This window comes from Vitis riparia, chromosome 1 (assembly GCF_004353265.1).
Source record: "Vitis riparia cultivar Riparia Gloire de Montpellier isolate 1030 chromosome 1, EGFV_Vit.rip_1.0, whole genome shotgun sequence".
NCBI classification, from domain to species: domain Eukaryota; kingdom Viridiplantae; phylum Streptophyta; class Magnoliopsida; order Vitales; family Vitaceae; genus Vitis; species Vitis riparia.
Genome location: NC_048431.1, coordinates 862,949 through 935,037, shown reverse-complemented (window position 1 = coordinate 935,037; position 72,089 = coordinate 862,949). Strand labels below are relative to the sequence as shown.

The following is a 72,089-nucleotide window of genomic DNA, read 5'->3' as shown; positions in this document are numbered from 1 at the left end:
CAAAAAAAACCTATTCATTCAATACAAAATGATAGATTCATTCAACAATAATGATCATACCATTCAAATGCATCAAGTTTAAAATGTTTTTTAAAAGTTTAATACTATGATACCTTGACACAGAGGTGAAGGGTACTATGGTCATTTTATATATCAAACTTGAGAGCTTAACACATGAATGACCTTATCTAACATCTAGCTAGTTGATATTTACCTCAAATAGATTTAGAATAATAATGAGAGCATAAATTAAAAGGTATAATTTCTAATCCAAAACTAAATAAAGTAAAATAGGAAATCTCTTCGAGAAATGACTTTATTTTAGCAATTGAACTTTTAAATTGTATATTCAAGAAATAAGTTTTAATTGCTATAAATCCAAGAAAGCATCACAAATCCACTTTCTATTATCCATATGAAGAGTAAAAAAAAAAAAATGTTGAAATTAATCTCAACAATATTCATAAATCGGAAAATACATTTCATAAAAATAAGTTTTAGCTTAGAAAAATTCTCATAGTTTCTTAGCAAACCAAACATACATAAAAAATCCTAATCATTATCTAATTATAAATTTTCTACTAATTACATAATTAATTGTTAGAAAATATTTATTATGGTAAAAAATTAAAATTTTTGTATATATTTGTAAATATATTAAATTACTATTTCTTAAATTATTAATTTTAGAATTAAAATAAAACATAATAATTTAGATTTATTTACATTTTAGACCAAAAAAAAAAAATACTACTACTTAGACATGTTATGCATTTTTCCAACCCTTTATGTATAATAATAATAAAAAAGAATTGTATAAATATAAAATTTTTAATAATTTTCATGATATTTTATTTTCCTTTATATGTCATATCACTTAACGTGGAGTAGGAAGTTCCTTCATTCACGTAACTTTCTTCAATTAATTGAAGTTGGTCAGTGGTCCATAGGAGAAAATTGTAGAACTCTAGAAATGTCTTTTGTAGAAAATATATACATCATACACTAAAGTATTATTTATTATTTTGTTATTATTTTCCTTGGACAATGACTTCAAGAATTTTGTGACATGTTGACTCTTGACTGAACCAAAGTCTTCGTCTACTCCATGTGAGTTGGGCCAAAAAAAAAAATGAAGCTTTAATTTTTATTTTATTTTTTTCATTTTTCTAGCTTTCATTAATTTTCTTGTGGGAGGTGCCTATCCAGTGGACCATTTTCAGATAAATTATTTTAATATGTTTTTTAACCCATTTCATTTATTTTTCTCTATTAAATAGAATTTAAATAAATATAAAATATATTAATTTTTAATTTATTATATATATATATTTGTATTTCCACAATGAAACCATTAATCAAAAAATCATTTTTCTAGTTTGTTTTCATAAACAAATTTAGTTTAAGGGTTTATTGTTTTTTTAAAATTTAAAATTTTAATTCTAACTTAAGTCTTAAAACAAGTTAATTTAAAATTTAAGATAAAAGAAAAACAATGAATTAGCTTTTCTATTAAGATAAAATTGTCTTAAAAAATAATAAGTTAAACAAATAAATGATATTTAAAATGACTTAAATATCAAAATAATATGTTTTAAGACTTAAGTGAAAGAAAAAAAAATGAAAACAAATCACTTAATATTTCATACTATTTAAATTTAAGTTGAATGAAAGTCTATTTAAATTGGCTCACTATGATTCCAATTTGTCACACGAGTTCAAGGACCTTATATGGAGTATACTGGTAGAAGTTGGAAAGCCTAATCTTGCAGACTTCTTTCCGGGCCTTAGATTGGTTGATCCACAAGGCCGGAATACATAAAAGGATGTCGGTTTAATCAGTATAGGGAGAACTTCATCACCCTCCTCACTTTTATTCTCATTGCTGACCAAGTTTGTGCAGTCAAGCTTGTAGTTAGATCAAGAAGAAAAAAATGGTAAAGATAAGTTCAAACACTATGGAACTATAATGGTAAAGAAAAAAAAAATTACTTTCTTGGGATTTATAATGCTTTTAAAAATACAATCAACCAAAGATTACAAAAAAAAAAAAGAAAAAAAAAAAGAGGTAAATTTCAAACATTCGCTTGACATTTTTGTAGATTTGTTTATCAAGTGAACAAAATGGAGAAAATATAATATTTTTCTTTTACAAATTTATTAATTTGATTATTAAAAATTTAGTGAACCACAAATACATGTGAGACAATATTTAGTGAATTTATTATGAAAAAATAAAATATTTATTATGAAAAAATAAAATATTTTTTTTAAAATATGACAACTAAAAAATAATTTCATAAATTTATAGTAAATTGTGAGAAGCAAAATATGAAGTCTCTTCAAAAAAATAACTTCAAATTTTGAAAATTCAAATTTTGCATCTTTTAAGTCTAATATATAATATATATGTTCGATTAGAATCGGTTTCTATTGGTTCATTGTTTTGAAATGAATACCAAACCAATGTAATGGTTTTTTTTTTTTTTTTTTTTGATATATAATAGATAGATTTGGTTGGTTTAGTTTTAATCATGTTTTTAAAAAAAAAATAGAACAAACATCTTTAAATGGAAATAAAAAATAATAAGATTGGATTGGTTAGATTTGAGGCAGTTTGGTTGGCTAATGTCCTTGAACTTAGATTTCTAATTTACCCTCGTTTAGTAATTAGCTTGAATAAAAAAATCCAATTAATTTAAAAAATAAAATTTAGATTTTTACATATTCCCATATTAAAAATAAAAATTAATAAATTAATCTCAACAATATTCATAAATTTGAAGATAGTTACATAAAAATAAGTTTTAACATAGAAATTTTTTAACAACCAAGCATAATTAGAAATCCTAATAATTATCTAATTGTTATTTTTCTACACTTTGCATAATTAGTCATTATAAAATGTTTATTATGATAATAAATTATAATATTTTTATATTTATAAATATATTAAACTAATATCTCTTAAATTGTTAATTTTAAAATTAAAATAAAAAAAATATAATAATTAATTTTATAGATATTTTTAACATGTAGAAATAAATAAGTGTAACTCTTTAGACATTAATAAAAGAAAGCAATTTAACACTTAACAATATTTATACATTGATAAAAAGTAAACAACCTAAACACTTAATAATATAAGTAGATTTAAGTCAAACTTAGATCTACTCAAATTTTAGACGAAAAATAAATACCACATTAACCTGTTATACATTTTTCCAACCCTTTATATATATGATAAAAAATTTGAATATATATAAATTTTTAAATGATTTTTATGATATTTTATTTTCCTTTATAGGCTATAATATTTAACATGGAGTAGGAAATTTCATGTAGCTTTCTTCAATTAATTAAAGTTAGTAAAACATCCGTAGGAGAAAATTCTAACAAGAGTCTAAAATGCTTTTTGGAGAAAATATACACAACATGCATTAAAGCATTGTTTGAATTTCTTTTCTTTTTGATTGTGACATCTTGATGCTTGACTAAAACAAAGTCCTTAGTCTATTTCGTGTGAGTTAAGCAAAAGAAAGGAGAAATAGAAATAAAAAATAAAATATTGTATCATTTTCTTTGGACCATGACTTCATGTTTCAAAAACTTGGTAATTAATATCTTGAATTAACATTAGTACATGACATATTTTTTTGAATCAATGCATAAATGAACAAAGTGGAACTTAAAAATATATTAACCTTGAGTCGGACTAGAACCAAATCCAACAAAAAGAGAAGTGTCTCAAATTAATATGTTGAGAGGAGGTTAGACAGAGTTCTTTATTAAAAATGGTATATATGAAAAAAAAAAAATATGACAAAAAAGTGTTGCATTAGCAAAAGAGATGTTGCGAATAGCAACCCTTTAAAAATTATTTAGTATTTACATAAGGAGTTAAAATGAGTGATTTTAAATCATTTTTTTCCTTATATTTTTCTTCTCTATTTTATTCCCTTATATTTTTCCTTCAAGTTTCCAGGAATCAAACATGGTCTAAAAGTTCTAACTAAAACAAAAATCGTAAAAATTCTAAATTAAGCTATTCACTCAATAAAAAATGATAGATTCATTCAACAATAATGATCATACCGTTCCAATGCATCAAGTTTAAAATGTTTTTTAAAAGTTTAATACTATGATACCTTGACACAGAGGTGAAGGGTACTATGGTGATTTTATATATCAAACTTGAGAGCTTAACACATGAATGACCTTATCTAACAAATCCAACATCTAGCTAGTTGATATTTACCTCAAATAGATTTAGAATAATAATGAGAGCATAAATTAAAAGGTATAATTTCTAATCCAAAACTAACTAAAGTAAAATAGGAAATCTCTTTGAAAAATGACTTTATTTTAACAATTGAACTTTTAAATTGTATATTCAAGAAATAAGTTTTAATTGCTATAAATCCAAGAAAGCATCACAAATCCACTTTCTATTATCCATATGAAGAGTAAAAAAAAAAATGTTGAAATTAATCTCAACAATATTCATAAATCGGAAAATACATTTCATAAAAATAAGTTTTAGCTTAGAAAAATTCTCAGTTTCTTAGCAAACAAACATACATAAAAAATCCTAATCATTATCTAATTATAAATTTTCTACTAATTACATAATTAATTGTTAAAAAATATTTATTATGGTAATAAATTAAATTTTTGTATATATTTGTAAATATATTAAATTACTATTTCTTAAATTATTAATTTTAGAATTAAAATAAAACATAATAATTTAGATTTATTTACATTTTAGACCAAAAAAAAAATACTACTACTTAGACATGTTATGCATTTTTCCAACCCTTTATGTATAATAATAATAAAAAAGAATTGTATAAATATAAAATTTTTAATAATTTTCATGATATTTTATTTTCCTTTATATGTCATATCACTTAACGTGGAGTAGGAAGTTCCTTCATTCACGTAACTTTCTTCAATTAATTGAAGTTGGTCAGTGGTCCATAGGAGAAAATTGTAGAACTCTAGAAATGTCTTTTGTAGAAAATATATACATCATACATTAAAGTATTATTTATTATTTTGTTATTATTTTCCTTAGACAATGACTTCAGGAATTTTGTGACATGTTGACTCTTGACTGAAACAAAGTCTTCGTCTACTCCATGTGAGTTGGGCAAAAAAAAAATGAAGCTTTAATTTTTATTTTATTTTTTTCATTTTTCTAGCTTTCATTAATTTTCTTGTGGGAGGTGCCTATCCAGTGGACCATTTTCAGATAAATTATTTTAATATGTTTTTTAACCCATTTCATTTATTTTTCTCTATTAAATAAAATTTAAATAAATTTAAAATGTATTAATTTTTAATTTATTTTATATATATATATATATATATATATTTGTATTTCCACAATGAAACCATTAATCAAAAAATCATTTTTCTTAGTTTGTTTTCATAAACAAATTTAGTTTAAGGGTTTATTGTTTTTTTAAAATTTAAAATTTTAATTCTAACTTAAGTCTTAAAACAAGTTAATTTAAAATTTAAGATAAAAGAAAAACAATGAATTAGTTTTTCTATTAAGATAAAATTGTCTTAAAAAATAATAAGTTAAACAAATAAATGATATTTAAAATGACTTAAATATCAAAACAATATGTTTTAAGACTTAAGTGAAAGAAAAAAAAAATGAAAACAAATCACTTAATATTTCATACTATTTAAATTTAAGTTAAATTAAAGTCTATTTAAATTGGCTCACTATGATTCCAATTTGTCACAAGAGTTCAAGGGCCTTAAATGGAGTATACTGGTAGAAGTTGGAAAGCCTAATCTTGCAGACTTCTTTCCGGGCCTTAGATTGGTTGATCCACAAGGCCGGAATACATAAAAGGATGTCGGTTTATTTTAATAAACTGCTCGATGTTTTTGACAGTTTAATCAATCAAAGGTTCCAGTTACGAGCTTCTTCCACAGACAACGATGTATTAAACGCCCTCCTCAATCTCAACAAACAGCATGACAATGAGTTGAGCTGCAATGATATCAGACATTTGCTTGTGATAAGTATAGTATCGAATATTTATTGGGTCAATGGAAAGTTTAATACAAATATATCAATGGAAAAACATGAAATACACAGTTAGAAGATAATATTCGACTGAATAATAGAACATATTATAAAAAATTAGAAACAGATACATATTGGTCCCCAAAAATCCTGAGCTTACCATTCTTTGTATCTCCTCTTGAATCATGAGCCTATGTCGTCTAAGGTAAGCAAAAAATAAAAAACGAATTTTTTTTTTTTTGTCATTCATTTGATTTACTCATGAATAGAAGAGTATGTAATATACAAGGAAAGTTATATTTCTAATGAGAAATATATGGTTTTGAAAACCCATATAACTGAAATATAAGATCTGTCTGATAATAAGAAAAATATTATATATTTCATATATTATTTACTGTTCATATTTACATTTCTCATTACCCTTTAGGTCTTCTTATCAGTAATCATTCTATATCATCCGAAAAACACAGGAAGCAAAAAAAAAAAGTAATTTTTTTGGTTTTCTTTGAGGGTTTTGCATGGATTTTCTCGGAAATCAAATAAGGATGAATTTTTATCATTCATTTGATTTAGAGTATGTAATGTATATCAGTTATTTGAAAAAATTGGTAAATATCAAATACAAGTCCCATATATTTTGTGAACCTACCTATTAAATAAACACAATGGAGAAAATATTATTCTATCGTTATATTATCCATTGTTTAATTTCCAAAATTAATATTTATTTTTTTCCCAAATTAAAAATAAGAAGTTAACAAATTAATCTCAACAATATTCATAAATCAGAAAAATACATTACATAAAAATAAGTTTTAGCTTAGAAAAATTCTAATAGTTTCTTAACAACCAAACATAAATAAAATTATAATCATTATCTAATTATAAATTTTCTACTAATTGCATAATTAATTGTTAGAAAATGTTTATTATGGTAATAAATTAGAATTTTGATATATTTTAAAAAATATTAAATTACTATTTCTTAAATTATTAATTTTAGAATTAAAATTAAAAAAATAATAATTTAGGTTTATTCAGATTTTAGACAAAAATAAATAAATACCACATAGACTTGTTATACATTTTCTTCAACCCTTTATAATAATAATAATAATACTTTCTTCAATTAATTGAAGTTGTTAAGTGGTCCGAGAAAATTGTAGAAGTCTAGAAATGTCTTTTGAAGAAAATATATACATCTTATATTAAAGTATTATTTATTATTTTGTGATTATTTTCCTTAGACAATGATTTTAAAGACTTTTCTGACATGTTGACTCATGAAACAAAGTCACTAGTTTATTGCGTGTGAGTTAAGCAAAAAAAAATGAAGCTTCATTTTTTATTTTTTATTTTTTGTTTTCATTAATTTTCTTGTGGTAGGTGCCTAACGCCTATTGAATGGACCATTTTGAGATAGGGTTCTACATCAGTATTTAGATTTATAGCAACAGTTGAGGTTGAGGACAGGATGGGGTCCATGATTGGCTCATTGAGCAAAATGTGGGGTCCACAACCACTTAGACTTGTTATGCACTTTTCCAACCCTTCATGTATAATAATAATAATAATAAAGAATTGAATACATATAAAATTTAAAATAATTTTCATGATATTTTATTTTCTTTTATAGGCTGTATCACTTAACATGGAGTTCCATCATTCATGTAGCTTTCTTCAATTAATTGAGGTTAGTAAGTGATTCATGGAAGAAAATTGTAATAATCTAGAAATGCATTTTGAAGAAAATATATTCATTATACCTTAAAGTATTATTTATTATTTTGTGATTATTTTCCTTAGACAATGACTTTAAGGACTTTTGTTACACGTTGACTCTTGACTTAAACAAAGTTCTTAGTCTATTGCGTGTGAGTTAGGCAAATAATCAAGCTTTTTTTTTTTTTTCTATTTTTTCATTATTGTAGTTTTGATTAATTGTCTTGTGGTAGGTGCCTAATGCCTATCGAATGGACCATTTTGAGATAGGGTTCTACATCAGTATTTAGATTTATAGCAACAGTTGAAGTTAAGGACAGGATGGGGTCCATGATTGGCTCATATATTCTTGTGATACATGGCCCAAAGGGCTGAAAGGTCTTCATCAATTGTTTATTTATGAGTAGCACTGGCACGAAGACTTTAAATGGTTAAATAAATTTAAAATTTTGAGGAAATAAGTGAGGGAAAGAAATGAAGAAAAATAGATGAAGATAAAAAAAATGAAGGAAAAAATTAAAGTAAATAATTATTTTAATATGTTTTTTGGAACCATTTTATTTATTTTTATTAAATAATTTTAAAATGCATAAAATTTTAATTATTTTTATTATATATATTATTATATTATATATTATATATATATAAATCAATCTTATTATATATATATATATATATTTGTATTTGATTTCCACAATGAAACCAATCGATAGAAAATCATTTTTCTTAGTTTGTTTTTATAACTAAATATAACGGTTTATTTTTTTTTAATTTTAATTTTAACTTAAGTTTTAAAACAAGTTAATTTAAAATTTAAGATAAAAGAAAAACAATAAATTAGTTTTTTTATTAAGATAAAATTGTCTTAAAAAATAATAAATTAAACAAATAAACGATCTTTAAAATGACTTTAATATTAAAACAATATTTTTTAAGAATTAAGTCAAAGAAAAAAAAATGAAAACAAATCACTTAATATTTCATACTATTTAAATTTAAGTTAAATTAAAATGTATTGAAATTGAGATACGAAAAAGGAAAAAGAATTCCATAATAGCAAATTCTAAGAGGAGTTTAAAAATGCCTTTTAAAGAGAATATGTATATAATACATTAAAACATCAGTTATAACTTTTTTTTGATGATTTTTTAAATTTCCTTGGACATTTCTTGAAGGACTTTGATGACATCTTAATTATTGACTTATACAAAGTGCTTAGTCTAATGTCGTCTAAGGTAGACAAAAAATAAAAAATGATTTTTTTTTTTTTTTTTGCCCCTTTCGGCAATGGCTTGATGTTGAAAAACTTGGTAATTTTTATCATTCTTTTGATTTACTCGTGAATAGAAGAGTATGTAATATATATCATCCAATCCCGAACCTTAATCCAATCATTTGAAAAAATTGATAAATATCAAATACAAGTCCAATATATTTTGTGAATCTACCTATTAAATAAACACAATGGAGAAAATATTATTCTATCATTATATTATCCATTGTTTAATTTCCAAAATTAATATTTATTTTTTTCCAAATTAAAAATAAAAAGTTAACAAATTAATCTCAACAATGTTCATAAATCAGAAAAATACATTACATAAAAATAAGTTTTAGCTTAGAAAAATTCTAATAGTTTCTTAACAACCAAACATAAATAAAAATTATAATCATTATCTAATTATAAATTTTCTACTAATTTCATAATTAATTGTTAGAAAATGTTTATTATGGTAATAAATTAAGAATTTTGATATATTTTAAAAAATATTAAATTACTATTTCTTAAATTATTAATTTTAGAATTAAAATTAAAAAAATAATAATTTAGGTTTATTCAGATTTTAGACAAAAATAAATAAATACCACATAGACTTGTTATACATTTTTTTCAACCCTTTATAATAATAATAATAATACTTTCTTCAATTAATTGAAGTTGTTAAGTGGTCCGAGAAAATTGTAGTCTAGAAATGCCTTTTGAAGAAAATATATACATCTTATATTAAAGTATTATTTATTATTTTGTGATTATTTTCCTTAGACAATGACTTTAAAGACTTTTCTGACGTGTTGACTCTTGACTGAAACAAAGTCACTCGTCTATTGCATGTGAGTTAAGCAAAAAAAAAAATGAAGCTTCATTTCTTTTTTTTTTTTTCATTAATTTTCTTGTGGTAGGTGCCTAATGCCTATCGAATGGACTTTTTCAGATAGAGTTCTACAACGGTATTTAGATTTATAGCCACGGTTAAAGTTGAGGACAGGATGGGGTCCATGATTGACTCATATGCTTGTGATACATGGCCCATGAAGGGTCGAAAGGGCTTCACCACTTTTTTGTATTGTGACTGGCACTGCCACCAGATATGAAAAATAAATTTCAATTAAAAATTCATAAATCAAAAGATACATTACAAAAATAAATTTCAATTAAAAACTCATAAATCAAAAGATACATTACACAAAAATAAATGTTAACCTATTACATAATCAATCATTACAAAATGTTTATTATTGTGATATTTTGGTATATTTGAAAATATATTAAATTACTATTTTTCAAAATTATTAATTTAAAATAAAAATAAAAATATGATAATTAATTTTGTAGATTTTTTAACACATAAGAATAAGTTTAACACTTTAGACATTAATAAAAACAAAAAATTTGACACTTAATAACATTTATAATAAAAACTAAACAAGCTAAAATGCCAATAACATTCGGCTTTATTAGATTAAGCTAAATACATATTTATTTAGATTATGAACAAAAAAAAAAACACCGTCTTATATTTGTTATGTATTTTTCTAGCCATTAGGAAGAATTTGAATATGTATAATAAATAATTTTCATGATATTTAACTTTCCTTTATATTTGATATGATCAATCAAATAATGGTATCATTTCTATTGGATTCAGTTCCAATCGTCAGGTTCATATATTTTTAAATCTTAGAAAATATATGATGCACAATAATCTAAACAAAGAATCATATTTTCTCCATTTTATTCATACACAGAAAATAATTTTTATATATTTAATTGTGTATTATAGAAAATATCAAAGAAAATATAATAAATTAAAATTAATTAAAATTTTATATATTTTAAAATTATTTAATCTTAATTTTAAAAAGTTAAAATAAGTTAAATGAGCTTGAAGTAGTATAAAAAAATAATTTATTGACTTTAAATCTATGTTGTATTTTCTTTCACTTTTTTCTCATTTTATTTTAATTTTTTTTTATTTTCTTTCCCTTGTATTTCCCTAAAATTTTTTTGGAACCAAACATAATCTTAAAAAATATGTTAGACCAATACTAGTGTTTGAGATTTAGAAATTCTTTATAAAGGATTGGATCAAGGTTCAATCATGATCACCCCTTCTATTCATGAGAAAGTTAATTCAAGATATTAATTATCTAGTGTTTGAAACATGAAGTTACTGTCCATCCAAAGAAGAAGAAAAAGTTATTTTATTTATTTATTTTGCCTAACATACACGGAATAGACTAAGAACTTTGTTTTGGTCAGGAGTCAAGATGTCACAAAAGTCCTTGAAGTCATTGTCCATGAAACTTCCTACTCCATGTTAAGTATTACGACGTATTTATACACCATTTATTGCAACAACTAAGGTATGAAATGAAATGACTTTGAACATGTGAGCTTTGATTTATTTTGCTTTTACAACCCTATAAAGTTTTCTCTCATGAGGTTTCATTAGGACCCAAAAACAAAAAAAAAAAAAAATGGAGAAAATATAATTATTTCTTTAGATTATTGTGCATCATATACTTTTTCAAAATTAAAAATATATTAACCTTGAGTTAGATTGGAACTGAATCTAATAGAAAGAAAATTAGTGTCTCAAACACCCATCCTACTGATTTAGATTACATATTTTTTTCCCATTTTAATCATTTATTAATTATTAATTTGGTGAAGTTTATTCTATATGAATGATTTATTTTTCATTATCCTGGTTTTATTTTTATTTACACGAGAACATGGCCCATACATGACAGAAAGGTCTTCATTTCTCCTACATTTATAACCGGTACCGAGATTTGAAATAGTTTAAAAACCTATCTGTGGATCCCGTATTTCGCATGATGCGTTCCTACTCGATGGTGAAACTCGTTTTTTTATTTTATTAGATAAAAATTTGATTTTTTTTTAAATACTTGGAGTCGCCACTTATTTTAATTTTTTTTAAAGGGAAAAATAAACTAAGAAAGAAAAACCCTAAGTGTGATTCCTAAAGGAAAAACAGGTCTATGAAAAATCGAGTCAGGTTCGGGGGTCAAGTTACTTATTGGGAAGGTACGGTAAAAAATCTTAGCACCCCTCTAAGTCCCTAAAAACAGGTCTCTACTAAATAAGGTGAAAAATGTGACAATTGGTAAAGAAATCAATAGATATCAATGAAATGATCAAATAATAAAACAAATCATGTATAAAAATAAGCAAAGTAGGGGTGAGATCGTACCTTGCCAGCCGGTAATAAAGCACTATCATGAAACAAGGTTAGTGCGCAGTGATAAGTGTAAAATATCTCACACAAAACCAATCAAAATCAAATAATATCAATCATGCAATTCACTTGAATTATTTTCGAAAGAAATGTTAAGAATGTTGCGCCCCCACCAAAGCCCAATTTATCTTGCATGAATTAGTCTTACAAATTCCATTATTTTGGAATTATGAAAAAATCATTCTTGTTTACTTAAAATTAAGAGAAACAGAAAATTATTTGAAAATCGAAGAAAATTTGTACAAGTGCATGCCAAAATGAAAATGACAGCAAAATTATTAAAATCAGGATTTTTTGTGACTTAAAACTCTAATAAATGATGAAAAGTGGTAGAATTAAAAAAAAAAAATTAAAAACTGGAGTAGAATTAAAACTATTTGAAAGAAAACTAAAGTTTTGAAATTTATTTGAAAATTGAAATCTCAAAAATTAAATTAATTTTATATTATTCTATTTGAAAGAAAACTATTTGAAAAATAATATTATTCTATCATTATATTATCCATTGTTTAATTTCCAAAATTAATATTTAATTTTTTCCCAAATTAAAAATAAAAAGTTAACAAATTAATCTCAACACCATTCATTAAATCATAAAATACATTACATAAAAATAAGTTTTAGCTTAGAAAACTTCTAATAGTTTCTTAACAACCAAACATAAATAAAAATCCTAATATTATCTAATTATAAATTTTCTACCAATTACATAATTAATTGTTAGAAATTTTTTATTATGGTAATAAATTAAGAATTTTGATATATTTGTTAATATATTAAATTACTATTTCTTAAATTATTAATTTTAGAATTAAAATAAAAATAATAATTTAGGTTTATTCATACTTTAGACAAAAATAAATAAATACCACATAGACTTGTTATGAATTTTTTCAACCCTTTATAATAATAATAATACTTTCTTCAATTAATTGAAGTTGTTAAGTGGTCCGAGAAAACGGTAGAAGTCTAGAGATGCCTTTTGAAGAAAATATATACATCTTATATTAATACTATTTATTATTTTTTTGATTATTTTCCTTAGACAATGACTTTAAAGACTTTTGGGACATATTGACTCTTGACTGAAACAAAGTCACCAGTCTATTGCGTGTGAGTTAGGCAAAAAAATGAAGCTTCATTTTTTATTTTTATTTTTTATTTTTTGTTTTCATTAATTTTCTTGTGGTAGGTGCCTAATGCCTATCGAATGGACCATTTTCGGATAGGGTTCTACATCAGTATTTAGATTTATAGCAACAGTTGAGGTTGAGGACATGATGGGGTCCATGATTGGCTCATATGCTTGTGATACATGGTTCATGAAGGGCTGAAAGGTCTTCATCACTTTTTTGTTTTGTGACTGGCACTGCCACCAGATATGAAAATTAAATTTCAATTACAAATTCATAAATCAAAAGATACATTTCAAAAATAAATTTCGATTAAAAATTCATAAATCAAAAGATACATTACATAAAAATAAATGTTAACCTATTACATAATCAATCGTCACAAAATGTTTATTTTGTAATAATAATAAACATTTTTCCAAAAGGCATAGACTTGTACTGCAGTTTTCATGTATAATAATAATAATAATAATAATAATAATAAAGAATTGAATATATATAAAATTTTAAATAATTTTCATGATAGGCCATATCACTTAACATGGAGGAGGAAGTTCCATCATTCACGTAACTTTCTTCAATTAATTGAAGTTGGTAAATGGTCCATAGGAGAAAATTGTATGAGTCTATAAATGCCTTTTGGAGAAAATATGTACATCATACATTAAAGTATTATTTATTATTTTATTATTATTTTCTTTAGACAATGACTTCGCCAACTTTTGTGACATGTTGACTCTTGACTGAAACAAAGTCCTTAGTCTATTGCGTGTGAGTTAGACAAAAAAATGAAGCTTTATTTTTTATTTTTTGTTTTTGCGAGAAAAACTTGTAGTAGGAGTCTAAAAATGCATTTTAGAGAAAATATATACACCATTCATTAAAGCATTATTTGAATTTCTTTTTTTGGTAATTGTTCACAATGACTTCAAGGACTTTTGTGGCATCTTTGACTTTTAATCAAAGAAAAGTTCTTAGTCTATGTGTGTTAGGCAAAATAAATAAATAAAATATTTTTTCTTTAGATGGACAACAACTTCATGTTTCAAAAGCTTGATAATTATCTTAATAAATAAAATATCTTAAATTAATTTACTTATGGACAAAAGGGCTATGTGTGGTGTAATCGTGATTAAACCTTGATCCAATCCTTTTAAAAAAATTTCTTTAGTCTCAAACACTAGTATTGATTTGACATATTTTCCAAGTTTATGTTTGGTTTGGACAAAATTTTGGGGAAATACGAGGGAAAAAATACAAAAAAAAAAAAAATAAAAAATGAAAATAAAAAATGAAGGAAAATATAACATAGATTTAAAATTAATAAATTATTTTTATAAACTATTTTAAACTCATTTCACTTATTTTAACTTTTTAATATAAAGACTAAATTTAAATTAATAATTTTATTTCATTCATAATAATTTAGGACTATGTGTACTTTCTTGGGATTTATAATGCTTTATAAACACAATCAACCAAATATTACAAAAAAAAAAAAAAAAGAGGTAAATTTCAAACATCCGCTTGACATTTTGGTAGATATGTTTATCAAGTGAACAAAATGGAGAAAATATAATATTTTTCTTTTACAAATTTATTAATTTGATTATTAAAAATTTAGTGAACCACAAATACATGTGAGATAATATTTAGTGAATTTATTTTTAAAAAATAAAATATTTTTAAAAAATATGACAACTAAAAAATAACTTCATAAATTTATAGTAAATTATGAGAAGCAAAATATGAAGTCGAAAAATAACTTTAAATTTTGCACCTTTTAGGTCGAATATATGATAGATAGGTTCGATCTATTGGTTCGTTGTTTTGAAATGAATATCGAACCAATGTAATTGTTTTTATTTTTATTTTTTTTGATAAATAATAGATAAATTCGGTTGGTTTAGCTTTGATTGGTTCATGAACACTAAACCAATGTAATCTTTTTTTTTTTTTTTTTTCTAAATAGAAACAAACATATTTAAATGGAAATAAAAAGTAATAAGATTGGATTGGTTAGGTTTGAAGTTGGTTGGCTAATGTCCTTGAACTTAGATTTCTAATTTACCCTCATTTAATAATTAACTAGAATAAAAAACGCCAATTAATTTAAAAAATAAAATTTAGATTTTTACATTTTTCCCAAATTAAAAATAAAAATTAATACATTAATTTCAACAATATTCATAAATTTGAAGACGGTTTTATAAAAATAAGATTTAACATATATAATTTTTAACAACCAAGCATAATTAGAAATCCTAATAATTATCTAATTATTATTTTTCTACACTTTGCATAATTAGTCATTATAAAAAAATTGGGGTCGTTCATGTCCTTGAATTTACACTTATCTAATTATTCATTAGAATAAAAAAAATTCCAATTAATTTTGAAAACTAAAATTTTAGTCTTTCTTATTTTTCCCAAATTTAAAAGAAAAAAATAATAATTAATCTCAACAATATTCATAAATCTGAAATATATTATATAAAAATAAATTTAACTTAATTTTTTTAACATTTTCTTAACAACCAAGCATAACTAAAAATCCTAATAATTATCTAATTATTAATTTTCTATAAATTAATAATTAATTATTATATAATTTTTGTTATGGTAATGAATTATAATATTTTGAGATAGTTGTAAATATATTAAATTACTATTTCTTAAATTATTTTAAAATAATAATAATAATAACTAATTTTATAGTTATTTTTAATGTGTAAAAATAAATAAGTTTAAGCCTTTATACATTACTAAAAACAAGCAATTTAACACTTAAAAATATTTAGCATTAATAAAAAAATAATGACCTAAATACTTATAATATTCCATTCAGATTTTAGACAAAAATAATAAATACCACTTATTTAACCTTGTTTTTTTTTTTTTTTTTTTAGCAAACTGAACCAAACGTCTTTAAATGAAAAACTGAACCAATTAGGCTACAATGGATTGGTTAAAATTGGTTCGGTTAAATAAGGAAATTTTTTATTTTAAAAAAAAGAATTTTTTTATTTAGAAAAAATAAATTTTTTCATTAAAAAAAATGCAACTTCCTTTTTTTTTTTCCTAACTCACACCAAATAGACAAGGACTTTGTTTGAGTCAACAGTCAACAGTCAACATGCCACAAAAGTCTTTGAAGTCATTGTCTAAGAAAACAATCAAGAGGAGAAAATTCAAATAATGTTTTAATACATGATGTATAATTTCTCTAAAAGACATTTTTAGACTTGTGTGAAAATTGTTTTTCTTTTTACATTCGTGTCAAAATTTTCTTCTATGGACAGTCACTAACTTTAAATAATTGAAGAAAGCTACTTGAAACTTCCTTAGCCTATAAACGAAAATAAAATATCATGAAAATTATTTGAAAATATATATATATATATATATATTGAAAATAAATGGTTTAAGTAATGCATAATTAGTGTAAGGTGGTATTTAATTATTTTTTGTTTGAAATTTGAATAGGCATAACTTTGACTTAAATAGAGTAGACTGATTAAGTGTTTAAGTTGTTTATTTCTTATTATTATATAAATATTGTTAAGTGTTAAATTGCTTGTTTTTATTAATGTTTGAAATGTTATACTTATTTATGTTTACATGTTAAAATATCTAAAAATTAGTTATTATATTTTTTATTTTGATTTTAAAATTAATAATATAAAAATGGTAATTTAATATATTTTAAAATATACCAAAATATCATATTTTATTAGCATAATAAAATTGCATAATAATTAATTATATAATTAGTAGAAAATTGATAATTACATAATAATTAGGATTTCTAATTATACTTGGTAGTTAATAAAATGTTAGAAATTTTCTTAGTTAAAACTTATTTTTATGTAACCTATCTTGGGATTTATGAATAACATAGTTGAGATTAATTTATTAATTTTTGAATTTTGAATTTGGGAAAAATATTAAAATCTAAATTTTATTTTTTTAATTAATTGAAATTTTTTATTCTAGTTAATAATTCGATGAGTGTAAATTAGGAATAAAAAAAATTCTTTTTTTCTTTGGACCAAAAACTTGGTAATTAATGTTTTGAATTAATTTACTCAGGGATAGAAGAGATATGTGATCCGATTGTGATTGAACTTGATAATTTCTTCTATATTTATGGCGGCCAAAAAACTTAAAATAGTTGACTAAATTAGACCAAAATTATTTATATAGCACCCACTAATAACTTTGCAACTTTGCATTCATCAAATGGCAAGTTGGAAAACCACCCTTCTAGTTCTTACTCTTTTTCTCCTTTCTCTGTTTCTCGAGCTTCTCCTAGCTCAAGCTACTATTATCAATTCCATTGATGGTGGTATGAACAAGGGCTGCATTGAGGTAGAGCGGAAAGCGCTTCTTGAATTCAAAAATGGACTGAAAGATCCTTCAGGTTGGCTTTCTTCCTGGGTTGGTGCAGATTGCTGCAAGTGGAAAGGTGTGGATTGCAACAACCAAACAGGGCATGTTGTCAAGGTTGACCTCAAATCTAGTGTTGACTTCTCACGTTGGGGTGGTGACTTCTCACGTTTGGGTGGTGAGATAAGTGATTCCTTACTTGACTTGAAACATTTAAATTACCTGGACCTAAGTTTTAATGATTTTCAAGGAATTCCAATTCCAAATTTCTTGGGCTCATTTGAAAGGTTGAGATACCTTAATCTCTCTCATGCACATTTGGTGGGATGATTCCTCCTCATCTTGGAAATTTGTCACAGTTACGTTATCTTGATCTTAATGGAAATGACCACCACTATGTTCATAATTTGAATTGGCTTTCTGGTATTTCTTCTTTAAAATACCTTGATCTGGGGTATGTGGACCTTACAGAAGCAACCACAAATTGGATGCAAGCTGTAAACATGCTTCCTTTTTTGTTAGAATTACATTTGTCCGGTTGTGAACTCAGTCACTTCCCTCAGTACTCCAATCCGTTTGTTAATTTGACTTCTATTTTGGTCATTGATCTCTCCGAAAACAATTTCAACACTACTTTGCCTGGCTGGTTGTTTAACATCAGTACCCTTATGGATCTTTATTTAAATCATGCTACAATTAAAGGTCCGATTCCCCATGTTAACTTGCTAAGCCTTCGCAACTTGGTGACCTTAGATCTCTCATTCAATTATATTGGAAGTGAAGGAATTGAATTGGTGAATGGTTTATCAGCATGCACTAATAATTCCTTGGAAGAGTTAAACTTGGGCGGTAATCAAGTCAGTGGTCAGTTGCCAGATTCATTAGGGCTCTTTAAGAATTTAAAATCCCTGGACTTGAGCAGTAACAATATTGTTGGTCCCTTCCCCCATTCAATTCAACACCTTACCAACTTAGAGAGTCTTCATCTGAGTAAAAAGTCCATCTCAGGTCCAATTCCAACATGGATTGGAAACTTGCTGCGGATGAAGAGACTTGACTTGTCATTCAATCTAATGAATGGGACGATTCCAGAAAGTATCGGACAACTTAGAGAGCTGACTGAGTTGTATCTTAATTGGAATGCTTGGGAAGGGGTAATATCTGAAATTCATTTTAGTAATCTTACTAAACTGACAAAATTCTCATTACTCGTATCACCCAAAAACCAGTCTCTCCGTTTTCATTTGAGACCTGAATGGATTCCTCCCTTCAGTCTCGAATCTATCGAGGTTTGCAACTGCTATGTATCTCTCAAGTTCCCCAACTGGCTTAGAACTCAAAAGAGACTTGGGCTTATGATTCTAAAAAATGTGGGGATTTCAGACGCAATACCCGAATGGCTTTGGAAACTAGATTTTAGGTGGTTAATACTTTCTAGAAACCAATTGTATGGAACGCTTCCCAACTCATTATCCTTTCGCCAAGACGCATTGGTGGATTTAAGTTTCAACCGCTTGGGGGGCCCACTCCCACTTCGACTTAATGTGGGATATTTGTATCTGGGAAACAATTCATTTTCTGGTCCAATTCCCTTGAACATCGGGGAATTATCAAGCTTCCAAATCCTTGATGTTTCTGGTAACTTGTTAAATGGCAGCATTCCTTCATCAATTAGTAAACTAAAGGATTTGGAAGTAATTGATCTCTCAAACAATCATTTATCTGGAAAGATTCCAAAGAATTGGAATGATTTGCACCAGCTTATGGCCATAGATCTATCCAAGAACAAACTGTCTGGTGGGATTCCGAGTTGGATGTGTTCAAAATCTTCACTTACTCAGTTGATATTGGGTGACAACAATCTTTCTGGGGAACCCTTTCCAAGCTTACGAAACTGCACAGGGTTGTCCTCTCTTGATCTTGGAAATAACAGGTTTTCGGGTGAGATACCCAAATGGATTGGAGAAAGAATGCCATCACTGGAGCAGCTGCGTCTACGGGGCAACATGTTGACAGGAGATATTCCTGAGCAATTGTGTTGGCTTTCTCATCTCCACATTTTGGATCTTGCAGTGAACAATTTATCAGGATCCATCCCACAATGCTTAGGCAATTTAACTGCTTTAAGTTTTGTGACCTTATTAGACAATTTTGACGACCCCAGATTTCATAAATACTATTCGGAGAGCATGGAGCTAGTATTAAAGGGACAAAATATGGAATTTGAAAGCATATTGCCAATTGTGAATTTGATGGATCTTTCTAGCAATAACATTTGGGGAGAGATCCCAAAAGAGATCACAAATCTCTCGACCCTGGGTACCTTGAATTTGTCCCGAAACCAGTTGACTGGAAAGATACCTGAGAAGATTGGAGCCATGCAAGGGCTAGAAACTCTTGACCTCTCATGCAACTGCCTGTCAGGCCCAATTCCTCCGAGCATGTCTTCTATAACCTCATTGAACCATTTGAACCTATCGCATAACCGCCTGTCAGGACCAATTCCAACAACCAACCAGTTCTCGACATTCAACGATCCGTCCATTTATGAGGCGAACCTGGGACTTTGTGGGCCTCCATTGTCAACCAACTGCTCCGATCAAGATCACAAAGATGAGGAGGAAGATGAAGATGAATGGGACATGTCATGGTTCTTCATAAGCATGGGATTGGGCTTTCCGGTGGGATTTTGGGCTGTATGTGGCAGTTTGGTTCTAAAGAAGTCTTGGAGGCAGGCATATTTCCGGTTCATTGATGAAACCAGAGATAGACTGTATGTCTTCACTGCAGTGAATGTGGCTCGTCTGAAAAGGAAGATGGAAGCAAATGGAGTTCATGGCTAAAAAGGTGAAATATCTTACATCACTTCCCATTCTTTTTCCTTCTTTTTGAGGAAGTTTATAATTGGGTTCAACTCTTTGAAGTTACAGAATGCGATTTTCATAGGAAAGATTAAGATACATGAAATTTTTTCCAAGGTTGAATTCCAAAAAATATACAAACAAGAAGCTAAGGTTAGAGATTGTTATAGGTTGTTAGTTGAAACTCTAAATTTATTAACAAATATACTCATTTGAGTATGGTTAATACCATAAGTACGAAAACTATAAGAATTTAAATAGTCTCTATAACCAAGTTTGTTAATATTATGTTGTTAATTAATTAATTATATAATAATAATAATGATAATAATGACCATGCTATTTATATTCCATGATGAAAATCTAAATGTTGCTTAAATTGAAGCTAATTATGTGTATTTACTTGTTGCAGATTGAATACAATGATGAATTCTTAGTGGAAATGAAGATTTCTTTGGTATGAGTGTTTGAGAACTTATCTTTGAAATGTTGGCAAGCAATTATTTTTCTTTTGGTAGGTTTGTTATTTGTAAACTGTCATTTAAGTAAGAAAAGTTGTAATATTAAGTTGGATACTCAGCCTACTTTTGATATTTTAGAGTCATCTATGCCTTAAAATTATCCTTTCAACTTCTATGTTTATGATAATTTGGTAGTTGATTATCACTAAGTACCAGTCAGAAATTTTTGTCCATTATTGATTCAAATATATTTTTGGTATAAGCTTCAAGTGATTAAGCTAATTGTACATTATTGAAAAATATGGCAAACCTAATTACTAACATTAGTGTTCATCACCTCTAGTCAGTGATTGAAATGTCTTTTTTATCGGCGAAATTTCCCCGATTCGATATTTCGGTTATCGGTGAATCTCAATTTGATATTGAAGACGGATAATCGATTGGAAGGAATTTCGCTCTTTTTCTGAAATTATCGCTGAAATATCTGTTTTTGCCGATTTTTCGAAAAATTTCCTGATATTTCTGTTGGTCAACGCGCTGGCTTCAGTCAAAGTGTAGCTCCGCTCCCCTCAAAATTAATTTTTCACTGTAGCATGGGCGTTGGGGTTCGATGAAATTGGGATCGTTGAAGAAGAAGAAGAGGAGATACGAGATCGCTTGCTCGATTGGATGGTGGGTCCAGAAAAAGGGGTTGTTGAGGACGCCTCCGCCAGCTTGGGGCTCCGAGTTTCCATACAAAAGCCCCCACCCCTCCAATCGGACGGTTGCTCGCCACCGGAAAAGCAGCGATCAGACGGCACCCGATCCACGATTCTCCACCATCTTCAAAACCCCACCAACAAAAACAATCCCCAAGATTCAATTTTTCCTTCCCCACCTCAACCACACCAAAACCCCATATCACAAACCCTAAATTCCTCCCAACCCAGACACCAATCAGCTCCCACAACACCAAAACCCCCCAAATGACAAACCTTAGACTCTCCCACCCAAACTCCCCCTGATTCAAACAAACTACTGGGTAATTCTTAAGCTAATTGAGCATAGGTTCCGATTCACAAACAAAGGTAAGTCCCTAAGAAAGAGAAACAAAACAATACAGAGAATGAGAGACGAATAGACACCCTAGCTATCGTTCTTCAATAAAGAACAATAGAGACTATTTTCCAACTTTTCATTCACACACCCACATGTATAAACCTATATATATATATAGCTATAAACATACATAAGTTTAGTAGACATATATATAATATATGAAATTGTGAATAAAGATCAAAGGTGGGTTTGATTTGTATGGATGGCGGTGAATACTTCTCCCACAAAAGGCATCTTTATTGGGTCATGGTTTTGAATATTTTATATAAATCAATTTAATTTTTATTTAAAATGTAATAAAACATCTTTCAATAAAAGTATTTTTAAAATTTAAAAATAAATGAATAGGAATATATTAAAAGAATTTAAGCATACAAAATAACTTTAATATATATATATATATATTATTCTTTATTTTATCATTTTTTTAAGTATTTTCATGAATTTTAAAACAAGATCTATATTTTTGTCAAAATATCCACCGATATTTATTCAATATTTTCGATATATCCATAAAATCTAAGTATCGATATATTTGTATTTACTAAGATTTCAAACTTTACCTTTAGTTGTAAAATATTTATCAAATAATGTGTTTTCTCTTCATTTGATTTAGCAAAATATGGCCTAACAACAGTGGTATAATATAATAACAACACTCTAAAATACACTTATTATAAATATAAGAAATGTTTTACTTAAACCATGGATCATATATATGTATGCGATCATTGTTTTTCTCAGGGAGTGTTGTATGCAAACTTATTTTTTGGAAACCCCACTTTTGAGTACTCAAGCACGAGGTAAGTGTACTTGATTGCTTGTTATTGGGTACTTCCTTGCAATACTTGAGTGCTCTAAGCTATGAAAGCTAGATTCAAGTGCTTGAGCACTCGATCTCTTGAATCTTTTTTAATTAAAAGTTAGTATTCTTTTCATAACTCTCTATACTTGTGCTATCCAATCTCTAGTTAACTCTAAATAATTTTGTATCTTTAATGGAGGGTAAGTTACAGAAAAATATACAAAGTCTCAAACTAGAATGAATTGAATAAAATTCCAACAAAATTGAGCTTGTAAATATTTTTTCTATTAATTGAAGTCATGAAATAAGAAGCTTATGATCATCTTTTAGGTTTACTATATTGTCCATAATATAAATCTAAATCTTGTTTAAATTAAAGTTAATTATGTTTATTTACATATTTTAGATTGAAATAGGGAGCTCATCATGGTTAATGAAATTTTCTTTTGATATTAATATTTGAGAAATCTGTTTGAAATATTTGTCCATAACTATATTTATTTAGGATATTTTATTATTTATAAATACTATTATTTGAATGAGAGAAGATTTAATATTAAGTTTTAGACTTAGGTGATGTTTGTTTTTTTACTTAATTCTAAATAGAACTTTAATGCTTAATAGTATTAAATATTAGGTTGTTTGTTTTTATAGTATTTTATTTCTGTTAAGTATTAAAAAGTAAAAAAAACCAATATGTTATTTTTTCTATTTAGAAAAAGCTACATATTTTGGCTTTTTCTATTTAGTAAATAGTTTATAATTAGTCATGAAAAAGTAGAAAAACAAACAACCTAAATTCTGAAAATAAATTGCTTTCAGCAAAAAGCCAAAAAAACAAACACTACCTTAGCCCACATTTGAACCCTTAAGATAATCTATGCATTGAAAATGTTCTTTCAACTTTCATTATTTATATATTGACTTTTTTTTTATACATTTTTTTTACAACAAAAAATAGTAATATATTTTTTATATAAAAAATAGAGATTTTTATATCAAAAGTATAAACTCACCTTATATCTTTAAAAATCACTATAAAAAATTTTGAAATTTGAAGTAACGTAAGTTTCTAAAAGTTTTTATATTTTATATCGACATTAGTTTCATTTTTTATTTTTAAAAATAAAAATTAAGTAGTAATTTTAGGAAGGTTTCTAATTTTTTTAACACTTCAAAATTTTTTATCTTTCAAGTATTAAAAAAATTAAAAACGCTTCCTAAAATCACTATAAAATATATTTTAAATTAGTTTAAAAATGATTTTGAAAACCATTCTAAAAAACAAATAGTTTTTGAAAACAATTTTCAAAAACAATTCTTTGAGATTTAAATGATAAAAGTTTGTTTGAGAATTTGAAATATTTTTAACCTATTTTTTACTTTTAAATATTTTTCAAATAAAATAAGTTTTGTATGTAACATTTTGTTTTTAATTATTCTTCATATTAATCTAAACATTTTTTTTTTAAGAACAAAAACTTTTCTGTTTTTTAAAAATAAAAAAATTATTTACTATTTTCTTATTGTCAAACAAGATTTTCTTATTTTCAATTCTCAAAAATAGAAAACTATTTTTTATAACCATTAACAAAGAGTTGTGCAGTACATGTGTTGCGAAAAAGTTCATGCAATCATACACGAGGCAACAGTGTTACACACTACAAGAAGTTAAGTTCATAACTGCGAAGGCCATAAGAATGCAAATAAATCCTATAGTTGCAGCCACCAGTAAAAAGTAAAAACACAATAAGTTGTGAAGCTATCCCTGCGCTCATGTTTTTTCCTCAACTAAAAGCTCTACATGTGGTTGGGAGAGCTGATAGTTGCTGCTATGAAGGTGTGATATCTACAGAATTTAATACTATATAGTATTATAGACATGACCTTTTGTCAGTCGCAATTACAGGGCTTCATATGGATGCCACTTTTCCTTGTCCGCTGCCATAGACTAAGTGGACGCAACTTATATTTCGCCACAGCTGAAGTCTTGAATATTTTTTTTTTCAAATATTTTGATTAAAATTCTCATTTCAAAATTGAAGAGTTCCTACCACTGTTTCCAATATATATTTTCTATTACATATATAAAACTTTAGTTGAAGCAACAAATTTATAATTTCCAATATTACTGTGGACCCCGCATTTCGACTCATGCGTTTTTTCACTCGATAACGAGCTCGATTTTAATTCGAAAAATGATTTTATTTATTAAGAAAATGATTTGGAGTCGTCACTTATTATTATTATTTTTTTAAAGGGTAAACAAAATAAGAAAGAAAACCCTAAGTGTGACTCCTTATTTTGAAAAATGTGGTCTGTGAAAAATCGGATTGGGCTCGGGGGTCAGATTACTTATCGGGAAGGTACGGTAAAGAGCGTAACACCCCTATAAGTCCCTAGAAACGGGTCTCTACTAATAAAATGAAACAATCATGGTAATTGGTAAGAAGATCAACGAATATCGAATGAAAATCAAAACAAAATACCCGAATGAATAAGAGAGGCAAAGAACGTACCTGAGTGATGAACTGATTTATTTCTTGGGAAGCAAAGGTTAGTGAACAAACATAGGATGATTGTATGCATATCATGGAACAGAGTAAATCAATCATGTATAACAATCAAATCGCTCAATCAATCAATCAATCATAAAATCACATATGTCGGGCCCCCACCAAAACCCAATTTATTTCACATAAATTAATTTCAATAACTCCATTATTTGGAATTACGAGATTTAATTCTTGTTTATTTCAAAACAATTTAAAATCATGGAAGTTATGAAGGTTGCATGCCAGAAAGAAAAATGACAGCAAAATTTTATTAACAATAGGACTTTTGGATGATTCTAAAAAAATCATAAAGATGAAAATTTTAAAAAATAAAATAAAATAAATAAATAAATAAATAAATAAAAATGGAGTTTGGAAAACTAAAATCGGGAAATTATATGGAAAAATGGGAGTTTTAGGACCTAAAAATAAATCTAAGGATAAAAATTTAAAAAGCAAAAATTGTTTGGAGGATTTATAAATTGGAAAATTATTTAAGAAAACAAGAATTTTAAAAAAATATTTGAGAACTATGAATGTGAGAAATAAATTAAGAAAACAGAACAAGGATGAAGAATTTGGAAATTTGACATTATTAAAAAAACAATTGGAGGAATTATTAATAAAATGATGTTGAGGAAAATTAATTTGAAAATCACGGGAAGAGGAAGTGGGTGATCACACGTGGCCTCAAGTTCACTGCCACTGCCACTATACCCACCATAATCACCAAGCCTACAGTCAATACCTCCAAGTTTTCCATCTGAATGCTGCTCTTGAGAGGCACATACTCCCTAAGATACCCACCAAGACGATCGAGCAAAGCGCTTTTATCGATACCCTGATGGTGGTAGCTCTTGCATACATAGTAGAACACGCTTTGAACCAGCAACCCAATCAAATTCACAATCACCAAAACCCCAACCAAAAACCCACCAACCACAATCCTAAAAAACACCCCATACATTTCCCCGCCGTGAACCACCACTGCCCCGAAGACCCCGCTTATGACTCCACAGATCACGAGGTACACGAACACCAGCGCTGCCGCCATCCTCGTCTTCCCCTTCAACAACTCATAGCTCTTCTTCATTGTCGCGAACCCGTACACCGGCTCCAGCACCGACACTACACTTGTGAGGTGCCATAGGGCGGTGATGTAGACATGGATGACGACGAAGAGCAGGAAAATGACCACCAGTGCGAAGAAGAAGAGCAGAGGACTCTGCACATTGACGGCGATGATGAGGCACGACGGGGGAGAACACCACGTAGTAGGTGATGAGAACGTGCTCTTTGACGTTGAAGGGCCCGGGATTTAGGGTGAATTCCCAGGGGGTTCCCTTGAAGAAGACCTGGTCGGTGATTTTGGCAGCCATGAGTCGACCGAGAGGCACCACGGCGATCTGAGCTGAGATTGCAGTGATGGTAAGCGGCTTTGTTCTGTACCAGAAGAACTGGTTCAGAAACGAGAGAAGCACGCACGAGACTATCCCGAGAACCCACATTAGGAAGGTGAGCATCGGCAGAGAAGGGTCGTCTGTGGTGGGCACGGTCAGAGCCACTTGTTTGATCGGTGAGTTCTCTTCGTCTGGGTCAGGTTTCAGTGAAGAAGACGATGGCTCCAAGCTCGAATCACCACCCTTCGATATAAGACGGGAGGTGATTTCGTGGGAGGATTTCTCCGTAGTTTATGACTGGAAATGCTCCTCTAAAAAAATGAACAGAGAATCCCCTCTCTAAGACGTCCTCCCAGTGTTCCTCTAAAGCTTCAGCAGTTAAAACCTCATCCCCCTTCCGAGACTATCCCCTGCTCACCTTCCTCAAAAATATCTCCTCTCTATAGCCGCCCTCCTCTCTCTGTAGCCCTTCTTCTCTCTGTTTTCTCTCCAGTGTTTTCTCTCTCAAGCTAACCTCTCCAAAAATATCTACCCCCTACGGCCAAAAGCACCACCACCTCTGCCAGGATCTTTCTAATAAATGTCTCTCAAAACTCCCTCTTCCATTCGATACCCTCTCTGCAGCAACAAAATCCTTTCTCCAGTTCTTTCTCTCCCCCCTCTCTCTTATTTTTCTCCCAAGCCGAAGCTAAAATCCTCAAAAAAATCTCTCAACCTTCCCAGAATATCCTAACCTTCCTTTGAGCTTCACTGTCTGCAACTCCCTCAGAAACTCTATGAAAAGCCCTCTTTAGCCCAAAAAAACTTTCCTGCAGCTGCCAGAGAACCTCCTCCCCACGGCAGCAAAAAACATCTCTCAAAAAAATATCCCTTAACCGAAAATACGCTTACCTCTGATTCTCCTTGACAGGTGTCAAATTCCCATTGCATCTTCAAAAAGCAAGGTTGATTCTCTGGCAGCCATCCACGAAGTGACACGTGGCTGCTGGAATAGTCCTCCACCTGGCAAGAAGTATGACCTGCAGAAAATGAAAAAAAGGAGCCCCATATGGGGTCCTACAATTGCATAATCCAAATATGTATATGTATCCAAACTGCATAATCAAATAATAATCCCCAATACAAATATCTATTGCCAAAGAACAAGGAAACTTCAATAAATAAATAAAAATTTATCTCCTCCAATACTAAGGTCTAACTAAAATTCACTCTTTAGAGACTGATTTGCTGTCCTAACCTTTGAACTTGCCAAATACCGATGATAGTCCCCTTTCTTGAAACAACCAAACTTTGAAATTACTTGAAAAATCAAATTAAATAAACTGCACTAAACTCAAACAAAGTTTGGTTTTTTTTCTTGGGTTTCAATTTCCAACTCCCTATCCTTTCACCATCTTTCCTTAACAAAGAGAGAAGATCAAAGCTGAGACACATTTAGCCTCAAAGCAGAAAAAGAGTGAAAAACTGTCTAACTAATAAAAAACCATGCTTCCATATCACATAATCAGAATTCCACAACAATCAACCAAAAACAGAAAATTCCACTACCTTGTCCTTTCCAAGGGCAGCATGGTGTTGTAAGCCATTGCAAGAGCCATCATTGAAAAAGATAGAACAATACAATCATAGACTAAGTTTTGGATAAACAAATGACCTGAATCTAAGCATTTAATATGAAAACAAAAGTAAAGTCAGGGAAATGTCTGTTATCCTCTCAAGCGTACTATAGTAGGATAGCACAAACATAAGACAGGGCTATGAAAGAAGTGGTCGATCCATTATTTTTGCTCCTAATAATGGGGTAACAAATGGGGTACTCTGAAAAATATGTACAATCATGTGACTGTCATTTTCCATGTGTAAATGCAGAGGAGCTATATGCTTGGAGGAATTTATACAAAATACACAGGGCAAATGATATGCCTATGCATAGAACACAATTCCAATAAAAGCTAGTTTTGAGATTTCTTTTTTATTGTGGGGTTGGGTGGACTAGGGAGGAGGTGGGATTAATTTGATTTCACTTGGTAAACATTTCTCAGTTTGAATGTGACCATGCTAGGAATAAAGTACCTAGTGGACAAGCATGTGTGAAATGATAGTCTCTGGAGGGGAGCTTCTTAATGCATCTGATAGATTAATACAAGCTGCCAAGCATTGAAAAGGATCCTCGACAAACAATCACCAACGTCTTCCTTCCAGAGGTTTATCTGCGAACTCAAAGATATCTTCCAAATGATTCTCAGTAAATGCTACCTAACCCTCATATGATAACTTGTCCACTCCACCAGCATATAAATTTGCTAAATGTATCTTCAACCAATCTAAGCCTGACTTCCCGAGAAGGCATCCCTATGCAAACTCTAGGATACCTCGACACAAATTAGAGTTGAGATGGTTAAAATATGGGTGCAAGGGTAGGCAAATTAAGTGTAATAGATGACAAGAATATGATGGAATGATAAATTGTTTGAATGCCTAAAAAACTTCTCTCTATCAACCAAGCCTCTTATGGGACAATGCCCTAGTTATTCATTGGGACTTCTATCATCTATCAGATGAATTCAGAGATGCTAAGAGACTTCTTAACTAGTTAACAGAACTAGAAAGTAATAATTACTTATCCTAATATAAGAGACAAGATGAAATCAACACAGAAGTACTCATGATTTTCCATCACCAAATTTCAACCAATCCGGTTCTTACCACTTGTGGATCTTACATAATTCAGATAATATGAAAATATAATACAATATATGAAAGTAGAATATCATAAACAACTTGTTTTCTCATCATTAGAGAAAAAAAACCTTCGATTATACTCACAACTTTTTAGAAAACTTAACCTGATTTCATACACCCAATATAAACTTGAGGCTTATTCAAATGAGTAGCAAGAGTTGCTTCCAGAGTATATGTATGAAAACGATGGGTAAGTCATCATGCTTTTGTAAGTGTTTTAATTGTCAACATTTAAACCATTAAACATTATAAGAGAATTGCTCAAGCTATTAGCCTACCTCTCAGTCGCCTTAATATCCCATTGCTGGCCTATTACTGCGTAACTTAAAAGTTTTGGGTAAAGTGGTGGTTTAACATTGACATCTTAAGTTTGAACACCCTTGAGGAAGCATATTAAGACTATTAGGAAATTCTGGATTCAAACTTCACCTCATGTGGGTGCTAAGGCTATTAACTTAAGTATCAATCACTCGATATGCATTGTCTTGGATAAGGAGAAAGAAAAAGATATTAGTTATGGCAAAAGTGATGCTAACATATAAGGTTTAAAGTAATGCTCTCAAATGAAGAATAACATACTTTTGTGCTAAGCATGTAAGTGTAATTTAGCACATAAGTTATGTCAATATTACTTTTTGCAGTAGTGAATCACAATATTACTTCATGTTCCATTATTATGCAAACTATTGTCTCCCTTATTACATTAAAGACAAACTCCAATTTTTTGTAAATAGGGGTATAGAGGGTGTAAGGCAGCGGTAGGGCCTCTTGATAGTTTTCTGCTTTCCATTCATTTGAGCAACTTTAGAAAAATCCTAGAGAAACGAGATTTTAGTTTCTCATAATTTGTACTTGTTAGCTCCAAGGCTTTTCAAATTGGTTGATGGAGTTTGCAAACTATTGAAAATGACCATTGCAAACTGAGAAAATAAACAAGACAATGAAAAAAGAATAGATGAGAAATGGAAGTTCACTAAAAGTTTTCATGTTAATAAGAGTTCAGCCTACGAGCCTCCTATTTTTATCCCTTATATGCTTATAACAGAAATGTCAATGTGTTAAGTGCCAACTGGGTCATTCTCTATGTAAATCATACAAAGAATAAAGAACGAAACTTATAAAAAGAAGGGCATTCTACCAGTTGGCATCCATGCCCCTACAGATTGCATCTCTATTGTTCTTGTGGCCAAACTTTGTAATAATTCCAACAACAGCTAAAAGCCTTTTCTTGGGAGGAGTCCCCTTATTTTCTAACAAGTTCTTTGAGTCAAAATCTTCCTACTGTGCTGCTACTAGCTCCATGTCAAGGGCTGCTAACTTCTTGTGTTGTTCCCTATAAAATAAAAGAACCATCGCCATGACCTTTAGATTATATTTTGTCTATTATAACAAAAGCCCCAAAAAAAGAACCCCACATAAAGGAAGGATAGGTATAAGTTATTTACCTGCATGCTATAATTTTCAGTGTGTCATTGGCTGATTGCACGCAAAAACCATTAAAATGAAAAAACCCATTATCTAGTCAATTACTCTGAATGATTAATTTCAAAAAAAAGAAAATAGGCTGGTATCATCTCAAATAGTTTCAATAAAAGAAAAAAAAGAGACAAAAACAGAAAGAAAGAAAGAAAAAGGCATGAGCTCATGCAAATCACTAATTTATTTGGCATTGTAATGTAATGCTATAGAACATGTAATTAATTTAAACCATGATGGACTGATTCTGGTTCCATATAATGTCAAGACCCCCTTTGTATCATTATAATTCTATAATTTAATCTCGATAACAAAATAGTCCCAAAAAATGCATTAACAAACTGTGGGGAAGAAAATTTGAAGATACAATTGAATAACAAATGGTAATACATAAAAGTAAAGATAAAAAACATACCTGACTAGTTCTCCTATCCAGCTCTTTAATCAAATAAGCCCCATTCTCATAATCCAGCCGTAGCCTACCGAAAACAGATTTCCATAAAAACAAATTTTATTTTTTATTTTTGAAAAAAATAGACCAATTATAATCAAAATCAAAGCATCACAAAACAAAAACCTAAATCAACGAAATTAACCACACCATAAAGCACTATTACAGCTAAGAAAGGAAAATCAATTCACAACATGAAACAGTGCCAGAACTCACCGGTCGACGACATAAATCCATGCCATGGTGTCAACATGGCTAGCATGAGAACCGAAACTTGAGATCTGAAAGCCGAACCAGATAGCCGGTGATTTGGTTCCCGACTATGCATTTCTTCACTGTGAAGCGAAGAAGACTACAAACCTCTCATCAATAGCTGGTCGATCGGGCTGAATTTCGGGTTGTTGTTTCTCTTTGACCAGATTTTGGCTCCGAATTTGAAATACACAAGAGTATTTCGGAGAAGAAAAGAGAGAATCGGAGTCTAGGCCTCGTTAGTGATGAGGACGTCAGTGATGGTAGCAATGTAGTTGGAGAAACGATTTAATGTACTGTGAACTAGGTCTATTGTAAACTATATTTGGTTGTGCATGGGTATTGTTTTGGGCCATAATCAATTTAATGTACTGTGAAGAGGCCCATGGCTTCACTTTGACCCATTGAGATAAATTATGGGCCTTTAGTCCATCAGGATTAAAGTGATATACCTTAAAACTATACTGTTGAGGGGGGATATAAAAGTTAAAAAAGGGAGAGGAGAGCATAGGAAGAACATCACCCTCATCACTTTTGTGCAGTCAAGCTTGTTGTTAGATCAAGAAGAAAAAAATGGTAAAGATATGATCAAACATTACAGGAACTACGAATTTTTTGGATCTTCATGTTGCAAATAGAAAATCGAATAACAAATTTTGACAAACTATTAATGTTTTTTATCTTGTTTAAAATCAACAATCATTGCTTTGAAATGTCTAAGAGTACTTTTCCTATATTTGATTTCACGAAAGTAGAAGAAAACAAATTATAATATTATAATTTAATCATCATAAAATTAAAAAATACAAATAATCAAAATGTGTTTCTATCTTTACCATATTATAACAATAAAATATAAATATATTAATATTTCTAAATTTATTAAATAATTATATTATAGTATTTACTATTAAAAAAGATATACCATATATAAGCAAAATAAAATTTTACTTCCAATGGTTGTTTATTATTTTAGTGTATTTTTTTCCTAAATTATTTTCATATTTATTATCTTATATGAATGTATTTTATTTTAAATATCTATCTTATTTTTATAAATAAATGATGTAACAAAAGAAGAAATTGGCCTAATACACTTGCTTGAAGAACCTCTCATCTTAAAATAAAATAAAGTAATAATAATAATAATAATAAATTATATATTATATATTAAACCACCATTTGAATTTTTCATCATGAACCTTTCCCTTGGGACAGTGACCTTAGAGCTTAATTGGTGACATGGATTCCTCATTCAAACAAATTGTCCACGACATGTGGACAAGACAAGGAATTTTGTTTTTTCTCTCATGTCGGCAAGACTAAACTTTAAAGATTTGGTAACTAATTTGTTCAATTCTTCATACATAAAAACATGTAAGACTGATTTGATTTGATTTGATTTTATACTTAAAATTGAACGAATCAAACCAGGGTAATTGTCCACACTTTCACTCCTGAGCTTTGATAATGGAAAATTTGTCTTCTTTAATTATCAAAATTAGTAAGTGCTCGGTTAGAATAGAATCAAAACATTAGAAAATCCACGAGTGTGATTGCATTCAAACAATATAAAAGTTGAGTCTTTGTTTTTTCTTCTTTCTTGTCCATTTTAGGATTGAAGAGAGAGATAGAGAGACATAGAGAGAGATTTCTTCTTTTCAATTGAGAGCATGTTTTGGACCTTTCTTTTTTGTCCATTTTAGGATTGAAGAGAGATATAGAGATTAGAGAGAGAGATAGAAAGGGTCTGCCCCCACACATAAAAATGCAAAACTTGACCCATGACCTACTTTTGGGTCCAGCTCCTTGCAGTTGTCTCACACTTGCTTCAGTCGTCTTGTACATCAACAGAGAACAAATCGAAAGCAACACCTGAATTGCAAACAACCATCATTTTAGACACTACAAAAAGAAAGCAAGCAATTTAAACTGTTTAATTGGACCAACAAGGTGTTCTTTTTCTGGGTATATAAAAATATCCTAACCTATGCGCATAAGGTACTTGTTAGATTAAAAAAACAAGAAGTAATATTTCAATAATTTTCATTACATTAATTAATTTGATAATTGAAAATTTGGTGACCAATAAACAGGATCTATTCCTCGGGGATTTTGAACAAAATATAATATTTTTTAAAATATGACAATTGAAAAATAATTTCTTACTTTGTAGGAAATTGTGAAAAGTAAAATGGGAAATTTCTTCAAAAGATAATTTCAATTTAATTATCAAACTTTTAAGTTATTTATTAAAGAAATAACTTCAAATTTTGGAATTTATATTGATATTATTTCTTTAAAACATAACTTCCATGTAATATAATTAATATATTTTTATGATGGTTTGTTTTTTAGGTTATTACTTTTCAGAGATAATTTTATTTTAAGAGGAATGGTGAAATTTTTTGAGAAAATAAAATATCATTTTTTTTCAACTATTAAATTTATTATAATATTCAAATCTAATTCCTCCTTCAAAATAAACCAAATTTATTTTTAAAATTTTTAGATATTTCTTGTTTTTTAAAATAAAAAATTAAACTACTTAAACATTGTGTAATTAGAATAATAAATTAATCTACCATGAATTAGTAAATTTGTCATAAAAAAATCTGAGTATGACTTAAATTTGTTTTTATTTATTTTCTCTATTGTTTATCAAGATAATGTAGAATAAAAATATTCTCATGAATTGCTATGAAAAGCCAAAATGAACAAACCCAACTAATTAGGTTGGATTGGACAGGTTTGAAGTTGGTTTGGTAGGTTCATACATTTGAACTTACTCACCAATTATTCACTAGAATAAAAATATTTTTATGAATATTTTTTAGATCAATTTTTTAATTTCAGAATTTTGAATTTAGGAAAAAGTATCAAAATCTAAATATATAGTTTTCAAATTCATTAAAACCTTCACCACCCCTTCTTTCTCCAAAGATAGGTTATATAAAAATAAGTTTTAACTTAGAAATTTTTTAATATTTTCTTAACAACCAAACATAACTAGAAATCTATTTGTTAATTGCCTACTAATTATATAATTAATCATTATAAATTTTTTATTATGGTGATAAATTATGATAGTTTGGAATATTTAAAAATATATTAAATTAATGTTTTTATATTATTAATTTTAAAACTAAAATAATAAAATATAGTAATTATATATATATATATATATATATATATATATATATATATATATTTAATATGTAAAAATAAATAAGCTTAATACTTCAAATATTAGTAAAAACACACAATTTAAACACTTAATAACATTCAATTTTATTTAGATTTAAGTCAAATTCAGGTGTATTCATATTTTAAACAAAAAAAATGACACCCACTATATATGCATTTTTCTAGCCCTTTATGTATATAATAAAATAAATTTTCATGATATATATATATATTTGGCCATAATACTTAATGTGGAGTAGGAAGTTTCATTTTGCTTCCTTCAAGTAATTATACTTTGTACACAATCCATGTTAGAATTAGTAAATGATCCACAAGAGAAAATTCTTGCAAGACACTAATTTTTTTTTAAAGATAAAATACATGCATCATACTTAAAATATTATTTAAATTTATATTTATTTTCACCATAATACTTAACATGGAGTAAGAAGTTTCATGTAGCTTTCTTCAATTAATTATTCTCATGTTTTTAAAAATCAATCCGGACTGGTTGGTCTAATCGGTTCGATCGCCAGTTAGTAACGATTTCTGTTCGATTTGGTCTATTAGGTTGGAAGGTAGTCAAATCAGAATTGGATCGATTGAACTGACGGTTTGACTGACAAACTAGACGAACCAAACGATTCCCTTTGAATCATCCAGTTCAATCATTTTTTTTTCTTCCCAACAACCCCTCTCGCACGGTTGCCCTAGCTACTACCTCCTATTATTATCGACACCGAGTTGCTGTCATCGGCCACTGGTCGGTTAGACGTCGCTCCCTCAGTGGCAAAACCCCCTATCCCCTCGCGGCGAAAACCCTTCCCCACTAGAAGTTCCACCGCCATCTGAAAACCACCTCCTCCTAATCCTTCCTTCTTCCCATTTTGGGCCACCATTTATTCCATTCCTTTCTAGATTTATTTATTTATTTTTTTAACTCATCTAATTATTATTTATTTTCTTTTATATTTATTATTTTTTTACTTTATGATTTTTAAAACTTATGATTTTAATTTAAATTAATCAAAACATCACAATTTTAAATAAATTATGATTTTAAAATAAGTTTTTGATTTAAAAATAAATTTCAAAATTTCAAAATTAAAATTAAAATTAAAATTGTGATTTTAATTTAAATTTCTAATTTGAAACTAATTTTTTTTATTTTCAAATAAAATTTTAATTTTAAAATAATATATAAATTATTATTTTTATTTTTATAATTCTTTTAAATTTTAATAATTTATAAATTATATATTTATGACATCATCGGTTCGATTGACTAGAGAACCATGAATCGGTAACTTTTCTAGTTCAATGACCGATCCGATTTTGAAAATATTGATTTTTCTTATTACACGATCCATATTAAACCATGTAAATGGTCCACATGAGAAAATTTTGACAAAAGTCAAAAAATGTTTTTTTTTAATACATACATCATACATTAAAATATTATTTAAAATTTTATTTTATTTTCACCATATATAATACTTAAAATAGGAAGTTTCATGTACCTTCCTTCAATTAATTATTCTTCCTACACGATCCATATTAGACTTAGTAAATGACATAAGAAAATTTTGGCAAAAGTCAAAAAATGTTTTTGTTTTTCTATTTTTAATACATGCATCATACATTAAAATATTATTTAAAATTTTATTTTATTTTCACCGTATATAATACTTAAAATAGGAAGTTTCATGTACCTTCCTTCAATTAATTATTCTTCCTACACGATCCATATTAGACTTAGTAAACGACATAAGAAAATTTTGGCAAAAGTCAAAAAATGTTTTTGTTTTTCTATTTTTAATACATGCATCATACATTAAAATATTATTTAAAATATTATTTTATTTTCACCATATATAATACTTAAAATAGGAAGTTTCATGTACCTTCCTTCAATTAATTATTCTTCCTACGCGATCCATATTAGACTTAGTAAACGACATGAGAAAATTTTGGCAAAAGTCAAAAAATGTTTTTGTTTTTCTATTTTTAATACATGCATCATACATTAAAATATTATTTAAATTTCTATTTTATTTTCACCATATATAATACTTAACATGGAGTAGAAAGTTTCATGTACCTTCCTTCAATTAATTATTCTTCCTACACTATCCATATTAGACTTAGTTAACGGTCCACAAGAGAAAATTTTGGCAAGAGTCAAAAGATGTTTTTTTTCTAATACATGCATACATCATATGTTAAAACATTATTTAAAATTCTATTTTATTTTCACCATATATAATGCTTAACATGGAGTAGGAAGTTTCATGTACTTATCTTCAACATGATCCATATTAGACTTAGTAAATAGTCTGTATGAGAAAATTTTAGCAAGAGTCAAAAAATGTTTTATTTAATTTTTTTTAATATACACATCATACATTAAAATATTATTTAAATTTCTATTTTATTTTCACCATATATAATACTTAACATGGAGTAGAAAGTTTCATGTAGTTTCCTTCAATTAATTATTCTTCATGCATGATCCATATTAGACTTAGTAAACGGTCCACATGAGAAAATTTTGGTAGGAGTCTCAGAATATTTTTTTAGATAAATTATATACATCATACATTAGAATATTACTTAAATTTCTATTTTATTTTCAACATATATAATACTTAACATGGAGTAGGAAGTTTCATATAGTTTTCTTCAATTAATTATACTTCCTACGCAATCCATGTTAAACTTAGTAAATGGTTCATATGAGAAAACTCTAGCAAGAGTCTAAAAATGTTTTTTAGATAAAATACGTACGTCATACATTAAAATATTATTTAAATTTATTTTCTTGGTGATTTTTGTGATATCTTGACTCTTGACTAAAACAAAGCCATTACTCTTTAGTCTACTCCATGTAAAAGCAAATAAATAAATAAATAAAGCTTTTTTCATTTAAATAAAGAATAAAAAGAAGATTCTTTTTCTTTTTCTTTGGACTACATTTTCATATTTCAAAAACTTGGTAATTAATATTGTGAGGTTAATTTACTCATGGACAAGAGAAATGTGTGATCCAATTGTGATTGAACCTTGATCCAATCCTTTAAAAAAATTTGTAAATTTGAAACACTAGTATTGGCCTAACATATTTTCTAAATCAATCTATTAGATCAATAAAATAGAGAAAAAATTATTCTTCGTTTTAGATTATCGTGCATCATATATTTTTCAAAATTAAAAATGTATTAACATTGAGAAGGATTGAAACTGAATCCAATGTAAATAGAATTAGTGTGACAAATGCTCATTGATTAATATAATTTAAGGATTAGCATGATAGAAAAAATGAAACGATTTCTCAAAAAAAAAAAAAAATCACATTTTTGAAAGAGAAAAAAAAAACAGTGAAAACATCCATTATTTGGATCACTTTCAAGCTTTAAGGTGATCATATTCAAGAAATATTTTTAAAAGATAATACTCCACTTACATAGCATAGAGCTTTAGACACTTGAATCATATAATATGCCATTACTTTGTGGGTATTTTTGGGCATAAATTATGCTTTTATTGCCGTCTAGATTCTTTAATAATACATGTTTCAATAGCCATAAGATGTTATGAAGAAAGAGAAGGATAAAATTATGGTCAGAAGTGACATGTAAAATTAATTGCAGATATGATGGAGTACATCTGTACATGGGCCATATATGGCTGAAAGGTCTTTGTTGCATTTATTTATAGATGGCATGAAGACTTGAAATAGTTAAACAAATTAGACCAAGACTCTAATCTTATTTATTTATATGGTATCAATTCAGAATTGTGCAACTTTGCATTCATCAATGGCAAGTAGGAAAACCACCGTTCCACTCCTTATTCTTTTGCTTTCTCTATTTTTGAAGTTTCTCATGGTTGAAGCTCTTACAATCAATTCTAATGACAGTGATCTCAACAAGGCTTGCATTGAGGTAAAGCGAAAAGCGCTTCTTGAATTTAAACATGGTCTGAAAGATCCTTCAGGTAGGCTTTCTTCCTGGGTTGGTGCTGATTGCTGCAAGTGGAGAGGTGTGGATTGCAACAACCAAACAGGGAATGTTGTCAAGGTTGACCTCAGAGATCGTGGCTTCTTTCTTTTGGGTGGTGAGATAAGTGGTTCCTTACTTGACTTGAAACATTTAACTTACCTGGACCTAAGTTTTAATGATTTTCAAGGAATTCCAATTCCAAATTTCCTGGGCTCATTTGAAAGGTTGAGATACCTTAATCTCTCCCATGCAGCATTTGGTGGAATGATTCCTCCTCATCTTGGAAATTTGTCACAGTTACGTTATCTTGATCTTTTTGGAGGAGATTATCTAATGGGGGTTTCTAATTTAAATTGGCTTTATGGTCTTTCTTCTTTAAAATACCTTGATCTGGGGTATGTGGACCTTAGTAAAGCAAACACAAATTGGATGCAAGCTGTAAACATGCTTCCATTTTTGTTAGAATTACATTTGTCCCATTGTGAAATCAGTCACTTTCCTCAGTACTCCAATCCGTTTGTTAATTCGACTTCTGTTTCGGTCATTGATCTCTCCTACAACTATTTCAACACTACTTTGCCTGGCTGGTTGTTTAACATCAGTACCCTTACGGATCTTTATTTAAATAGTGCTACAATTAAAGGTCCGATTTCCCATGTTAACTTGCTAAGCCTTCACAACTTGGTAACCTTAGATCTCTCATACAATAATATTGGAAGTGAAGGAATTGAATTGGTGAATGGTTTATCAGCATGCGCTAATAGTTCCTTGGAAGAGTTAAACTTGGGCGGTAATCAAGTCAGTGGTCAGTTGTCAGATTCATTAGGGCTCTTTAAGAATTTAAAATCCCTGGACTTGAGCCTTAACAATATTGTTGGTCCCTTCCCCAATTCAACTCAACACCTTACCAACTTAGAACGTCTTGATCTGAGTGAAAACTCCATCTCAGGTCCAATTCCAACATCGATTGGAAACTTGCTGCGGATGAAGAGACTTTACTTGTCAAACAATCTAATGAATGGGACTATTCCAAAAAGTATCGGACAACTTAGAGAGCTGACTGTGTTGTATCTTAATTGGAATGCTTGGGAAGGGGTAATATCTGAAATTCATTTTAGTAATCTTACTAAACTGACAGACTTCTCATTACTCGTATCACCCAAAAACCAGTCTCTCTGTTTTCATTTGAGACCTGAATGGATTCCTCCCTTCAGTCTCGAATCTATCGAGGTTTGCAACTGCTATTTATCTCTCAAGTTCCCCAACTGGTTGAGAACTCAAAAGAGACTTAGCGGAATGATTCTAAAAAATGTGGGGATTTCAGATGCAATACCCGAATGGCTTTGGAAACAAGATTTTTCGTGGTTAGATCTTTCTAGAAACCAATTGTATGGAACGCTTCCCAACTCATCATCCTTTAACCAATACGCATTGGTGGATTTAAGTTTCAACCGCTTGGGGGGCCCACTCCCACTTCAACTTAATGTGGGATCTTTGTATCTGGGAAACAATTTATTTTCTGGTCCAATTCCCTTGAACATCGGGGAATTATCGAGTTTGAGAGTCCTTGATGTTTCTGGTAACTTGTTAAATGGCAGCATTCCTTCATCAATTAGTAAACTAAAGGATTTGGAAGTAATTGATCTCTCAAACAATCATTTATCTGGAAAGATTCCAACGAATTGGAATGATTTGCACAGGCTTTGGACCATAGATCTATCCAAGAATAAACTGTCTGGTGGGATTCCGAGTTGGATGTGTTCAAAATCTTCACTTACTCAGTTGATATTGGGTGACAACAATCTTTCTGGGGAACCCTTTCCAAGCTTACGAAACTGCACAGGGTTGTACTCCCTTGATCTTGGAAATAACAGGTTTTCGGGTGAGATACCCAAATGGATTGGAGAAAGAATGCCATCACTGGAGCAGCTGCGTCTACGGGGCAACATGTTGACAGGAGATATTCCTGAGCAATTGTGTTGGCTTTCTCATCTCCACATTTTGGATCTTGCAGTGAACAATTTATCAGGATTCATCCCACAATGCTTAGGCAATTTAACTGCTTTAAGTTTTGTGACCTTATTACACAGAAATTTTGACGACCCCAGTATTCATTACTCCTATTCGGAGCGCATGGAGCTAGTTGTAAAGGGACAAAGTATGGAATTTGAAAGCATATTGCCAATTGTGAATTTGATAGATCTTTCTAGCAATAACATTTGGGGAGAGATCCCAAAAGAGATCACAAATCTCTGGACCCTGGGTACCTTGAATTTGTCCCGAAACCAGTTGACTGGAAAGATACCTGAGAAGATTGGAGCCATGCAAGGGCTAGAAACTCTTGACCTCTCATGCAACTGCCTGTTAGGCCCAATTCCTCCGAGCATGTCTTCTATAACCTCATTGAACCATTTGACCTATCGCATAACCGCCTGTCAGGACCAATTCCAACAACCAACCAGTTCTCGACATTCAACGATCCGTCCATTTATGAGGCGAACCTGGGACTTTGTGGGCCTCCATTGTCAACCAACTGCTCCACTTTAAATGATCAAGATCACAAAGATGAGGAGGAAGATGAAGATGAATGGGACATGTCATGGTTCTTCATAAGCATGGGATTGGGCTTTCCGGTGGGATTTTGGGCTGTATGTGGCAGTTTGGTTCTAAAGAAGTCTTGGAGGCAGGCATATTTCCGGTTCATTGATGAAACCAGAGATAGGCTGTATGTCTTCACTGCAGTGAATGTGGCTCGTCTGAAAAGGAAGATGGAAGCAAATGGAGTTCATGGCTAAAAAGGTGAAATATCTTACATCACTTCCCATTCTTTTTCCTTTTTTTTTTTCTTCCTTGTTTCTTTTTTAATTTCATTGTATTTTTGGTGTGTTATGATTATCATCACACTGAATTCAGCTCTTTTGCAGAGGGTGATAAGGTTTAATTTCAAAATAACAAACATCATACAAAAAGAAGGTAAGATGAATTTCATTACAATGTAATGTAAGGCCATCTCCGTTTAGGTACATATTTGTTAGCTATTAATCTTTTTATACTTATATTTTATTATATGATTTCTTAAATTCTTGAATTGGAAATAATGATTTAAACTTACAAAAGAAATTGAATTGTTGTCTTGTTGGACTTAGATTTTACTAAAAGTATATTGCTTTAAATGTTCAAAGCATGTTATAGTAAGAGGCATATTTTTAGACCCTTCAACCATGCATATGAATATATAAGTTGTTTCTCTTTCCTTACTACAATTAAGCTCCTAAATACAATGCATAGGGTAATCAATTTCTTAGTTTGAGTCATTAGAAAGAGGATTGAGGAAGTTTATAATTGGGTTCAACTCTTTGAAGTTACATAATGCGATTTTCATAGGGAAGATTAAGATACATGAAATTTTTTCCAATGTTGAATTCCAAAAAAATATACAAACAAGTAGCTAAGGTTATAGATTGTTATAGGTTATTAGTTGAAACTCTAAATTTATTGACAAATATACTCATTTGAGTATGGTTAATACCATAAGTATGAAAACTATAAGAATTTAAATAGTCTCTATAACCAAGTTTGTTAATATTATGTTGTTAATTAATTAATTAATTATATAATAATAATAATGAACATGCTATTTATATTCCATGATGAAAATCTAAATGTTGCTTAAATTGAAGCTAATTATGTGTATTTACTTGTTTCAGATTGAATACAATGATGAATTCTTAGTGGTAATGAAGATTTCTTTGGTACGAGTGTTTGAGAACTTATCTTTGAAATGTTGGCAAGCAATTATTTTTCTTTAGGTAGGTTTGTTATTTGTAAACTGTCATTTAAGTAAGAAAAGTTGTAATATTAAGTTGGATACTCAGCCTACTTTTGATATTTTAGAGTCATCTATGCCTTAAAATTATCCTTTCAACTTCTATGTTTATGATAATTTGGTAGTTGATTATCACTGAGTACCAGTCATAAATTTTTGTCCATTATTGATTCAAATATATTTTTGGTATAAGCTTCAAGTGATTGAGCTAATTGTACATTATTGAAAAATATGGCAAACCTAATTACTAACATCAGTGTTCATCACCTCTAGTCAGTGATTGAAATGTTTTTTTTAGCGGCGAAATTTCCCTGATATTTCGGTTATTGGTGAAGCTCGATTCGATATTGAGGACGGATAATCGATTGGAAGGAATTTCGCTCTTTTTATGAAATTATCGCTAAAATATCGGTTTTTGCCGATTTTTTGGGGAATTTCCCGATATTTCTGTCGGTCAACGCGCTGGCTTCAGTCAAAGTGTAGCTCCGCTCCCCTAAAAATTAATTTTTCGCTGTAGCATGGGCGTTGGAGTTCGATGAAATTGGGATCGTTTAAGAAGAAGAAGAGATACGAGATAGCTTGCTCGACCGGGTGGTGGGTCCAGAAGAAGGGGCTGATGAGGACGCCTCAGCCCGCTTGGGGCTCCGAGTTTCCATACAAAAGCCCCCACTCCTCCAATCGGACAGTTGCTCGCCACCGGAAAAGCGACGATCATACGACACCCGATCCACAACTCTCCATCATCTTCAAAACCCCACTAACAAAAACAATCCCCAAGATTCAATTTTTCCCTTCCCACCTCAACCACACCAAAACCCCATATCACAAACCCTAGATTCCTCCTAACCCAGACACCAATCAGCTCCCACAACACCAAAACCCCCCAAATCACAAACCTTAGACTCTCCCACCCAAACTCCCCCTGATTCAAACAAACTACTGGGTAATTCTTAAGCTAATTGAGCATAGGTTTCGATTCATAAACAAAGATAAGTCCCTAAGAAAGAGAAACAAAACAATACAGAGAATGAGAGACGAATAGAAACCCTAGCTATCGTTCTTCAATAAAGATTCCAACTTTTCATTCACACACCCACATGTATAAACCCATATATATATATATATATATATATATATATATATATATATATATATATATATATATATATATAACTATAAACATACATAAGTTTAGTAGACATATATATAATATATGAAATTGTGAATAAAGATCAAAGGTGGGTTTGATTTGCATGGATGGCGGTGAGTACTTCTCCCACAAAAGGCGTCTTTATTGGGTAATGGTTTTGAATATTTTATATAAATCAATTTAATTTTTATTTAAAATGTAATAAAACATCTTTCAATAAAAGTATTTTTAAAATTTAAAAATAAATGAATAGGAATATATTAAAAGAATTTAAGCATACAAAATAACTTTAATATATATATATATATATATATATATATATATATATTATTCTTTATTTTATCATTTTTTAAAATTTTTTAAAGTATTTTCATGAATTTTAAAACAAGATCTATATTTTTGTCAAAATATCCACCGATATTTATTCAATATTTTCAATATATCCATAAAATTTAAGTACCGATATATTTGTATTTACTGAGATTTCAAACTTTGCCTTTAGTTGTAAAATATTTATCAAATAATGTGTTTTCTCTTCATTTGATTTAGCAAAATATGGCCTAACAACAGTGGTATAATACAATAACAACACTCTAAAATAAACTTATTATAAATATAAGAAATGTTTTACTTAAACCATGGATCATATATATGTATGCGATCATTGTTTTTCTCAGAGAGTGTTGTATGTGATTCGTTTGCAATTGGTGTCTCAGCTGATTCATGTCCAGCTGGTGCTCTTTGATTGAGAGAGTAATCTACAAAATTTATAACCTATATTACCATGCATTATGATAGCTTAGCTAATATAGCATAGTGGCTCTAGGATCGTTCACTGGGAAGGGTTTTCAACTCATAACTGATACCAATTCAAAGTAAATTGGTGCCTTTTCATTTCAAGGTTAGCTTAAGAAATAAAACACAAACTTTGTTTAAATGAGGTTTTGTTTAAAGCTAACTAAAAAGAAAGTAGTGGAAATTACTTATGAAGAAAAACATTCCTTGGAGGTTTAGGTTCACAGGGGAGGTTCCTTATGCAAAAACAGAGCTCCGGTCATTTGGTTCATTTCCTCGCATTAGAGAATTAACATATAGTCAATTCTCTAACCGGTGTTGTACAGATGTAACCTTTAAATGGATTTCAGCTCTAATTCCCTCTCACTGATGCAACTTGCAATGGCTCGTGCCTCTCACCTAGCATTTGCCATTCAAGGTGATCTTTAACTTTGGACTTCCCTTCTCAAGCTCGCAAGAGATAACTAATGGATGTCTCCTTGGAGTCCAAAAGCTTACCAAGTGTTGGCAATTCTAGAAAATCCTACCTCCAAGTCACTTCCCAAAAGCTCGCAAGAGATAAACAAGTGCATCTCCATGGACGGAGATCACGTGCCTTACCAAGTGTTGGCTCAAGTGACTTGAAGGTGTTTTAAGTTAACTAAAAACATAGAAATCATTAAAGGATCACACTTTCTCTTCATTAATGGCTGAAACCATACAACTACTAATTTTTGCACTTGGAACCTTTCCCGGCAACCTTAACTCCAATGAACTAAAAGTCTAGCCACTCATTTTCTGAGGAAACTTCCTCAGAGCTTGTTTGGCTCGTAAGAAAACTAACGAGAAAACAAATATATGAAGGAAAAACAGAGCAAGTGCTCTGTAAAATATATTTCTTCCTTCCACCGATTACATAATAATATCTTGCAAAGAAAATTACAAACTATATATATGAGGTTATTCACCATTTTCCTTGCTTAAAGACTAAGGAATCCTATGATAGGTGGATTACAAGGAGACTTTGGGGATTTAGACAACAAATATCTAAAGCAAAATATCTCAAGATGTCGGTCGGAAATATCAGGAAGCTTCAGGAGAACACCGCTGCACTGTATACTAAGAGAAAAACTCTGCGGGTAAGCGTTATCAGAAGGTCCGGATATGTCTATCTGGATAAGTTGAAGCATCCTCCTCTCCCATCCGGCTGTGAGATATCCGGATGTAAAATGTCGGCGCACGGAATTCCGAATGTGAAATGTCGGCGCACGGAATTCTTCCCCGGGTGAACTGAGCTATGTTGCGCAAGGGGGACCGTCTGCGTGTGCAAGGTGTAAGGACCCCTCTCTCGGATGACACAAAGTGCGTAAGGCTATCCGGATCAACTCCATTCGGATTCCCCAAGAGGACACGCGGCGCGCTTCCCTATCCAGATTCCCTCAAGGAGAAGCACACGACACTCGTGAACATCACACCCGGACGATAGCATATCCTATCCGGATATGTTGTCCGGATCATTGACTTAATGTGAGCAAGCCTTGCTACGTCATTCGGACAGCCTGCCACAGACCATGTTCCGCCGTCATCCTGTCCGGAAACCCTGTCCGGACATCTTTTACTCCTTGCGTTCCGGATCTGCTTATGGAAAAGGACTTCAAAGCTTCGGTTCTACATGTTTCTGAGCTTTCCATTGCTTTGCCAAGGATTCCAAAGAACTCTCCTCAATCTCTGATTGCTTTGGTGATCAAAAAGCTATCAAAACACCAAAACTTAACACAATTTGATTAGAATTGATTGCAAGGGTCCTTAATATGTTAATTGGGTTAAAAGGTGATAACTACTACTCAAAAGTGTTTAAAAGAGTTTATTACAAGCTATGAAATAGCACTTTTTGAGTAGTAATCAGTATGCAAACTTATTTTTTGGAAACCCCACTTTTGAGTACTCAAGCACGAGGTAAGTGCACTTGATTGCTTGTTATTGGGTACTTCCAAGCAATGCTTGAGTGCTCTAAGCCATGAAAGCTAGATTCAAGTGCTTGAGCACTCGATTTCCTGAATTTTTTTAATTAAAAGTTATTATTCTTTTCATAACTCTCTATACTTGTGCTATCCAATCTCTAGTTAACTTTAAATAATTTTGTATCTTTAATGGAGGGTAAGTTACAGAAAAATATACAAAGTCTCAAACTAGAATGAATTGAATAAAATTCCAACAAAATTGAGCTTGTAAATATTTTTTCTATTAATTGAAGTCATGAAATAAGAAACTTATGATCATCTTTTAGGTTTACTATATTGTCCATAATATAAATCTAAATCTTGTTTAAATTAAAGTTAATTATGTTTATTTACATGTTTTAGATTGAAATAGGGAGCTCGTCATGGTTAATGAAATTTTCTTTTGATACTAATATTTGAGAAATCTGTTTGAAATATTTGTCCATAACTATATTTATTTAGGATATTCTATTATTTATAAATACTATTATTTGAATGAGAGAAGATTTAATATTAAGTTTTAGACTTAGCCCACATTTGAACCATTGAGAAAATCTATGCATTAAAAATGTTCTTTCAACTTTCATTATTTATATATTGACTTTTTTTTTACAACAAAAAATAGTAATATGTTTTTATATAAAAAATAGAAATTTTTATATCAAGAGTATAAACTCACCTTATATCTTTAAAATTCACTATAAAAAAATTTAAAATTTGAAATTTGAAGTAACATAAGTTTCTAAAAGTTTTTATATTTTATATCGACGTTAGTTTCATTTTTTATTTTTAAAAACAAAAATTAAGTACATACAAGTACAAACTAGCCGATGCTAACCCAAAATCTCATAACATGGTTACCACATGTCTAACATGATTGGTAAGCAAATTATAAAAGCCCTTACAAGCCTCTAAAAGGGAGAATTAGAGTCTATTTAGTAGTGATTTTAAGAAGGTTTCTAATCTTTTTAACACTTAAAATTTTTTATCTTTCAAGTATTAAAAAATTAAAAACGCTTCCAAAAATCACTATCAAATATACTTTAAATTAGTTAGAAAATGATTTTGAAAACCATTCTAAAAAAAATAAAATAAAGCTTGTTTGAGAATTTGAAATATTTTTAACCTATTTTTTACATTTAAATATTTTTCAAAAAAAATAAGTTTTGTATGTAGCATTTTATTCTTAATTATTCTTTATATTAATCTTATTATTATTTTTTAAAAATAATCCTAGAAAACAATTAAAAACAACTAAAATATGCTCTCATAAAACATTTTTTTAAAGAACAAAAACTTTTCTGTTTTTAAAAATAAAAAAATTGTTTACTATTTTCTTATTGTCAAACAAGATTTTCTTATTTTCAATTCTCAAAAATAGAAAACTATTTTTTATAACCATTAACAAAGAGTTGTGCAGTACATGTGTTGCAAGTTCATGCAATCATACACGAGGCGAGAGTGTTACACACTACAAGAAGTTAAGTTCATAACTGCGAAGGCCATAGGAATGCAGATAAATCCTATAGTTGCAGCCACCAGTAAAAAACACAAGAAGTTGTGAAGCTATCCCTACGGTCATGTTGTTTCCTCAACTAAAAGCTCTATATGTGGTTGGGACAGCTGATGGTTGCTGCTATAAAGGTGTGATATCTACAGAATCTAATACTATATAGTATTATAGACATGACCTTTTGTCAGCCGCAATTATAGGGCTTCATATGGATGCCACTTTTCCTTGTTCGCTGCCATAGGTTATTATGTGGACACAGCTTATGTTTGCCCACAACTGAAGTCTTGATTTTTTTTTTCAAATATTTTAATTAAAATTCTCATTTCAATATTGAAAAGGTCATACCACTTTTTCCAGTATATATTTTCTATTCCCTATATAAAACTTTAGTTGAAGCAACAAAATTATAATTTCCAATATTGCATAATCCAAATATGTATATGTATCCAAACTGCATAATCAAATAATAATCCCCAATACAAAGTTCTATTGCCAAAGAACAAGGAACTTCAATAAATAAATAAATAAATAAAAATTTATCTCCTCCAATACTAAGGTCTAACTAAAATTCACTCTTTAGAGACTGATTTACTGCCCTAGCTTTGAACTCACCAAATACCGATGATAATCCTCTTTCTTGAAACAACCAAACTTTGAAATTACTTGAAAAATCAAATTAAATAAACTGCACTAAACTCAAACAAAGTTTGGTTTCTTTCTTGGGTTTCAATTTCCAACTCCTTATCCTTTTACCATCTTTCCTTAACAAAGTTCCTTTTTTCTATCAAAAAGAGAGAAGATCAAAGCTGAGACACATTTAGCCTCAAAGCAGAAAAAGAGTGAAAAACTGTCTAACTAATCAAAAACCATGCTTCCATATCACATAATCAGAATTCCACAACAATCAACCAAAAACAGAAAATTCCACTACCTTGTCCCTTCCAAGGGCAGCATGGTGTTGTAAGCCATTGCAAGAGCCATCCTTGAAAAAGATAGAACAATACAATCATAGATTAAGTTTTGAATAAACAAATGACCTGAATCTAAGCATTTAATATGAAAACAAAAGTAAAGTCAGGGAAATGTCTGTTATCATCTCAAGCGTACTATAGTAGGATAGCACAAACATAAGACAGGGCTATGAAAGAAGTGGTCGATCCATTATTTTTGCTCCTAATAATGGAGTAACAAATGGGGTACTCTGAAGGATATGTACAATCATGTGACTGTCATTTTCCATGTGTAAATGCAAAGGAGCTATATGCTTGGAGGAGTTTATACAAAATACACAGGGCAACAAATGATATGCCTATGCATAGAACACAATTCCAATAAAAGCTAGTTTTGATATTTCTCTTTTATTGTGGGGTTGGGTGGAGTAGGGAGGAGGTGGGATTAATTTGATTTCACTTGGTAAACATTTCTCAATTTGAATGTGACCATGCTAAGAATGAAGTACCTGGTGGACAGGCATGTGTGAAATGATAGTCTCTAGAGGGGAGCTTCTTAATGCATCCGATAGATTAATATATGCTGACAAGCATTGAAAAGGATCCTGGACAAACAATCACCAACGTCTTCTTTCTAGAGGTTTATCTGCGGACTCAAAGATATCTTCCAAATGATTCTCAGTAAATGCTACCTAACCCTCATATGATAACTTGTCCACTCCACCAACATATAAATTTGCTAAATGTATCTTCAACTAATGTAAGCCTGACTTCTCGAGAAGGCATCCCTATGCAGACTCTAGGATACCTTGACACAAATTAGAGTTGAGATGGTTAAAATATGGGTGCAAGGGTAGAAAAATTAAGTGTAATAGATGACAAGAATATGATGGAATGATAAATTGTTTGAATGCCTAAAAAACTTCTCTCTATCAAGCAAGCCTCTTATGGGACAATGCCCTAGTTGTTCATTGGGATTTCTATCACCTATGAGATGAATTCAGAGATGCTAAGAGACTTCTTGACTAGTTAACAGAACTAGAAAGTAACAATTACTTATCCTAATATAAGAGACAAGATGAAATCAACACAGAAGTACTCATGATTTTCCATCACCAAATTTCTACCAATCTGGTTCTTACCTCTTGTGGATCTTACATAATTTAGACAATATGAAAAGATAATACAATATATGAAAGTAGAATATCATAAACAACTCGTTTTCTCATCATTAGAGAAAAAAAACTTTGATTATACTCGCAACTTTTGAGAAAACTTCGCTTGATTTCATATACCCAATATAAACTCGAGGCTTATTCAAATGAGTAGCAAGAGTTGCTTCTAGAGTATCTGTATGAAAACGATGGGTAAGTCATCATGCTTTTGTAAGTGTTTTAATCGTCAACATTTAAACCATTAAACAATATAAGATAATTGCTCAAGCTATTAGCCTACTTGTCAGTCGCCTTAATATCCCATTGATGGCCTATTACTGCGTAACTTAAAAGTTTTGGGTAAAGTGGTGGTTTAACATTGACGTCTTAAGTTTGAACACGCTTGAGGAAGTATATTAAGACTATTAGGAAATTCTAGATTCAAACTTCACCTCATGTGGGTGCTAAGGCTATTAAATTAAGTATCAATCACTCAATATGCATTATCTTGGATAAGGAGAAAGAAAGAATGATTAGTTATGGCAAAAGTGATGCTAACATATAAGGTTTAAAGTAATGTTCTCAAATGAAGAATAACATACTTTTGTGCTAAGCATGTAAGTGTAATTTAACACATAAGTTATGTCAATATTATTTTTTGCAGTAGTGAATCACAATATTACTTCATGTTCCATTATTATGCAAACTATTGTCTCCCTTATTACATTAAAGACAAACTCCAATTTTTTGTAAATAGGGGTATAGAGGGTGCAAGGCAGCGGTAGGGCCTCTTGATAGTTTTCTGCTTTCCATTCATTTGAGCAACTTTAGAAAAATCCTAGAGAAACGAGATTTTAGTTTCTCATAATTTGTACTTGTTAGCTCCAAGGCTTTTCAAATTGGTTGATGGAGTTTGCAAACTATTGAAAATGACCATTGCAAACTGAGAAAATAAACAAGACAATGAAAAAAGAATAGATGAGAAATGGAAGTTCACTAAAAGTTTTCATGTTAATAAGAGTTTAGCCTACGAGCCTCCTATTTTTATCCCTTATATGCTTATAACAGAAATGTCAATGTGTTAAGTGCCAACTGGGTCATTCTCTATGTAAATAATACAAAGAATAAAGAGTGAAACTTATAAAAAGAAGGGCATTCTACCAGTTGGCATCCATGCCCCTATAGATTGCATCTCTATTGTTCTTGTGGCCAAACTTTGTAATAATTCCAACAACAGCTAAAAGCCTTTTCTTGGGAGGAGTCCCTTTATTTTCTAACAAGTTCTTTGAGGCAAAATCTTCCTGCTGTGCTGCCACTAGCTCCATCTCAAGGGCTGCTAACTTCTTGTGTTGTTTCCTATAAAATAAAAGAACCATCACCATGACCTTTAGATTGTATTTTGTCTATTATAACAAAAGCCCCAAAAAAAGAACCCCACATAAAGGAAGGATAGGTATAAGTTATTTACCTGCATGCTATAATTTTGAGTGTGTCATTGGCTGATTGCACACAAAAACCATTAAAATGGAAAAACCCATTATCTAGTCAATTACTCTGAATGATTAATTTCAAAAAAAGAAAATAGGCTGGTATCATCTCAAATAGTTTCAATAAAAGGAAAAAAAAAAGACAAAAACAAAAAGAAAGAAAGAAAGAAAAAGGCATGAGCTCATGCAAATCACTAATTTATTTGGCATTGTAATGTAATGCTATAGAACATGTAATTAATTTAAACCATGATGGACTGATTCTGGTTCCATATAATGTCAAGACTGTAATATTTATTTCTAAACATGCTATAAAAAACATTAAATAGCAATTAGATCATAAACGGAATTATAAATTGATCAGAAAACATACCTCTCGCCATTGCCATTCTACAGGTTAAAATGGGTTTTGCTAATTTCAGGTTTCAGGTGCTTCTAAACCTTCACAATCTTCACTTAGATGGTGTTTTGAAAACTGAAAAAAAAAATTGCAGGCTTAGGGTACCCTCCCGTTAGTGTTCTGCCTCGTTTTAAAAGACTCTCTCCATCATTGAGTCTACCTAGAACGTGCACAGAACATGGGGTAGTGATGCGAACGTGGTTTGGAGCATAAATCCTCATTCCTAAATTGATGGAATGATGTGGACCACATTCCAATCACGTCTTCGGTTTATTACCGAAGATGTAGGAGAAATAAAATCCCAACATTCTCCCACTTCGTCCATATATTCCATCATTCATCATAGCAAGAAACAAAACACATGAATCATGGCGATAAGTCCTCTAATATCGAGTATTATCTTCCATGTATCACAATGCATCATGTTTCTTAAACACTAGCCCATATGACTTAATGAATAAACCTTATGTTTATTCTAGGTCCAAACATTAATGATATTTCTCAATAAATGAATAAAAGTGTACACAAAGAAAATCAAATATGAGAAAACATCACAAATAGAGTTTCATTGAAAATAACATTCGTTCTTACAACGAAAATCACACAAAGGAACCAAGTCCCAATCTATCTACATGATCCTTAAATTTCAACGGTGGCATGCCTTTAGTCAAAGGATCAACAATCATCAATTCAATGCTAACGTGTTCAATAACCACTGTTTTCTCTTTAACACGTTCTTTTAGGGCTAAATACTTGATGTCGATGTGCTTGTTTCGACTGCTACTTTTATTGTTCTTAGCCATAAAAGCTGCAGCTGAATTGTCACAATATATCTTCAATGGCCTAGAAATTGAATCCACAACTCTAAGCTCGAAATGAAACTCTTTAACCATACACCATGCGAGGAAGCCTCAAAACAAGACACGCAATCAGTCTCCATAGTGGAAGTTGCAATCAAAGTTTGCTTTGCACTTCTCCAAGAAACAGCTCCACCGGCTAGCATAAAGACATATCCTGAAGTTGATTTTCGCGAATCAATGCAGCCAGCGTAGTCCAAATCAGAGTAGCCAATCACTTCCAAATTATCAGTCCGTCTATACATAAGCATGTAGTCTTTGGTCCCTTGAAGGTATCACATCACCTTCTTTGCAGCTTTCCAGTGGTCCATACTTGGATTACTTTGATATCTCCCTAACATCCCAACAGTAAATGCAATGTCAGGTCTTGTGCAGACCTGAACATACATCAAGCTTCCAACAGCAGAAGCATAAAGAATGTTCTTCATTTGTTCCCGCTCAAGATCATTCTTTGGGCACTGGTCCAAATTGAACCTATCGCCCTTCACAATGGGAGCTATACTTGGTGAACAATCTTTCATCCGAAATCTTTCTAAAACCTTGTTGATATAGGTCTCTTGAGACAAACCTAAAAGGCCTCAAAATCTGTCTCTCTGTATCTTAATGCCAATGACATAAGTTGCATCACCCATATCCTTCATATCAAAGTTTTTAGATAGAAACTGTTTCACCTCATGTAGCAAACCCTTATTATTGGTTACAAGTAAAATGTCATCCACATATAGAACAAGGAAACATATCTTACTCTCACTAACTTTTTGATATATACATTGATCCATAATGTTCTCCACGAAACCAAATGAAGAGATAACATCATGAAACTTCAAATACCACTGACGAGATGCTTGTTTCAATCCATATATGGATTTCTTAAGCTTGCATACCAAATGCTCACCACCACTACAGGAAAATCCTTCTGGGTTGTTTCATGTAAACCTCTTCCTCTAGATTTTCATTGAGAAATGCCGTTTTCACATCCATTTGTTGCAACTCTAAGTCAAAATGTGCAACTGATGTCATAATGACACGAAGAGAATCTTTCTTAGATACAGGAGAAAAAGTCTCCTTGTAGTCAATTCCTTTATTTTGAGTGAATCCTTTAGCAACGAGTCTCGCTTTATACCTTTCAATGTTGCCTAATGAATCTTTCTTTGTCTTGAAGACCCATTTACATCCAATGGCTTTTGCACCATTAGGCAACTCAACAAGATTCAAGACTCCATTAGATGCCATAGAATTCATCTCATCTTTCATAGCATCATACCATAAATTAGACTCTTTGCAACTTATGGCTTGTGAAAACGTTTCAGGATCATTTTCGGCTCCAATGTCATAGTCTAATTCTTGCAGATACACAACATAATCACTAGGTATTGCTGGTTTTCTCACTCTTGTAGATCTTCTTAATATTGACTCAACATTTTCCTGAGGATCACATTGCTCAACGGGTTGTTCAACAATTTCTGGCGAATCTTGAACAACTTGATCTACTGGATTGTCATTAGCAATTTGTGGAGCTTCAATGATTGGTTGTCTATCACCCGTTTAAACTTGAGGGGCATTCTGAATGACAATCAATCTATCACTTGAAGTGGATGGTTGAGCATCTATATGATCTTTTTCAGAAACAATGTCCTAAAATCGATCATTCTCACTAATCAAGTCATTCTCAAGAAACTTAGCATTTCTTGACTCCACAATTCTAGTGTTATGAGATGGACAGTAAAATCTATACCCTTTAGACCTTTCGGCATATCCAATGAAATACACACTAATGGTCCTTGGGTCTAGTTTCTTCTCTTGTGGGTTGTAAACTCTTACTTCAGACAGGTATCCCCAAACGCGTATATGTCACAAACTCGGTTTCCAACCTTTCCATAATTCAAATGACGTCTTGGGGACAACCTTTGTTGGAACTTGGTTCAATATATACACTGCCGTTTTAAGAGCTTCAGTCCACAAGGATTCAAGAAGCTTGGAGTTGGTACGCATACTCCTAACCATGTCCATTAATGTTCAGGTTCTTCTTTCAGCCACATCGTTCTGGTCTGGGGAACCAGGCATGGTGTATTGAGCAACTATCCTATGCTCTTGAAGAAACTTCGCAAATGAACCAGGTGCTTGTCCATCCTTGGTGTATCTACCATAATATTCTCTACCTCTATCCATTCTCACAATCTTTATTTGCTTTCCTCATTGTTTTTCTACTTCAGCCTTAAAAACTTTAAAGGCACCCAATGCTTCATTCTTGTTATGAAGCAAGTAGATATACATGTATCATGAGTAATCGTCTATGAAGGAGATGAAGTATTTCGGACCATACGCGTCCATATCTGGACAACAAATATCTGAATGTATGATCTCTAATATGTCTGTGCTCCTCTTGGCACCCTTCTTAGACTTGTTGGTCTGCTTTCCCTTAATACAGTCCACACAAGTGTGAAAATCAGTAAAATCTAAAGTACTAAGTACTCCATCATTTACTAATCTCTTAATTCTCTGTATGGAGATATGTCCCAATCTTCGATGCCACAACATAGAGGAATCTTCATTCATAACACATCGTTTTGTACCAATGTGAACATGCATAGTATTATTAGTGGTATCATTTTGCAAATTGATAGAGAAAAGACCATTAGACAATGTACCATCTCCAACAAGATTAGATTTATAAAACAAACTGAAAGATGTCTCATAAAAACTAAAGGAATAACCCAAAGGTACAATTCTTGAAACTGAAATCAAATTCCTAAAGAAACTTGGAACATAAAATGTCTTTTCTAAATTTAAAATAAAACCACTACTTAAAAATAAACTGCATGTTCCAACAACCTCCACATGTGAACGCATCTTGTTTCCTGAATAAATGTATTGCTCACTTGGCATTGGCTTCCTTAGGTTTTGCATACCCTGCAAGGTATTCGAAACATGGATCGTAGAACCAGAATCAATCCACCATGTGTTATAAATAACATCAACCATATTAGATTCATAACAAACAAATGAGATTGGTTTACCTTTCTTCTCAAGCCATTTCTGGAATTTGGTGTAACCCTTTTTCATGTGCCCCTTCTTCTTGCAGAAGAAGCACTTATTGACCTTCTTGATTCCACCTTGGGGTGGTATTTTACTTTTCCCTTTCTTTTTGGCCTGATTTTGATCATTTCCTTCCATTGTCATTAATGCATTCTCACCCAATTCCATTTTCAACCTTCCCTCCTCTTGAACACACATGGTCAAAAGCTCATTAATTGACCACTTATCTTTGTGTGTGTCGTAGGAGATTTTGAAGGGTCCATATTGTTGTGGAAGAGTGTTTAAAATGAAGTGCACAAGGAAGGAGTCAGACATTTCAACCTCAAGTATTTTCAATTGTGCCGCAATATCCCTCATTTGCATTATGTGCTATCGCACACCACTCACATTGGTGAGCCTTAAAGATGAAAACTTCATTATTAGGGTGCTAGCAAGTGCCTTATCTGAAGTCACAAATTGTTCATCAATAGCTTTCAGTAATGCCTTGACATTGTCCATGTTGATCCACAGAACCACGAATACCATAAGAGATTTTGGTCTTTATGAACATCAGACTAAGGCGATTTGATCGCTCCCATTGTTCATAAAGAGCCTTTTCTGCTGTAGTGCTGGTGTCAATAATAGTTGGTTTGTCTTTCCTGATAGCATAATCAATGTCCATGCACCCCAAATGAAGGAGAATTCTCTCCTTCCAAACCTTATAGTTATCACCTTTCAATTCGGGAATGTCACATTTTATATTAGAGAAATTCGCAGGTTGCATGACTGCACAAAAATTAAACATACATGCTTATAATTCAATTTTGAGACTAATAAACAAATATCATGTTTTACCAATGTAACTCATATTAAAAAAATTATGAATCTAGTGACATAAAACTTGCCTGTGGGCTAAAGTTCTAATTCAATTAGATCCATGTAAAACCTTATGATAAAACTATCAAATTATGTTTCATTTCCTAATTCCTGTGGGTAATTAAGAAATATAATTTGATATTCCACCCTAATTAATTATACAAATTTAATAAAAAATTCTTGTGGGATAAAATTTTATTATATCAAATATAATTAATTACTCATAATGTCATTTTCCTATATGTGATCCTAAAACAATTAATATATAATTTTGCATAATTAAAGATGCTGTGGCTACTCCTTAATTAATTAAAATTATATGGATCACTTGACATTTAATTAATTCACAAGAAAACTTATATAAATTGCATGAAACCATAAACAATTTTTACACAAAACTCAATATCAATGTGCAAAATTTCTGAAATTGTATAAATTATAAGCACATTAATATCTAAAATTAAAACCATAAAAGCCTTTAAGAATAAATTTAATGTGCAAATTATTTAATTTAATGTTGTATGCACAATAAACCATTAAAATAAAAATATGCATTCAACTAGCAAAAATAAATAATCTATCACATAAAATATCCATAAATTAACATATTTTTTTAAAAAAAAGAAAACACCAAATTTTATGATTTTTTATTATTATTATTACATTCACCAAATCGACACAGAAATCGTAGGTTCCTGCGACTCGAACCTGTGCAATGAATGAATGAGAACAAGGCTACAACCAACTAGGCTACTGCCCATTTTCTAATTACTTGCTTACCTATTTAAATGTTATTGACAGTGAAGATGATAAGCCCCTGTAGTCGTCCCCTACCTTCAGCCGGGTCTGTTTGACCCATCTACAACCTGAAATGAAACCCGACGGTTTTTTTGCATTCCAAACACCAAATTGATGATTTAAAACACCGAAATATTAGAAATCTCATCTCCTAATGATTTCTAACAATATTTTTCATCAAAACTTCTAAAACCAAAACCTCCAAAATATCAAAACTCACTTGATTGAAAAATGCAGATTGTAAAATGAACAAGGCAAAGGCAAACCTAACTCTGATACCAACTGTAATCTTTATTTCTAGACATGCTATAAAAAACATTAAATAGCAATTAGATTATAAACGGAATTATAAATTGATCGGAAAACATACCTCCTGCCATTGCCATTCTATAGGTTAAAATGGGTTTTGCTAATTTCAGGTTTCAGGTGCTTCTAAACCTTCACAATCTTCACTTAGATGGTGTTTTGAAAACTAAAAAAAAGATTGCAGCCTTAGGGTACCCTCCCTTTAGTGTTCTGTCTCGTTTTAAAAGACTCTCTTCATCACTGAGTCTACCTGGAATGTGCACAGAACATGGGGTAGTGATGCGAACGTGGTTTGGAGCATGAATCCTCATTCCTAAATTGATGGAATGATGTGGACCACATTCCAATCACGTCTTCGGTTTATTACCGAAGATGTAGGAGAAATAAAATCCCAACAAAGACCCCCTTTGTATCATTATAATTCTATAATTTAATCTCGATAACAAAATAGTCCCAAAAAATGCATTAACAAACTGTGGGGAAGAAAATTTGAAGCTACAATTGAATAACAAATGGTAATACACAAAAGTAAAGATAAAAAACATACCTGACTAGTTCTCCTACCCAGCTCTTTAATCAAATAAGCCTCATTCTCATAATCCAGCCGTAGCCTACCGAAAACAAATTTCCATAAAAACAATTTTATTTTTTTTTGAAAAAAATAGACCAATTATAATCAAAATCAAAGCATCACAAAACAAAAACCTAAATCAACGAAATTAACCACACCATAAAGCACTATTACAGCTAAGAAACGAAAATCAATTCACAACATGAAACAGTGCCAGAACTCACCTGTCGACGATGTAAATCCATGCCATGGTGTCAACATGGCTAGCATGAGAACCGAAACTTGAGATCTGAAAGCCAAACTAGATAGCCGGTGATTCGGTCCCCGACTATGCATTTCTTCACTGTGAAGCGAAGAAGACTACAATCTTTAAAGACCTCTCATCAATAGCTGGTCGATCGAGCTGAATTTCGGGTTGTTGTTTCTCTTTGACCAGATTTTGGCTTCGAATTTGAAATACACAAGAGTATTTCGGAGAAGAAAAGAGAGAATCGAAGTCTAGGCCTCGTTAGTGATGAGGACGTCAGTGATGGTAGCAATGTAGTTGGAGAAACAATTTAATGTACTGTGAACTAGGTCTATTGTAAACTATATTTGGTTGTGCATGGGTACTGTTTTGGGCCATAATCAATTTAATGTACTGTGAAGAGGCCCATGGCTTCACTTTGACCCATTGAGATAAATTATGGGCCTTTAGTCCATCAGGATTAAAGTGATATACCTTAAAACTATACTGTTGAGGGGGGATATACAATTAAAACGTGGAAAGTTAAAAAGGGAGAGGAAAGCATAGGAAGAACATCACCCTCATCACTTTTGTGCAGTCAAGCTTGTTGTTAGATCAAGAAGAAAAAAATGGTAAAGATATGTTCAAACATTATAGGAACTAAGAAAATTTTGGATCTTCATGTTGCAAATAGAAAATCGAATAACAATTTTTGACAAACTATTAATGTTTTTTATCTTGTTTAAAATCAACAATCATCGCTTTGAAATGTCTAAGAGTACTTTTCCTATATTTGATTTCACAAAAGTAGAAGAAAACAAATTATATTATTATAATTTAATCATCATAAAATTAAAAAATACAAATAATCAAAATGTGTTTCTATCTTTACCATATTATAACAATAAAATATAAATATATTAATATTTCTAAATTTATTAAATAATTATATTATAGTATTTACTATTAAAAAGATATACCATATATAAGCAAAATAAAATTTTACTTCCAATGGTTGTTTATTATCTTAGTGTATTTTTTTCCTAAATTATTTTCATATTTATTATCTTATATGAATGTATTTTATTTTAAATATCTATCTTATTTTTATAAATAAATGATGTAACAAAAGAAGAAATTGGCCTAATACACTTGCTTGAAGAACCTCTCATCTTAAAATAAAATAAAGTAATAATAATAATAATAATAAATTATATATTATATATTAAACCACCATTTGAATTTTTTATCACGAGCCTTTCCCTTGGGACAATGACCTTAGAGCTTAATTGGTGACATGGATTCCTCATTCAAACAAATTGTCCACGACATGTGGACAAGACAAGGAATTTTGTTTTTTTCTCTCATGTCGGCAAGACTAAACTTTAAAGATTTGGTAACTAATTTGTTCAATTCTTCATACATAAAAACATATAAGACTGATTTGATTTGATTTGATTTTATACTTAAAATTGAACGAATCAAACCAGGGTAATTGTCCACACTTTCACTCCTAAACTTTAATAATGGAAAATTTGTCTTCTTTAATTATCAAAATTTGTAAGTGCTCGGTTAGAATAGAATCAAAACATTAGAAAATCCACGAGTGTGATTGCATTCAAACAATATAAAAGTTGAGTCTTTATTTTTTCTTCTTTTCAATTGAGGGCCAACATGTTTTGGACCTTTCTTTCTTGTCCATTTTAGGATTGAAGAGAGAGATAGAGAGACATAAAGAGAGATTTCTTCTTTTCAATTGAGAGCATGTTTTGGACCTTTCTTTTTTGTCTATTTTAGGATTGAAGAGAGATATAGAGATTAGAGAGAGAGATAGAAAGAGTCTGCCCCCACACATAAAAATGCAAAACTTGACCCATGACCTACTTTTGGGTCCAGCTCCTTGCAGTTGTCTCACACTTGCTTCAGTCGTCTTGTACATCAACAGAGAACAAATCGAAAGCAACACCTGAATTGCAAACAACCATCATTTTAGACACTACAAAAAGAAAGCAAGCAATTTAAACTGTTTAATTGGACCAACAAGGTGTTCTTTTTCTGGGTATATAAAAATATCCTAACCTATGCGCATAAGGTACTTGTTAGATTAAAAAAACAAGAAGTAACATTTCAATAATTTTCATTACATTAATTAATTTGATAATTGAAAATTTGGTGAACAATAAACACGTGTGAAATAATATTCAATGGATCTATTCCTTGGGGATTTTGAACAAAATATAATATTTTTTAAAATATGACAATTGAAAAATAATTTCTTACTTTGTAGGAAATTGTGAAAAGTAAAATGGGAAATTTCTTCAAAAGATAATTTCAATTTAATTATCAAACTTTTAAGTTATTTATTAAAGAAATAACTTCAAAATTTGGAATTTATATTGATATTATTTCTTTAAAACATAACTTCCATGTAATATAATTAATATATTTTTATGATGGTTTGTTTTTTAGGTTATTACTTTTCAGAGATAATTTTATTTTAAGAGGAATAGTGAAAATTTTTGAGAAAATAAAATTTCATTTTTTTCAACTATTAAATTTATTATAATATTCAAATCTAATTCCTCCTTCAAAATAAACCAAATTTATTTTTAAAATTTTTAGATATTTCTTGTTTTTTAAAATAAAAAATTAAACTACTTAAACATTGTGTAATTAGAATAATAAATTAATCTACCATGAATTAGTAAATTTGTCATAAAAAAATCTGAGTATGACTTAAATTTGTTTTTATTTATTTTCTCTATTGTTTATCAAGATAATGTAGAATAAAAATATTTTCATGAATTGCTATGAAAAGCCAAAATGAACAAACCCAACTAATTAAGTTGGATTGGACAGTTTTGAAGTTGGTTTGGTAGGTTCATACATTTGAACTTACTCACCAATTATTCACTAGAATAAAAATATTTTTATGAATATTTTTTAGATCAATTTTTTAATTTCAGAATTTTGAATTTAGGAAAAAGTATCAAAATCTAAATATATAGTTTTCAAATTCATTAAAACCTTCACCTCTTCTTTCTCCAAAATAGGTTATATAAACATAAGTTTTAACTTAGAAATTTTTTAATATTTTCTTAACAACCAAACGTAACTAGAAATTTATTTGTTAATTGCCTACTAATTATATAATTAATCATTATAAATTTTTTATTATGGTGATAAATTATGATAGTTTGGAATATTTAAAAATATATTAAATTAATGTTTTTATATTATTAATTTTAAAACTAAAATAATAAAATATAGTAATTATATATATATATATATATATATATATATATATATATATATATATATATATATATATATATATTTAATATGTAAAATAAATAAGCTTAATACTTCAAATATTAGTAAAAACACACAATTTAAACACTTAATAACATTCAATTTTATTTAGATTTAAGTCAAATTCAGTTGTATTCATATTTTAAACAAAAAAATGACACCCACTATATATGTATTTTTCTAGCCCTTTATATATATATAATAAAATACATTTTCATATATATATATATTTGGCCATAATACTTAACGTGGAGTAGGAAGTTTCATTTTGCTTCCTTCAAGTAATTATACTTTGTACACAATCCATGTTAGAATTAGTAAATGATCCACAAGAGAAAATTCTTGCAAGACACTAATTTTTTTTTTTAAAGATAAAATACATGCATCATACTTAAAATATTATTTAAATTTATATTTATTTTCACCATAATACTTAATATGGAGTAAGAAGTTTCATGTAGCTTTCTTCAATTAATTATTCTCATGTTTTTAAAAATCAATTTCGGACTGGTTGGTCTAATCGGTTCGACCGCCAGTCAGTAATGATTTCGGTTCGGTTTGGTCTATTAGGTTGGAAGGTAGTTGAATCAGAATTGGATCGATTGAACTGACGGTTTGACTGACAAACTGGACGAACCAAACGATTCCCTCCGAATCATCCTGTTCAATCATTTTTTTTTCTTCTCAACAACCCCTCTCGCACGGTTGCCCTCGCTACTACCTCCTATTATCATCGACACCGAGTTGTTGTCATCGGCCACTGGTCGGTTAGACGTCGCTCCCTCAGTGGCAAAACCCCCTATCCCCTCGCGGCGAAAACCCTTCCCCACTAGAAGTTCCACCCCCATCTGAAAACCACCTCCTCCCAATCCTTCCTTCTTCCCATTTTGGGCCACCATTTATTCCATTCCTTTCTAGATTTATTTATTTATTTTTTTACCTCATCTAATTATTATTTATTTTCTTTTATATTTATTATTTTTTTACTTTATGATTTTTAAAACTTATGATTTTAATTTAAATTAATCAAAACATCACAATTTTAAATAAATTATGATTTTAAAATAAGTTTTTGATTTAAAAATAAATTTCAAAATTTCAAAATTAAAATTAAAATTAAAATTATGATTTTAATTTAAATTTCTAATTTGAAACTAATTTTTTGATTTTCAAATAAAATTTTAATTTTAAAATAATATATAAATTATTATTTTTATTTTTATAATTCTTTTAAATTTAATAATTTATAAATTATATATTTATGACATCATCGGTTCGATCGTCGGTTTGACTAGTGAACCATGAATCGGTAACTTTTCTAATTCAATGACCGATCCGATTTTGAAAATATTGATTTTTCTTATTATACGATCCATATTAAACCATGTAAATGGTCCACATGAGAAAATTTTGGCAAAAGTCAAAAAATGTTTTTTTTTTTTTAATACATACATCATACATTAAAATATTATTTTATTTTCACAATATATAATACTTAAAATAGGAAGTTTCATGTACCTTCCTTCAATTAATTATTCTTCCTACACGATCCATATTAGACTTAGTAAACGACATAAGAAAATTTTGGCAAAAGTCAAAAAATGTTTTTGTTTTTCTATTTTTAATACATGCATCATACATTAAAATATTATTTAAAATTTTATTTTATTTTCACCATATATAATATTTAAAATAGGAAGTTTAATGTACCTTCCTTCAATTAATTATTCTTCCTACGCGATCCATATTAGACTTAGTAAACGACATGAGAAAATTTTGGCAAAAGTCAAAAAATGTTTTTGTTTTTCTATTTTTAATACATGCATCATACATTAAAATATTATTTAAATTTATATTTTATTTTCACCATATATAATACTTAACATGGAGTAGAAAGTTTCATGTACCTTCCTTCAATTAATTATTCTTTCTACACTATCCATATTAGACTTAGTTAACGTCCACAAGAGAAAATTTTGGCAAGAGTCAAAAGAGGTTTTTTTTTTAATATATGCATACATCATATGTTAAAACATTATTTAAAATTCTATTTTATTTTCACCATATATAATGCTTAACATGGAGTAGGAAGTTTCATGTACTTATCTTCAACATGATCGATATTAGACTTAGTAAATAGTCCGTATGAGAAAATTTTGGCAAGAGTAAAAAAATGTTTTATTTTTATTTTTTTTAATATATACATCATTCATTAAAACATTATTTAAATTTCTATTTTATTTTCACCAAGACTTAACATGGAGTAGAAAGTTTCACGTAGTTTCCTTCAATTAATTATTCTTCATACATGATCCATATTAGACTTAGTAAACGGTCCACATGAGAAAATTTTGGTAGGAGTCTCAAAATATTTTTTTTAGATAAATTATATACATCATACATTAGAATATTACTTAAATTTCTATTTTATTTTCAACATATATAATACTTAACATGGAATAGGAAGTTTCATATAGTTTTCTTCAATTAATTATACTTCCTACGCAATCCATGTTAAACTTAGTAAATGGTTCATATGAGAAAACTCTAGCAAGAGTCTAAAAATATTTTTTAGATAAAATACATACATCATACATTAAAATATTATTTAAATTTCTTTTCTTGGTGATTGTTTTTTTTTAGACAATGACTTAAAGGTTTTTTGTGACATCTTGATTCTTGACTAAAACAAAGCCATTACTCTTTAGTCTACTCCATGTAAAAGCAAATAAATAAATAAATAAAGCTTTTTTCATTTAAATAAAAAATAAAAAAAGAATAAAAAGAAGATTCTTTTTCTTTTTCTTTGGACTACATTTTCATATTTCAAAAACTTGGTAATTAATATTGTGAGCTTAATTTACTCATGGACAAGAGAAATGTGTGATCCAATTGTGATTGAACCTTGATCCAATCCTTTAAAAAAATTTGTAAATTTGAAACACTAGTATTGGCCTAACATATTTTCTAAATCAATCTATTAGATCAATAAAATAGAGAAAATTTTATTCTTTGTTTAGATTATCGTGCATCATATATTTTTCAAAATTAAAAATATATTAACATTGAGAAGGATTGAAACTGAACCCAATGTAAATAGAATTAGTGTGCCAAATGCTCATTGATTAATATAATTTAAAGATTAGCATGATAGAAAAAATGAAATGATTTCTCAAAAAAAAAAAAAAAAAAAATCACATTTTTGAAAGAGAAAAAAAAAAAAAAAACAGTGAAAACATCCATTATTTGGATCACTTTCAAGTTTTAAGGTGATCATATTTTAAAAAATCTGTGATGATGGTGGCTCATTCAAGAAATATTTTAAAAAAATAATACTCCACTTACATAGCATAGAGCTTTAGACACTTGAACCATATAATATGCCATTACTTTGTGGGTATTTTTGGGCATAAATTATGCTTTTATTGCCATCTAGATTCTTTAATAATACATGTTTCAATAGCCATCAGATGTTATGAAGAAAGAGAAGGATAAAATTATGGTCAGAAGTGACATGTAAAATTAATTGCAGATATGATGGAGTACATGGGCCATATATGGCTGAAAGGTCTTTGTTGCATTTATTTATAGATGGCATGAAGACTTGAAATAGTTAAACAAATTAGACCAAGACTCTAATCTTATTTATTTATATGGTATCAATTCAGAATTGTGCAACTTTGCATTCATCAATGGCAAGTAGGAAAACCACCGTTCCACTCCTTATTCTTTTGCTTTCTCTCTTTTTGAAGTTTCTCATGGTTGAAGCTCTTACAATCAATTCTAATGACATTGATCTCAACAAAGCTTGCATTGAGGAAGAGCGGAAAGCGCTTCTTGAATTCAAACATGGTCTGTATGATCCTTCAGGTAGGCTTTCTTCCTGGATTGGTGCTGATTGCTGCAAGTGGACAGGTGTGGATTGCAACAATCGGACAGGGAATGTTGTCAAGGTTGACCTCAGATATCGTGGCTTCTTTCTTTTGGGTGGTGAGATAAGTAGTTCCTTACTTGACTTGAAACATTTAACTTACCTGGACCTAAGTCTTAATGATTTTCAAGGAATTCCAATTCCAAATTTCCTGGGCTCATTTGAAAGGTTGAGATACCTTAATCTCTCTAATGCAGCATTTGGTGGAATGATTCCTCCTCATCTTGGAAATTTATCACAGTTACGTTATCTTGATCTTTTTGGAGGAGGAGATTATCCAATGAAGGTTTCTAATTTAAATTGGCTTTCTGGTCTTTCTTCTTTAAAATACCTTGATCTGGGGTATGTGGACTTTAGTAAAACAACCACAAATTGGATGCAAGCTGTAAACATGCTTCCATTTTTGTTAGAATTACATTTGTCCGATTGTAAACTCAGTCACTTCCCTCAGTACTCCAATCCATTTGTTAATTTGACTTCGGTTTTGGTCATTGATCTCTCCTACAACAATTTCAACACTACTTTGCCTGGCTGGTTGTTTAACGTCAGTACCCTTACGGATCTTTATTTAAATGGTGGTACAATTAAAGGTCCGATTCCCCATGTTAACTTGCGATGCCTTCGCAACTTGGTGACCTTAGATCTCTCATACAATAGTATTGGAGGTGAAGGAATTGAATTCCTGAGTCGATTATCAGCATGCACTAATAATTCCTTGGAAGAGTTAAACTTGGGCGGTAATCAAGTCAGTGGTCAGTTGCCAGATTCATTAGGGCTCTTTAAGAATTTAAAATCCCTGGACTTGAGCTATAATAGTTTTGTTGGTCCCTTCTGTAGGGACCCATCCCTGATGACACGTGGCACACGTCCCCTGACGACACGTGGCACGTGTTCCTACCCGGAATACCCACATCCGGATTCCCCCAAGAATACACGTGGCGCGCTTTCCTATCCGGACCACCTCCATCACTCATCCGGCGACCTTTCATGTCCCACACGGATACGTTCATCTCGGACCACCTCCATCACTCATCCGGCGACCTTTCATGTCCCACACGGATACGTTCATCCCGGACCACCGCCATTACGCATCCGGCGACCTTTCATGTTCCACCCGGATATGTTCATCCTGATCGCTGGCCAGACTAAGCGTGCCTCACTACGTCATTCTGATATCCTGTCACAAATCATATCCTGATACCTGCAGAGCGAAAAGACAGAAGTGACAGCTAGTCACTTCCCGTTATCTCTGACAGCCGTTCGTAGGATGAGGATGTCCCTGCCACCACCTAGTGGCAATCATGGTAAACCAAAAAGCCTTCCATCATTTATGAAGGAGAGAGAGTTTCTAAATGGTATATATATGAACCTTCGCACAAAGAAGAAGGTAAGCTCCTCAATACCTAGAAAAAGGCCAACTGTGCCATCTACTTTTATCTCTCTTTCCATGGCTGACAAAACCGTCGGAGGGTGTGTCCGGACACCCCGTCCGGACGCCTTTTGCAGGAGCAGCTGAATCAGGAATTCGTGTTCGTTGAGATCGTATGCTTATCCATTTGGCAACTACGAGGATTGCTGAGAATACGAGGCCTCAACATTGGCGCCGTCTGTGGGAACGTTTTTCGCTGATTCAGTAAATAGCAGAAATGGCTACGCCTTCCCAAAGCCATTCATCTGGAAGAAGAGAGGAAGATAATTCTGAATGGCGCCAAGCCATCGAAAGAAGGCAGTTAGCGAGCGAGCGCCAACTACAAACTCTCCTCCAGGAGACGACGAGGTTAAGAGAAGAAAATGCAATACTACGTATCCAGGCATCGTCGACAGGAGTTCCCCGTCGTCAGCACTCCCGGGACCAGGTGGCCAACTCAAGGGCTCACCAGGAGTCGATTTACCCTGGAACAGCGGAAGCAATCCCTGAAACACGCAGCGCTAGGCCGCATGAGCCACACACGCCTATGCCTCGAGCTCCCCGTGAAGAGAGCTCAGATTCCACCCACTTCTCGTCAAAAAGACGACGTGACAGAAGATCCCAATTGTCGGGCGCCATGCGTGCGAGACTGGGCCCCCAGCAAACTGGCAGGCCCAAGCCACCGACGACCATCGCAGGGGGAGTGCACCATGATCCTACGGTCACCCCCATGCCACAGAACGCTCTTTCGCACCGTGACCCCTTGGTCACCCCCATGATGCAGAACGCTCCACCGCACCAAGCGGTACGAACCATTGGGAAAAATCTCCTGAGCGAGCCACCCATGGGCTCCATTAGCAAAAGGTTGGATGACATGCTCTCCACGCCTTTCTGCTCTCATATCATTCATTACGAACCCCCAAGGGGATTTCTCGTACCAAAGTTTTCCACATACGATGGGTGCAGTGACCCCTTTGACCATATCATGCACTATCGACAGCTCATGACCCTCGACATAGGCAACGACCCACTGCTGTGCAAAGTATTCCCTGCCAGTCTGCAAGGACAGGCTCTTTCATGGTTCCATCGCCTACCTCCTAATTCGGTGGATAATTTCAGAGACCTTTCAGAAGCTTTCGTGGGACAATACTTATGCTCCGCCCGACATAAGCAAAACATCAGCACCTTGCAAAACATAAAAATGAAGGATAACGAATCCTTGAGGGAGTTCGTGAAACGATTTGGCCAGGCTGTCCTACAAGTGGAAGCTTGCAGCATGGACGCTGTCCTACAGATTTTCAAACGATGTATTTGCCCAGGCACTCCCTTTTTTGAGTCACTAGCAAAAAAGCCTCCTATGACAATGGACGACTTGTTTCGACGTGCAAACAAATACTCAATGCTTGAAGATGACGTACGGGCAGCCACCCAGCAAGTATTGGTGGCCGGACAGGCATCCAAGGGTACTACAGAGGGAAGCACTAAACCTCCGGACAGGCCAAGACCATCCGATCGAAGGCAAGAAGGACCAAGCCGCCCGGAAATGCCACCCCTCACACCACTCTCTATAACTTATGAGAAGCTTCTCCCTATGATCCAGAGCATGTCCGATTTCAGGTGGCCCAGACCCCTCGGATCGGATCCATCCAGGAGAGACCATAGCAAAAAATGCGCTTACCATAAGGAGCACGGCCATACAACGGAGACGTGCAGAAGCCTCCAATATTTGGTGGAAAGGCTTATAAAGGCGGGTCATTTAAGGCAATACCTCCGTACAGATGCTAGAGATGGAGATGCCTCCCGGGGCCGCGATTCGGGGGCCCCCATGGCTCCGGCCGCCCCCAAAGCCGTCATAAATTACATTAATGGAGGCCCGTCGGATGAAGAGTTCAATTCCAAGCGAAAGAGGCAGAGGTTGTTGCGGGAAGCGATGGTGCGTGAGCGTATCAATTCCATCCGACCTGGGATAACCGAAGGAGGCCCGCACCCCATAGACGGAACGATCATTTTTCCTCCAGTAGACCCCACGCGGATATTACGTCCGCACCGTGATGCCCTCATTCTATCCTTGGGGATAGACAAATTCGACGTAAGACGCATCTTAATTGACCCAGGTAGCTCAGCTGATCTGGTGCAAGCGTCAGTCATAAGCCACATGGGACACAACTTAGTCGGTCTCGAAAACCCTGGAAGGATTTTGTCCGGATTCAACGGGGCATCAACTACCTCATTGGGAGACATTGTGCTACCAGTCCAAGCTGGCCCAGTCACTCTCAACGTTCAATTTTCGGTAGTCCAAGATCTATCACCCTTCAATGTTATCTTGGGACGTACATGGCTACACTGTATGAAGGCCATCCCCTCCACATATCATCAGATGGTGAGCTTTCTCACTGAAGATGGGCAAACCAACCTATACGGCAGCCAGCTAGCCGCTCGCCAATGCTACCAGATAGCAAGAGAAGCAGGGACCAGTCGGGAGAATGAACCCCTCCCCGAATCCACCCATGCGCTCGACCAATAGCAGTCACTGTATCCGGCGGACAGAGATCCCCCGGCAGCAGATCCCTTACAAACAGTACAAATTTCAGAAGAAGATTCTCATCTTACTAATATAAGTTCCCTTTTAACGCCCGAAGAAACCCAGAGCATCCAAGACATCCTCCGACAAAACCATGACGTTTTCGCATGGACACACTCTGATATGAAGGGAATTCACCCCTCGATAGTCTCGCATAAGCTTAACATTTTACCAATGGCAAAACCCATCCGGCAAAAGGTCAGACGTTTTCACCCGGACAGACAAAAAGTCATCCGGATGGAGATTGACAAACTACTGGAGGCCAGATTCATCAAAGAAGTGGAATATCCAGACTGGTTGGCAAATGTAGTAGTCGTACCCAAGAAAGAGGGCAAATGGCGGGTCTGCGTCGACTATACCAACCTCAATAAAGCATGCCCAAAAGACAGTTTCCCTTTGCCACGAATAGATCAGATTGTGGATTCTACCGCCGGGCAAGGGATGCTCTCCTTTCTGGACGCTTTCTCCGGATATCACCAAATCCCCATGGCCCCAGATGATCAAGAAAAAACAGCCTTCATAACGCCACATGGACTTTACTGTTACAAAGTCATGCCATTTGGTCTCAAAAACGCTGGCGCCACTTATCAAAGACTGATGACAAAGATATTCAAACCTCTAATTGGCCGCACAGTGGAAGTGTATATTGATGACGTCGTGGTCAAAAGCAAAACTCGTGAAGAGCATGTTCTCCACTTACAAGAAGTTTTCCACCTCTTAAGGAAGTTCGACATGAAGTTGAACCCTTCCAAATGCGCCTTTGGCGTGAGTGCTGGGAAATTCCTAGGCTTTATGGTCAGTCAAAGGGGAATAGAGGTGAGCCCAGAACAAGTCAAGGCAGTCGTAGAGACGTCACCCCCCAGGAACAAAAAGGAATTACAACGCCTCACAGGCAAGCTTGTCGCTCTAGGACGTTTTATAGCCCGTTTCACCGATGAGCTACAGCCCTTCTTCCTGGCAATCCGTAAAGCAGGACCCAGCGGATGGACAGACAGCTGTCAAAACGCTTTTGAAAAAATCAAGCAACGCCTCATGCAACCACCCATCCTAAGCAGCCCCATCCCCAGAGAAAAACTGTATGTGTACCTGGCTGTCTCAGAGTGGGCAGTTAGCGCTGTCTTATTCCGCTGCCCATCGCCCAAGGAGCAGAAACCCATCTACTACATCAGCAGAGCGTTGGCAGATGTTGAAACCAGATATTCAAAGATAGAACTGACGGCCTTAGCTCTTCGAAGTGCCGCCCAGAAACTCCGCCCTTATTTTCAAGCACACCCAGTGGTCGTATTAACTGACCAACCCCTTCGCAATATCTTACACAAGCCGGACCTAACCGGGAGAATGCTTCAATGGGCCATAGAGTTGAGTGAATTTGGAATAGAGTTCCAACCCAGATTGTCCATAAAAGGCCAAGTAATGGCTGACTTCGTGTTGGAATACTCTCGAAAGCCCATCCAACATGACGAATCAAGCGAAAAACAATGGTGGACATTGCGGGTTGATGGAGCCTCACGATCATCCGGCTCCGGAGTAGGGCTCCTCCTACAATCCCCAACCGGAGAACAGCTGGAGCAAGCCATCCGGCTGGGGTTCCAAGCCTCTAACAATGAAGCAGAGTATGAGGCCATCCTATCCGGATTGGATCTCGCCCTGGCTTTATCCGTCTCTAGGCTTCGAGTCTATAGCGATTCCCAACTCGTGGTAAGACACGTTCAAAACGAATACGAAGCCAAAGATGAGCGCATGGCACAATACTTAAACAAAGTAAAAGATACTTTGCAACGATTCACAGAGTGGACAATTGAAAAAATCAGGCGGAACGAAAA

At 31.3% G+C, this 72,089-nt stretch overlaps 7 protein-coding genes and 2 long non-coding RNA genes across 9 annotated transcripts; 4 read left to right on the top strand and 5 right to left on the bottom strand.

The window, feature by feature from the left end:
- Positions 1-17,730: 17,730 nt before the first annotated feature.
- LOC117917968 (receptor-like protein EIX2) lies at positions 17,731-21,374 on the top strand. Its single transcript, XM_034834469.1, has 2 exons — positions 17,731-20,690; positions 21,117-21,374. Exon 1 carries the CDS (start codon positions 18,170-18,172, stop codon positions 20,684-20,686), a length of 2,517 nt encoding a protein of 838 aa, XP_034690360.1. The 5' UTR covers positions 17,731-18,169; the 3' UTR covers positions 20,687-20,690; positions 21,117-21,374.
- A 4,847-nt stretch (positions 21,375-26,221) lies between these two features.
- LOC117914433 lies at positions 26,222-26,941 on the bottom strand (the record flags this gene model as incomplete). Its single annotated transcript, XM_034829783.1, has 1 exon — positions 26,222-26,941. A coding segment is annotated over one exon (663 nt), but the record flags the coding sequence as incomplete, so codon positions are not given.
- A 3,776-nt stretch (positions 26,942-30,717) lies between these two features.
- Positions 30,718-32,225, bottom strand: LOC117917975. The gene is made up of 3 exons (XR_004651812.1): positions 31,909-32,225; positions 31,657-31,720; positions 30,718-31,098 (listed from the first exon to the last, which is right to left on the bottom strand). It is a non-coding gene; the product is annotated as an uncharacterized LOC117917975 (long non-coding RNA).
- Positions 32,226-38,948: 6,723 nt separating this feature from the next.
- Positions 38,949-43,094, top strand: LOC117914424 (receptor-like protein EIX2). The gene is made up of 3 exons (XM_034829773.1): positions 38,949-41,930; positions 42,056-42,104; positions 42,839-43,094. Exon 1 carries the CDS (start codon positions 38,949-38,951, stop codon positions 41,676-41,678), a length of 2,730 nt encoding a protein of 909 aa, XP_034685664.1. The 3' UTR covers positions 41,679-41,930; positions 42,056-42,104; positions 42,839-43,094.
- Positions 43,095-52,984: 9,890 nt separating this feature from the next.
- On the bottom strand, positions 52,985-53,763 carry LOC117914415 (secreted RxLR effector protein 161-like). The gene is made up of 3 exons (XM_034829765.1): positions 53,582-53,763; positions 53,283-53,479; positions 52,985-53,199 (listed from the first exon to the last, which is right to left on the bottom strand). The coding sequence occupies exons 1-3, from the start codon at positions 53,761-53,763 to the stop codon at positions 52,985-52,987; spliced, it is 594 nt and encodes a 197-aa protein (XP_034685656.1).
- Positions 53,764-55,877: 2,114 nt separating this feature from the next.
- Positions 55,878-56,872, bottom strand: LOC117911309. Its single transcript, XM_034825667.1, has 2 exons — positions 56,260-56,872; positions 55,878-56,152 (listed from the first exon to the last, which is right to left on the bottom strand). The coding sequence occupies exons 1-2, from the start codon at positions 56,639-56,641 to the stop codon at positions 56,118-56,120; spliced, it is 417 nt and encodes a 138-aa protein (XP_034681558.1). The 5' UTR covers positions 56,642-56,872; the 3' UTR covers positions 55,878-56,117.
- A 1,054-nt stretch (positions 56,873-57,926) lies between these two features.
- Positions 57,927-59,334, bottom strand: LOC117925970. Its single transcript, XR_004653061.1, has 3 exons — positions 59,033-59,334; positions 58,785-58,848; positions 57,927-57,999 (listed from the first exon to the last, which is right to left on the bottom strand). It is a non-coding gene; the product is annotated as an uncharacterized LOC117925970 (long non-coding RNA).
- A 6,704-nt stretch (positions 59,335-66,038) lies between these two features.
- LOC117914407 (receptor-like protein EIX2) lies at positions 66,039-67,128 on the top strand. The gene is made up of 3 exons (XM_034829757.1): positions 66,039-66,619; positions 66,716-67,014; positions 67,115-67,128. The coding sequence occupies exons 1-3, from the start codon at positions 66,039-66,041 to the stop codon at positions 67,126-67,128; spliced, it is 894 nt and encodes a 297-aa protein (XP_034685648.1).
- Positions 67,129-68,358: 1,230 nt separating this feature from the next.
- LOC117911786 lies at positions 68,359-70,228 on the top strand. The gene has a single exon (XM_034826206.1). The coding sequence runs from the start codon at positions 68,416-68,418 to the stop codon at positions 70,207-70,209; it is 1,794 nt and encodes a 597-aa protein (XP_034682097.1). The 5' UTR covers positions 68,359-68,415; the 3' UTR covers positions 70,210-70,228.
- The last annotated feature ends 1,861 nt before the right edge of the window (positions 70,229-72,089 follow it).

Bases quoted from the DNA above. Each gene is read 5' to 3' on its own strand.
- LOC117917968 (XM_034834469.1), top strand. From the start codon at position 18,170: ATGATTCCTCCTCATCTTGGAAATTTGTCACAGTTACGTTATCTTGAT.
- LOC117914424 (XM_034829773.1), top strand. From the start codon at position 38,949: ATGGCAAGTAGGAAAACCACCGTTCCACTCCTTATTCTTTTGCTTTCT.
- LOC117914415 (XM_034829765.1), bottom strand. From the start codon at position 53,763: ATGAAAGATTGTTCACCAAGTATAGCTCCCATTGTGAAGGGCGATAGG. The intron at 53,480-53,581 runs GTTAGGGAGATA...GCTTATGTATAG, and splicing joins ATTGCATTTACTGTTGGGAT to ACGGACTGATAATTTGGAAG. The intron at 53,200-53,282 runs GTGTATGGTTAA...GTGACAATTCAG, and splicing joins TTTTGAGGCTTCCTCGCATG to CTGCAGCTTTTATGGCTAAG.
- LOC117911309 (XM_034825667.1), bottom strand. From the start codon at position 56,641: ATGCAAATGAGGGATATTGCGGCACAATTGAAAATACTTGAGGTTGAA. The intron at 56,153-56,259 runs GTAAACCAATCT...AATACCTTGCAG, and splicing joins GAAATGGCTTGAGAAGAAAG to GGTATGCAAAACCTAAGGAA.
- LOC117914407 (XM_034829757.1), top strand. From the start codon at position 66,039: ATGGCAAGTAGGAAAACCACCGTTCCACTCCTTATTCTTTTGCTTTCT. The intron at 66,620-66,715 runs GTATGTGGACTT...TTGTAAACTCAG, and splicing joins TTAAAATACCTTGATCTGGG to TCACTTCCCTCAGTACTCCA.
- LOC117911786 (XM_034826206.1), top strand. From the start codon at position 68,416: ATGCCACAGAACGCTCTTTCGCACCGTGACCCCTTGGTCACCCCCATG.